Raw genomic sequence first — 72,089 nt, 5'->3', positions numbered from 1 at the left:
CTCTACAACTCAAGTATTTATTCATTAGGCTCCGAGGAGCAAGATATTACAAACATGGGTCTCATGACCCAACAAACATGGAATACAATTCAAGAACATGCGGAAGCTTAACATGTCTGAGTACAGACATCTACAAATGGAAAAGGATAAGAAGCCTGACTATCTACCTGACCCTGTCGAGGGCACAAGATCGTAGCTGAGGTATCAGGATAAACGTCGAAGTCCACGCGGAACTACTAGCGAGACTGAAATCTCTCTGCAAAACATGAATTAAGCAAACGTGAGTACAAAGGTACTCAGCAAGACTTACATCAGAACTAGCTACATATGCATCGGTATCAACAAGGGGGGTGGTGGAGTTTAACTGCAGCAAGCCAGCTTTGACTTAGAGGCTAACCTGAACTACGACTACAAGCAACTCTTTTTAGGTGGCGCACACGAGACCACATGTTCACCATATCAATACACCACTATGGATCCGCTCTCGTCTCCCTACGAGTAGGCCATCCATAGCACTCACACTTATTTTGCGAGTTTTAGAGTATCCACTTTCACTTGTCTATGAACTGTTATAGGTACCCCAAAAGTCCTTTCCCGCGGACGCAGCTATTCGAATATTTTTATACCCTGCAGGGGTGTACTTCATCACACATGTTTCCACCACTTAGCGTCTGCACACGACATGTGCTCGGCAGACTTCAAGCGAAAGCCGACGTGGGTGTAGACCATGACCTGACTAACCGCACAAGTCTCTAGTCCAGGTTTATCGCCTATTTGGGTTCCATCCGCAAGGAAATCCGGCCGGGGTGTCCTCAACCGCCCCAAACGATGTGTACAGGGTCTCGAGACGCCAAACGGGCGCCCGGCATACCCGGCCACGGTGTATCTACCGCATCATAGCCCACCCCTAGGGTTAGCACTACGCACGGCCGCCAACACATAACCTATAAACACCAGAAACTAGTTGCAACTCCTGGACAGAGGACGAGAGGCTACAGTAAGTCGAGCGGGGTCATATTTCAGGGCCCAATGCGTGGTAGTAACTGTTTCATGGATCACAAACACAGAACTCAGTTCCTGAGGACGGCTTCAATGAGACAACCCACCATGTACTCCTACATGGCCTCTCACCGCTACCTTTACCAAATCGTGTTCACACACTTAGCTATCAACAGTAGGACATGTTTACACACCTCTGATTCATCCCCGATGAATCAGGCCTGACTCAACTCTAAGCAGTAGTAGGCATGACAAACAAACATGAATGAGTAGGCACATCAGTGCTTAAACAACTCCTACTCATGCTAGTGGGTTTCATCTATTTACTGTGGCAATGACAGGTCATGCAGAGGAAAGGGGTTCAACTACCGCAGCATGTAACAGTTGAATCGCGGTTGTCCTAATGCAGTAAAAGAGAGCAGGAGCGAGAGATTGGGATTGTATCGGAATGAACAAGGGGGTTGTGCTTGCCTGGCACTTCTGAAGATAGTACAACTCTTCATCGGTGTCATCGAACTCATCGTCAAAACCACGTCTATCGAGAGGGGACAACTGCTGGGAAACAAAGAGGAACACAATCAATGCAATGCAACAATTATGATGCATGATAATGTCATGGCAATATGCTGTTGATTGAGCTAATGCAACTAGCAATCATATTAAATGAAGTTGGTTTGAACCAAGGGTTCAAATTCAAACTCCATATGTGCTTCTTTACATGACAATTATGCAAATTGCCATGTACAACAACCCTAGGTTGTTCAAACATGCATGCAAATACCATAAAGAGATTCCTTGAATTTTGTTGATAATTTTTCATATATAATTTATTTCATTCTGAGTTATAGATAATTTTCTATCAATTTTTAAAGTTTTAAACATTTTCTGGAATTTCCTGAATTAAACTAAATCCAAAAAATGTATTACTACGTCAGCATCAGGTCATGCTGACGTCAGCAGGTCAACAGGGGCTGGTCCGGGTCAAACCTGACCAGTGGGTCCCGCGTGTCAGTGTCATTAGACTAACTAATTTTTGTTAGTCCTAATTCTAGGGTAATTAGCAGGGCGGGCCCGCATGTTAGTGGATCATCTAATTAGCTAAGTTAATTAACACTAACTAAACCTAACACTAATTAGACAGGCGCCTAGGCCCACACGTCAGGGGAGGTCAAACCCCTAGTCAACCGGGGCTAAACCACCGGTGTTTAGCCGCCGGCGATGACCAGACGCGGCGGAGGGCCACGGGAACGAGCACTGGGGCCCCGTTCACAGCGTGGTTGTGCTTGTTCGAGAGCCCAGACTAGCACGTGTCGGATGGTGGCGCCAGCCGGGCCTGGGGCGGCCGGAGGCGGCGGCGAGGAGCTCGGCCGCGGCGGCCGGAGCTCGGGCGTGCTCGGGTTCGGCGCTCGGATGCACAACAGGGGCATGGAGAGGGGCTACGGCCTCCTAGGAGTGTGGCAAACGCGGTGACGCGCTCGGTTTCGAGCCGGTGTGGCTGTGGCCACGACGATGGCGTCGCCAGCGGAGCAGGGTGCTCAGGCTCGGTGGAGATGGCGGCTAGGGGGCGCAACCGAGGCGTGGAGGAGGGGGGTTAGGGGCAGGGGCTCACGGTGGATGCAGAGGTGGCCTCGGCGTGCTCGGGGAAGCGCCGGAGCGAGCGGGCGGCGAGAGGCATCTCCGGTGGCCGGCGACGAAGACGATGAAGATGGCGTCGATGCAAGGCCTCCGGCGAGGCGTGGCTGGACGGAGAGGACGAGGGAGGCGTGGTGATGCTCGTTGACACGTCGGGGAGGCGAGGGGAGCACGGAGGCTGCGTCTACGGCGTACGGCGGCGACGAGCTCCAGTCGGCTTCGGGGGAGCGAGGGGAGGGGAGAGAGCTGTGAGGAGGGAGGAGGTGCAAAGGGTCGAGGGAGGGTGCGTGGCGCCCTCGGGTGAATCCAACGGCATGCAGGCAAGCAGGAGGTGGCCGGCGCGTGTGAGCGCGCGTCGGGCACACGCCCTCCTGCCTACTTGCAGGAGGTTGAAGACAGTGGCGGCTGCGGTGGGCTGGGCTGCTGCTGGGCTGCACAGTGTTGGGCTGCGGATGGGCTGCCAGGTAAGTTAGGTGGGTTTCCTTCCTATTCTATTTTTCTTCTGTTTTCTATTTTTTTGCTGCTGTTTTGGCTTTAGTAAAAATACTAAAGCATTTTGTAAAATGCTGCAATAATTTGTGGACACTCTATGGATTATTCCAGTGTTCCACATTTAAATTCAGCATTATTTTAGCATTTAAATTATTTATAGTGTTTAAATGCCCAAATTCAAGTACGATATGATTTAATTCAAAAATCCATGAATGACCTTGAAACATGTGCATCATTTTTGTCAGAGGTTTTAACCTTTTCTAAAAATGATGAACATTTTTTAAGGCATTTTGGGTTTATTGAAAAGGCTTAAGGTTGACCCTATTTGATTTAATTTTCGGTGTTAGGGTTTTTCATCCCCATTTCAACTTTCTGAGAAATTTAAACATGATGACATGAATGCCTTAATGCAACTAATGACAAGCAAATTCAAGGGCTGTGACAGTCAAACCACAAGAAAATGCATTGTTATAATGTTATTATGCAACTATCTCTTAATCTTGTGCTTCATGAATAGGAATTTGAAAAGGAGGACAAGTGAAAATTAAAATTCCTACATTTTTTCTTTCAAGGAGACACTAAAGGAAAAAAATCCGTGTGCTCAGTGGACAATATATATAAATATAGAGTAAAAAAGAGATGCAACAAGTGTACAACCTCTTTGGTGAAGCCATGTCGATCTCAGCATGATTGGGTTGGCCAGTGACGATGCTCCGGCTGACTTTGCTGTTGGAGGAGGGGAAGAAGATCTTAGGCGTCTGGAGATGGAGCCCGAGGTACTGCTCCGCTGTGATGGAGGGTTTCGTCGTTGGAGCAGCTCTAGTGAGTTGTATGACGCCGAGGCTGAAGCAGGACAGGAGAGACAACGAACAACGTTAACCTGAATGGAATTCTAATAGCATCTCCAATACATGACGTAAAATACATAACCACAAAGTGCTAGATGTAAAATACATCAGCCGCTCATCTCTAAACTTAACTGTCGAAACTGAACTTAACTGTCGAAACTGAACTTAACTGTCGAGCCTGAATTTTGCTGTCGAAACTGAATTTTGCTATCGAAACTGAGCGCACTAGCAAGGTGAGGCTACACGTCGGTCGACAGACTTTTTCATCTATGGTCAGTCGATTTTGTAGCCATTGGATATGAAATCAAGGGCATGTGGTTCATCTTCAACCTCCACCCCCCGTGAGCCGCCAGCCACCACCGGCCAAACAGCAGCCCTCTGCCGCCCGCGGCCGGCGGTGCGCCGCCCCGCCCACCCCGAAATCGGAGAAGCATCGCAATCAAGAGAAAGAGCGAGAGCAGCAATGCAAGAAAGTGCAATAGCAAGAGCAGACCAGGCAGGGGACCGAGAATAAGAGCAGAGCAGCAGCGCGAGTGAGATCTAAAGCAGCAGCAGCTCCTACCGATGTGGACGTCGTCGCCAAGGGAGCGACGCTGTGGAGGAAGTGGCCGGCGACGCCGCCGTGGATGGAGCCGCGCCGTGTCGGCTCGGGACCGAGCGCGGGCAGCACCGTGAGATCGAATCAAGATGAAAATGCGGCGATTAGTGTAAAACCTCTTTGACAACGCCGATTAGGCCGCAGCTTCATCCGAGGAAACGGTGATGATGATGCTCTTCCGGTGGTGCAGGTGAAGACGGCGGTGTGGGAATGGAGGTGGCACCAAAGATGAGGGGAACATCGGGGCAGCTCCTTGGAGGTGGAGGACAGGGTGGCTGAACCGGTGGGACGATGAGATCGACGATGGATCCTCATCCGGTACGGTGAATGAGGGACGTTGAGGTGTTGCTGTGGACGAAGTCGTCGGGGAAGAGGCTCCGGCTGGGTGCCAGACGAAGCAGGGTGTGGAGTTTCGTCGCGGGTTTGCACGACCTCGGTGTACGAATGGGCGGGCGGATGGGATGGCAGTGGGGAACCATGGCTTAGAGACGCGCTTGTCCGAAATGTGGGGTAAGTTACGAAAGTACCCCCACCGATTTGAGGCGGTTCTTTCGGTTCAGGGGTACCACGGGCATTTCACGTGTCGGGATTTCACAGGAGGTGGGAGTTTTCGCGCACGTTGTAATTTCGGAATAGCAAGGCGCGGGTTGAGATGGAGGGAGTTGTCGGAGCACAACAAGACAAAGATATATCTTAAATATTTCGGGCTAACAAGGTGCGGGTTGAAATTTCCGGACAAGCCTAACGTGTACTGTACCAAATCAATGCGCACTACAAATGTTATTCAAAACTTTGAATTCATGTTATGTTCAATTAAAATATTTCGCTACGTGTATAATGCATGCAACCTACTACTCAAATGAACGTTTTAGTGCATTCCAAATGTATATACTACCGCTTCAATATGAACTAAATTTGAATCTCTATTTGAATAAGATCTACAGTAATGATTGTTGTGAAGTCAAAGCATTTGAATTCATTTCTCTGTTTTAATAAGATCTACAATCATCAATATTGTCAAGTTAAACCATCGTTTGTGTATTATCTTCACAGCACACCACATGATTAGTCTCGAGTTACATATGAACTATGTGTACTATATGAACTCGAACTAGATTTTTTGAATCCACTTTATTTTGATTTCAGATCACATTACATTTCTAGCTCTAGCTAGATCTTCATAATCTAAACCATGTCTCATATGTATAATGTGTTTATCACATTATGTATGGTGCCCCGCCCCCTATGCCTACAAGTATTTAGATGTGAGTTGCAAACACCACACATTACTACAAATTCAAATAAAATGTGAGAATGTTCGATCTATAGTATTGTTTAGATTGTTTGATATTTAGTTGTAAGCTGCAAACGCCACACATTATCACAAATTCAAATAAAATGTGAGATTGTTTGATGTATAGTATGGTTTAGATTGTTCGGCATTTTGCTGTGAGTTGCAAACGCCATGCATTATCACATTATGGTATAACATGTGCACAACACGTGTATCACCGCAATATTCATGCATGCAATGTTTAAAACACTATGATCTCCTATCCAAATATATGAATCCGCTTTCATATAAAATTATGATATTTGTTAGTCTCTTACACCCACACAATCCTCTAACCTTTGTAGCTACCACTAACTTTCTCTCGTGCATGCACACGCCCTCCTCGCCCTCCCCCTCCCTCGGCATTCTATCCACCGGGCACATTCATTTTTTTCTTTAGGTCGTTCTCCCAGAGTCTCCACAACTCCTTTCCGACACACACCGATCGATAAACCTCTCCAGCGATGCCTGCCTACAACATACACACACACCTTCAATCTCCTCCTTTATGTGTCCTTGCCTCGTGTCTCTCATAAGGTCAGACACACGTGTAAACTCTCGCCCCTCTTTTCATCGATCTCACAACCGCACACTCCTCCCCCTATCTAGCTAGTAGTTGGGCCTCTCGCACCACCTCCTAGCTCCATTCTCTCTGTCTATTCGTCTCGCTGGGCCTTATTTGCCTCTAACAAATGGACGTACACCAACCGATCTCTCGCTATACATATAGCTAGCTAGGTCCTTATAACTCGTTTTTACCCACACGTCAATCGATCTACCTCATTAGTTGTGTCTCTCCCTTCCTTCGACAAACAACAATTGATCTACAGATCTAGTTAGGTTTGCTTACCAAACACACGGTTCCCCTTCATCATCCATTGCAGTTCCGACAGATCTATCGATCTAGTTAGGTTTGCGTCCCGATAGATCTATCACGCATAGGAACACACAGAAACACATCCCCACTCTTATTGATAACATTGCAGTTCCACCCTCAGTTTGTCTAGTAGGCCTCTCCCACCATCTTTGAGAAGCAACTCCATCACCCATCCAGCACTCTACCCCTCTCCCTCCCTCTCCCTCTCTCTCTCCTCTCTCTATCTGTCTCATCATATTTCCCGTACTTCAGTTATGTATGGATGTTGACCGATCTCCCTCAAGACATAGTTGGGTCTCTCCTTCTCAACACATATACGAGTCGTTCTACCTCTATAGTTAGGCCTCTGCCTACCTCTCCCCCCACCCCCTCCCCCCACACACACCGATACATCGAGCGCTCTAGTCATGTCTCCCTGCCACACACAAACTTGACATGTGCCCTCTAATGTTCCAGTAGGACAGTCGCCCTATATCTTTGACTTGCACACACACACAATTGCGATGGCTCTCTTCATCGATCTCGCACCCACCCACTTGATCCTCTCTTTGACTCTATCAATAGCTATGACCCCTCCCTCTCTTCTCGTGGATTGCCCAACCCCCTATGTATGATATGGACAGGCCTCCATTTCACACACATTGCATGCAAAATTTTGTTTGTGATGTCATCGACACATATTCCCACAAATAATTCACGAAATCAACCACCCACCCCACCTCCACCCCCAAAACAAAAAACACTCACGAACACGGTTTGTATCTCTCACACACACCCACGTAGGTGGGGGACGTGCACGAAGAGAAGTGGTGCATGCACGGCGCACGCACTCTTGTCTCTTTCGCAACCACACCCGCGCGGGTACACGGTGGAGGGAGGATCGTCTACCACGGGTGAACAAACAAATTGCGACTTGACGTGTTATGTTAGAAAAAGAGGCAAACCATGTGGGGCCTACCTTAGAGGCAAGGCTCTATACACTAGAGTACTTTTGATGTGTCCCGTCAACTCGCAAAATGAGGAGAAGCTTGCTTAGTACGCCGTCTCCCCCACCCACGGACGCGGTGGCTCGCAGGATGAGGTGAAACTTGCTCCGCCTTATGCCCGCTCCCTCGCCCATGCGCGCGGTGGCTCGCAGGACGAGGAGAAAAATTTACTACTCCCCCCATTTACTCCTCGTCCCTACTACATTGGTTATAGAGATTATATCATATTGTTTGGAATATATATGTCCTTTAGTAGATTTCAATATGAACTACTAGTATATACTCTAAACACTGATGTATATAGACATATTTTAGAGTGTAGATTCACTCATTTTGCTCCGTATGTAGCACTCTCCCTCGCCCCTCGACCCTCGCCCACGTGGTGGACACGCAACCATTCATTCGGTCTCATATAGCCAGAACGATATATACTGCACTACCATTATTGCTCGACTTCCCGAAGAGGCGAAGAGCCAGTCACAAGGTTAATATTTTGGAAGCTTCATAGCATTGTACAAATTCATCACGCTGATAAATTATAGTACGTACTATAGTAGTACTTCCTCCATTCCTAAATATAAGTCTTTGTAGAGATTTCACCATGAACCACATGTGGATGTATATAGATGCATTTTAAGTGTAGATTCATTCATTTTGTTCCGTATGTAGTGGAATCTCTACAAAGACTTATCTACTAGTAATAGCTAGCCCCCACTACTAGGAATTCTCTATCCTCTCCTTGAGCCACATCATCAAAATTGATGTAGCCGTTAGATGAAGTAAATCCGTCCATAATAGCCGTCTGACCTAGACGTTGAGAGGCTCCGCACTAAGCCACATGCAAGCATGTAGAAATACCGTGGCACATGCATGTGAGTGGGTTTTAAATCACATCAACATGTCTGCATGCAAGCATGCACCGGTAGCTCTATGAAATCGATAATTTTGCGCAGAGAGATATACCGCTGTTCATGCGGTTATAGAGTTTTTCTAGTTCTATGAAATCGATAATTTTGCGCAGAGAGATATACCTCTGTTCCGCGGCAACGCGCGGGAACTCATCTAGTAATATTTAGGAAGGGATGGAGTACTATGTAAAGAGTTAGGTGTCGCACGGTGATACTGTGAGGTGGGCCATGTAATCACTGAACCTGCGTGTTTTCACTGCTCTTGCACGCCTCCACTGTAAGAATGGAGAAAGTTGTAATCTAGTAGTAGTACCTCCTTTCACCGAAAGCGTGGGACATCGAGCAGTCCTACCACCTCAGTAATAAAGACCAATGAGCCGTCAAATCACATAGACCCAACAGTAAGTTGGACGGATGAAGCAACCATCACTCTTGCGCCAGTGAGAGGTCACGTCCGCTCTGCCCGGGCATGAATGCGGCACCGATTCTTTGGAACGGCGCTGACCGTTTCGGGCGGGAAGCGCGCGCCGGCGATGGAGGGTCTTTGGGTGGGCGAGGCTGGTCAGGAGCGGGCATGGCAGTTGTCCGCATGTCCCTACCGGACACGCCCGGAAACGAGAGGATGCACCGACTCTCGCGGCTAAAACCGTACACTACACAACATCTCTTTGTAGGAGTAGGTCGATCTATCACTCTCTCTAACACACACATGCTGTTAAACACACACACACACACACACACACGCACACGCACGCACCTTGGTCTCGTTGCACCTTCTAACATGACTTATTACACCTAGACGGAGGGAGTAGTAAGTATACGAGATACGGTGGCACACTGACTTAAGTCGAATACAAGTGCCCAAAATTTGTGTGTATGTTATAATAAGGATTCACTTAAAATAGTACATGAGCGAACAGAGGGATCAATCAGACAGTGTTCCCGAGCAGTAGCGAGATGTGTGAGGTAAGAAACACCGCTGGCGCTTTTAATTTTTCTTATTAATTTGTTTGTTTCACCCTCTGACTGGTGGGACCCAACATACTACATGGAGAGAGGTAAGGTGACTAAGGCTGCATTATTTCTGCACCACTGTGGATAGTCTTACCACCAAAGCCACATGACACGATTATGATTGAAATCCCAATGACTCCCACGCACACAAAAAAAACACGGCATGCTTGTCACACGAAAGCAGGAATGTATAAAAGGTTATTTCCCTATTGTTGAACATAACGGGAGGGTTGTGTAGCTGGTTAGCCTGTTCGCTCATCAAACTTGAGGTCTCAGGTTCGATAACTACACTTGAGCATAATCTGTGCTAGGAGGATTCTTTGACTAGTCAAAATGTTTTCTAGGGTTTGCACGCTTCACACTCTCTCTCCAGTATATATACACACGCTGGAGCCTCAGTGCTTGTAGTTTCTCTCTTCACACTCTCTCGCCCTCTCCCGCTGGAGCCTCAGCGCTTGTAGTTGCTATCTTCACACTCTCTCGCCCTCTCCAGATCTAAACAAGACTTCGTTGGCCTCTCTCTTCCCTCACTGTTGCTCAAAGAGCCAGCAGGATCCGTCCGTCGGGAAGGGAAGGAGGCTTAATGCTGTCACCATCGGCGAGGGACTACTGGCGCAGTTTTTCACTTTCCACCTAGCGGCGGCGCAGGAGGGCCTCCGACCCCTTCTTCTTTGCCGCCGTCCCGTCGCCCACCAAACCACGCCCCAAGAACCTTAAGGTATAATTTACTTACTCCACATGCATTGCTCTAGCTGCATGTATACCATGAATCTAGGACGTGGTTCAAAGAGGAAAGGAGTGGGGGAAAGTAGTGGGAAAAGTTGTATATAGCATGAATCTAGGACATGGTTCAAAGAGGAAATGAAGTGGGAAAGTTGTATAGCATGAATCTAGGATGTGGTTCAAAGAGGAAAGGAATGGGGGAAATTAGTGGGGAAAGTTGCATCGCATAAATCTAGGACGTGGTTCAAAGAGGAAAGGAAGGGGCGAAAGTACTAGTTCCAGAAGGAAAGGAAGGGACAAGGCTATAGAGTTTGAGCGGGACTAGATTTGCTGCGCTCACATAGGGAAAGGTGTCTAAAGATAACAAAACTGGGACCAACACAAATATGCTCCTTGGTTGTTTGTTCTTTGTTGCAACAGACTGTGCATGACCACAGTACATCGGTAGTTGCACATGGTGCTGGTGCGTCCACTGTCCCGTGGAACTCATTAGCTGTTGTTAATCTAAGGCCCTGTTTGGTTAAAAACTCCCTAGTCCCTACCTTCTTTGTTCCAGGGACTAAACATGGACTAGAGGTTATTAAATGACATGCTAAAAGACCATGTTACCCCTAGTAATGAACTAATAGAGACAAGGTGCGATGCGTGCCAGGGGCAACTATCGGAAAAAGTCCCAAAAAGACTCCCTCGGGGTCTTCTTTCTTTAGTACCAAATGCCCACTTTTAGTCCCTAAAAGTCCCTCCTGTTTGGTTTAGATGGGACTGACATGGAGTTTTTTTAGTCCCTACACGAAAATGTCCCTGTAAACAAACACCCTCTAATAATGCCGCTGGAAAATTGATGCAATGCCACATTTAAAAGAAAATTACATGTTTAACAAATTTTATTGTTAATATAATCTCTATATTAATATTAATCAATGCCACCGTTTGAGAAATGCTACTGTCTTGCTTTCTTTCCCATTTAGATCAGGTAGATGCTTCTTTTTGTTGGCTTCTGTGTCATCCACCGTTATTGACCACTAATCGTTTCCTTTGCACCTCTGTGTAAACAAGGTTATCTACTTCACCTCATTGCCATTGTGACCTTTTGTTGCACTGCACAAAACACTTTTGTTTTAAGAGTGTTTTGTGCAGTTCAACCAAAATGTCACACCGACAATGTTGCTTGATTGCTTGATCTTACTGGAACTGCACAAGAGGAGATCTTACTTCCTATCCGTTGGTTCAGATCTTCTTCTTGTGAGTTGTTTGAATTCCGCATCATGAGAGGTCAGTACTAGCCTTCTTTCACATGATTCTGCAGTGTGCTTGATATTTGTGTAGTCTTTCTTCAACTGACGGTCCAAGTCGAAATACGTGGCCATGGAATATTTCGGGCTTAAGAGGATGAGTGTGCAATGTGTGTCACTGCACAAAACACGAAATGTTAGGAAAAACAAGAATGATCGAAATCTAAGAAATCATATGTTACAGGGCGGTGAGGGGATGACTTACTCAGGAAAGTAAGGCACGAGGAAGTTATCCTTATCTGGATTTCCTAGAATGAGGCCTTCAAGGTAAGAACTCACGACTTGCCAGTCCCTAGCGCTGCCCAAGATCTTGGCACGCATGTAGAAGGGGGCGACTATCACGATGTCCGGGGTCTTGTCTCTAATGTCTCCATACTCAGCGAAAATAGCCGAACAAAGGTGTAGTGCAGCGGATGAAGGTTAAATATAGCGAAGATGTCATCAAACAGCAGGACGATCGTACCCCCGATGGCGTTACAAAGCCCTTGCCCTCTGGCAGCTTGGCCACGAAAACCGGGTATGCCACATCATTCTCGGAGAGACGCCGCTTCTCCAAAGAAAGAACGCTGTCATGTAGACTCCGCATAGCACCGGTTGCAGCATTGAGCAGATTAGTCGGTAGCATCGGCCTACCCGCCACATGCACCTTCCTCGAGATATCCTTAGGTGAAGGTGGACTGTCCTGAGCACGGATCGTACTCGGTGCCGGCTGGCTGGCACCCTTGTTACTCTTTCTTTTCCGTCCCTTCTTCTTCTGTAATGGGATTGAGTTCTGCTCACAGACCGCCTTCTTGAGTGTGTTGGGGCTGATAATACTTGGCACCTCGGCTATCTGGGCCTCGGTGAAGGCAGCAGCTGGAGGCGTCTCCTGAGAACTGAACGCGAGATGATGCATGTTGCAATTTGGTTTCTCCGCGGTACCAGCATGATCGCGGTCGTCTTTTTCAGGGTTGGGTTCTTGAGAAGGAGGCCCGAAGAATTCGTCACCGTACCCATGTTCGGCAAAGTACTTATCGACATTGGTAAATGTACCGTGATCGTTGTTGTCGTCGTTCGGATCCTGTGACATATGGATGTTCGGATCCTGTGCCATAGGGATGTCCGGCATGTCCAGTAGCGTTGCGGCGGTCTTGCCATGGCTTGGCGTCGGCACGACTGGCGGTGTTGTTTGTGTGGTGGTGTCCCCCATCCCCAAATGAATCTGGCTCTTCGGCCAAAGCAGGGGCCAGCTTACGCAGGTGCTGAGGGACATCACATAATCTTCGTCGGCCCCAGCGGGTCGAATCGGAGGTAACAACTCCTCGCAGCCTGGCAGCACCCGAACCAGTTCAACCATATACATGGTGGGTGGCATCGGATTACCGTGGAACACGGGGTTGCCCGGTTGAACGATTGTGCCCTTAGCGACATCGATCAACTCGCCGCCCACGAAATGCAGGAGAGTGCATGGAACGTCGGTGGCTCCCTGCGAAAACATGTAGGGCGTCAGCGATGCCCAGTCAAAGGCAAGGAGATGAAGTCATCGGCCGAGAGGCTTAATTAGTTACCTTGATGGCGTCGAGCTCGGCTAATGTCGTGGCACCACCAACGGCGGGCGTGTAACTGACGGAGGGGCCGCTTGCTGCCGATGTGCCGGCCGGCGTACACCCGGGTGCATTAAGCTCCAATGCCCGTGCCAGCGTCGGAGACACCAATACTGCCTCCGCCGGAGACACCAATGGCGCCGCCTACATGTTGTGCGAGTTGCTGGCCGTGAAGCTGGGAACCGGGGGCGGCCCCTATTGGCCGCCCGCAATCCACGTCGTCAGCCCCTGAATCAAGGTAGGCACAATGGCGGTGAGTGTCGATCCTAGTTGTTGTTGGACTTGCTCTTGGACAATCTCCGGAATCCGCGCCACTTGTGCCTTGAGTTCTTGAACCTCGCGCGACTGGCTTTCCGAGCTAGTCTTTATCTCCTTTCGCCCACCAGTGTTGTAGTATGACGACCATTTTGTGGACAAGCCTTTGTCGGCCACACGACCAGCTGACGACGGCTTACTGAGCTTATCCTTGTTTTTCATAACGTTCAACGCCCTATTTAGAGTGTTGTCCCAAGGGGTGCTCTGAGACGACCCCGTGCTACTATTTTCAGTCTCCTACGGAAGGAATGTGAACCATTTAGAAATTTGGCTTCATTAATTAGAATGCAACCATATGGAGCTAATTACGCGGGGGTGTATTCCTTACTAGAACACGCTCAAGCGCCCTGGTCTTCGGATCCGTGGTAAGCTCCTTTGTTTTTTTTGACCATGAAGACTGCAGGGCTTGCACCCCACAACATTTTATTAATAAAGCAAACACATACAGGGTTTCCTCAAGGTGAGGAAAGAAATAAAAAGATAAAAGAAGGAAAAAAGGCTATACAGGGAAGTGGGGCACTATACCTATAAATTACAAAGAAACAAAGAAACAAAGAAAGAACTCTCCTCAAGGAGGCAGAAAATCAATCCACTTAAGAAGTGCGTCTCTAAATTTCCGTTTGATTTGGTGAGAGAGCAGAGTGAGATCATGAATGAAGCTATTCCTCCATGCCCTGAAAGATGGTTGAATGTTCCTGAAAGCTCTATCATTCCTGATCTTCCAAATATTCCACCAGGCCGTGAAAACTACCTCCACAAAGAAAGGTTTGTTGAAATCCTTCCTAGCATGATGAGCAATTTCCACCATATCATCACCATTTTTCCATTCAATTTGTAGGTAGTTCCAGACTCGAGCACTAAAATTGCACTGGAAAAATAGGTGATTTCTGTCCTCCAGAGTTCCAGTCAGACAAAGAACACATTCTGGTCCTTCATTAATCCTCCAATGTCTCCTCTGAATCATGTCCTTGGTGTTAACCCTGTCCATGATGACAAGCCAAGCAAACATCTTGATCGACATAGTACAACAACTTTTCCATATCCAACCCAGAATGGGGTTTGATACCATTGGCTGATAGACAAAATCATAAAACTTTTTTGCTGTATATTCTGATTTCTTGCCATGCCACCATCCCCAGTGGTCATGAGATTGACTGTCCAAATGGAAAGACCCCATTAAAGAGGAGAGCTGCTGTAGTTCTTGGAAGGCTTGTTCAGTAAGAGGCAAGTAGAAAAGGTCCTGAAAAGTACTAGCCCGAAAGACTTCTTTGACTGAGAGGTTTTTGTGGAGACAAAAAGAAAATAGCCTAGGAAATCGATCTTGCAGAGGAACAGAACTGTTCCCAATTTGCCAATAGTCAGACCAGAACTACACTGTATCTCCACTATGAACATCAACTGAAGTAACTACCTTGAAATTATCCATGAACTTGCAGACATCTTTCCACCAAAAGGAGCCACAGAGAACAGTATCATGTGGAATCCTTTCGAAATATTAAGAATCCCAAACTAACTGTACCCAGGGCACATCCATCTTGTTATAAAATTTGTTGAGGTGTTTCAATAAGAGAGCATCATTTTGCAGACCAAGGTTTAAGATTCCAAGCCCCCCCTTTGACTTAGGTCTGCAAACAAGTTGCCAAGCCGCCAGTGAATGTCCCCTTTCCTGACCATATTTCCTCCATAAACACTGCCTTTGGATTCTTTCCAATTGTTTTAAAATACCCTGAGGAATTGACAAACTACAAAGGAAAAAGATAGGCAATGAAGAAATGACAGAACTGACTAATTGCAATCTGCTCCCTTGGGGCAAGAACCAAGAACTTGCTGTCAGTCTTCTCTCCATACAATCCACAAGAGGAAGAAGGTCCACAATTTTGGGCCTGGTGGTCACCACTGGCAGACCCAGATAGGTAAAAGGCATATTGCCTAATTTGCAACCAAAAAGTCAGCCAGGTCAGAAGCATCCTGCTCACTTACATTGATAGGATACATGGAGGATTTATGGAAATTGATCTGAAGTCCAGTTGCCTGTGTGAAGGAATGCAAAACTGATTTCAGAGCTCCCAATTGACCTATATCAGCATTTAAGAACAGCAGTGTGTCATCAGCATATTGGACCACTGGGAAATCAGGATCATGGGTAGGCAGGGGCCTACTTATTAAACCTTGTTGGAGAAGATTATTAATTAAAGTATGCAAGAGATCAGCCGCAATAACAAATAGTAGAGGAGAAATTGGGTCTCCTTGCTTGACTCCACATTTTGCATTTAAAGTGATTACCAGGGACTCCATTCAGAAGGACAGAAGAAGTGCTAGAAGACAGCAACTGCTTAATCCAAATAATCCATCTTTCATCAAAACCTTTTGCAATTAAAATCTTTATGATAGCCTCATGCTGGATAGAATCAAAAGCCTTTTCAAAGTCCAACTTAAGCAAAAGGATGGGCCTTTTAGACTGATTGCACTGATGGATATACTCAAAGGTCCAAGCAAGACAATCCTGGATTGTTCTCGATTTGATGAAGCCATATTGATTTTTATGCACACATTTGGTGATCTCCTGTTGGAATCTGTTAGCAGCAAGCTTTGTAAGGAACTTCAGACTGACAGAGGTTAGAGAAATTGGCCTAAAGTCTCCCACACCCTCAGGTGTCTGCTTCTTTGGGACCAGGGTGATGTATGCATCATTCAAATTTTCTAACTGCACTGTTCTAGCATGAAACTCTTTAACAAGCTGTATAAAATCAGCAGAAATTATATGCCAACACTTTCTTCAAAAGAGCCCGTTAAAGCCATCAGGTCCAGGGGTCTTATCAATAGGCAAGTCCTTAATAACCTGCTCAATTTCTTTTAATTCAAATGTTTTTGTGAGCACCTCCAAACCCTGGACCCTAGGTATTAGAGACAATATGTTTGCATCCAAAGAAATTGACTTAACTGTCCCCATTCTGCTTTTGAAGGTTGTCAAGAATTCTTTGGCCATTTCCTCATGATTTGACGTTACTGATCCATCTGACAGCAACAAGCTCGCAACAGAGTTTTTTCTATATCTTTCAGTTGCCATGGCCTGAAAGAATTTAGAGTTTTCCTCTCCCACTTTGATATACCTAATTGTACATCTTTTCCTCCAGTACAGGTATTGCATGTGAAGCAGATGTTCATGGTGCAATTTAATTATTTTCCTAAAATTAAACTCAGGCCTGGATAAAGATCTCTTATCCTCAAGATTGTCCAACCAAAGAATTACCCAGTTACACTTCTCAATCAACCTTTTAATATGTGATAAACCTTTCTGCCATTTCTTCAATGCAAACCTCAGTGCTTTTAGTTTGTCCACAATTATTGCCAAAATATGGGTCTTACGAGGGGGGCGAGTCCAAACCTCCTGCACACATTCCATGAAACCAGCCTGATGGATCCAAAAGTTTTCAAACCTGAAGATATGTGCTTTTGGAATTGCTGTACTGATGGCCACCAGACAAGGAACATGATCAGACGCAGTCTTTGCCAAAGGGGATCAGTTGGGTCATGGGATATGTGTTAAACCCAGTCCAACTGTTCCAGAAGAGGCTTGTCTTGCATGTTAGACCAAGTAAATTTACGTCCTTTTAGAGGAAGTTCTAAAAGTCCCAAATGGCCAATTATTTCATTGAAAATAAACATATCATTTATATCACCCCCGGGGAGATTCCTATTATCAATGGAACGGATGATGTTGAAGTCCCCCATCAACATCCACATCTGATTCAGATCAATGTCCAAGTTGTAAATCCAGGAAACAAACTCATCCCGCAACTCACCCTGACATGGACGGTACACATTGACCAGAAACCATTGCTCATTATTATGAACCGAGGTAAATTGCATAACGATAGCGTAGGGTTTGACTGCGAGTAGGGTGCCACAGAACATATCAGATCGCCACGCTGTTAAAAGACCCCCAGAGCCTCCACTAGAGGGAGACTCGACAAATTGATCAAACCCATGAGGACAAATGCTTTTCATGATAGAGCACGAGCAAGAGGATAGCTTAGTTTCTTGCAAACAAAGCACCGAACACTGACTCTCTATCACTTTCTCCCTGACAGAGCGTTGCCTAGCATCTGAATTCAGACCGCGAACATTCCAGCAATAAGAGTATGGCACATAATGCCATACCCTCCAAAATAAAGGGAAGTTCAGTACCCCAAGGTGCCACATCCCAGCCCGGACTCAGTTCAACAGAAAAAAAGACAGACATAACCAGCACCCTCAGCCTTGACATATAAAGTAACATAAATACTAAGTGGAAGATGCAGACGAGTCCTCCTGTGCATTAGCCATAAGCTTGTCCACCATTAGAAGCGCAGGATCAATCTCTAGCTCCGCCCCCACAGCTTGGAGAACATGAAGCAGTGTGTGTGGTGGTGCAGTAGGCAGAGCATCCTCAGAATCATCCGCAGAAGTGGGCTGGGCCTTGTCCTCCATGGGCTTTGCACGGGGGCGCTTTTTAGATGGCTGCAGAGAAAGTTGCTCAAAGACCACATTTTTGTAACCATCTAACTTTGCCGCGCTCCGAGTGCAACGCCTTAGTGACGTATCAACAACAGGAGCCTTCTTCTTCTCTCTCCGCTTACGAGCAGAGGATTGCTCCACAGAGAACAAAGGTGTTGATTGAACTGATACGGGAACAGCAGAACTAGCATACTCAACTTCTTCAGAAACAGACTCCGAAACAACCGGCAGCGCCTCAAATAAAGCTCTGGCCATCGGGCGCTTCTGCATGACAGGTTTTCTGACAGCAGGAACAATAGGTAGTGAAGCAGTCAAACAACTAATCATCCTTGATTCGTTAAAGGCAATGGACCACGACCTCTTGGAGTAGATGATTGTGCCCATCGGCTTGGGGAAGATAGATCTTGGCACTTCCTTGACAGAGAAATCAAACATAAGGTTCTGGAAAGACCTTTGCCAAATCATATCCGGGGAAAGAGGAGGCCCCGCCACAATGCGTGCCATGCCAATAAATATGTGCTGCTGCTGAATCATAGGGGGATGGTAGGGCACAATGGCAAGCTGATTCTCCACAAAGACAGGATGCTGAGGTTCTAGAAGGGGCAAATCATGCTGTTGCTGGATTTCCACTTCTTGTTCTTACTGCTCTACAGAAACAGATCTTTGGGCTGATCAATTACTATTGAAACTTGATCCTGTTCGGGAGCAGCAGGGAGCGGGGCCTGCTCATTGTCAGCTTCATCTCCCCACATGGCATTGCCCCCAACCAGGTGCTTCGTCATTCACCAGTGGAGGAGGTGGAGCGAGTGGTGCATCATTCCAACCCAGCATTGGGTATGGTGGTAACACAAACATCAAATTATCAGGAACCAGATTGCCAGGCAAAGGGTGAGGGTTTCCATCCAAGGGCATAGGGTCTTCGTCATTTCGCATCTGGTCTGCAAAATCTGCGCCAAGAACATAGCAAGCAGCAGTCCAAGACACTTGAGCACCACCGTACTCTGCATAATCACCAAAAACCACATCTGTGGGAACCAATGGCGTATCTGGGAAACTAGCTTCAACCAAAGTCCGGACAAGATAAGGATCTTCACTGTCCCAAGAAATAAACTTTCCAAAAGTGCCTACGGCCTGCGAGATGTATTCAGTGGTGCGGTAATCCAGGGGAATCCCAATGAACATTAACCAACCCTTACGAAAACCGTGTGTTCCTTTGAAATTTTCTCCCTCATCATGCTTCATAAATCTGACAAAACGATCATTGCCCAAAGGAAAAGGTTCATGCTGAACCAAGGTATATCTAACTGACGGATCCCTGACTTGAAACAGACCTATCCCATGAAACCACGGCTGAGCAGATCGGACCATAATACCTCTATTTTGCAGAAACTGGACGACTTTGTCCTGCACCGGGCCGAATGACCCCTCCAGCGCCGGCATCACCTCGGCAACCATGAAGTCCTCATGCCGGTGGGGCGGACGCGTGGCGGGTGTGAAGAAGGTGCGTGGAAGCCAACGATCGCCACCGTCGATGATGAGATGTCCAGGGGGCACAAAGCGCAGTGGATCGAGCTCGTAATTCGCCATGGAAGAGCCAGAAGCCTGTCGGGGGTTTTCTTTGGCTTGGGGAAAGGAAAGATGCAATGGAGGCGGCGGCGATGGGACTGGACAGTCTATCCCAATAACTCTGGCTATGTTCCCATGAGAAGCAGCAGATTCCAATAAACTCGTTTTTTGTTGCACCGAAATTGGCCTCCAAACCAATCCATAGGAGCGCGCGAAATCATTACAGGCCTAGCTAGAGTGACCAGGACGGGAGGAGGCCGTACAGACTATGCGCATTTCACAAGTCGTTGACATGTAGCCCTTCTGAGAACAAGTTGTACAGGTAACCACACGGTCCACCATGTCATCGACCATGGCATCAAACTGCCTCGCTGCCTCCTGAGATGAGGGGATATCTGGACGGCGAAGAGGAGATGGGCTCGAAGGCCCATAGGTAGTAGATGGGCTAAGCAGTGAAGGTGTGGTAGCATCCTGACGGGCCTCCAAAGCCACTGGGCCATAATCCGGACAATTGTTTTGAATGGGTGACAATCCCGCCTCTGCGCAACTGACGGACGAAAACTCCGCATGTACAGGGGAAAGGTCCTCCGAAACCGGATCAATTACCGGTGAAGTAGATTCCGGCCGGCTCAGCGCCGGCAAGGGAGTGACTGTACCAAAAACGATAGGTGGACGAGCCGCCGTCCAACACAAGTCCATGGGTGGCGATGGATGTATGACTACACGTTAATGAGCAGGAAGATCATACCCCGCATCTGTCATGAAGTCAATGCACTCTTGCGTAGCCGGATATCGATATTCCTTGCAAGCAGAGTATCGCTCAAACGTGGCAAAAGAAAGCTTTTTACAAGCAGATGTAGCAGTCTTAATAGCTGATCTAACCGGAGGCTTATTCATGGCCAAAAGACCTAAAGATGATCGACGCTTAGTAGGACTAACTAGAATCCATTCAGCGTCACATTCCTTCCTCAAGATCCGGAGATTAGGCCCCCCATTTCCCCACAAATGAAAATAACATTTGAACAAATCGCATGCATAGGAACGGAGATCCATAATAAGAAAACCAACTTGCTTGCAAGAGACATGAAAGGAGTAAACCTTATCCTTGATGTGAATAACCTGAAGATCAATTGCCGAACCTCCAATTACTGCCTCCAAAATCGCGGCCACAGAGTCCTCCGAGAGACGAAAGGCATGGCGGCTGAATGAAACCACTAAGATGAATGATCTCCTGTGCCCGGAAGGGTGGACCGTATGCCCAGTAGATCTGAAGACCTCTTCTGCAAAAACCCTACCCTTGGAGAAATCCAAGCCAAAGGTAGATCCACCAGAGGAACCCATTCTAGATGGGTATTGCCTTGATCCAAAGAGAACGCCGGAACAGATGATCGGAGAGAATCCACAAATTAGTGGAGAAAGAGGCAGATCGCCGGAGAGGGTGGGAGAGCCGTGGTGGGGGGTGGGAGCGCCATTGTTCTCTTTCCCATTACCGGGTCCTCCTTGTACCGGGCCCTGACATAGTTCCTGGTTTGCTTGTCACGGTATTTCTCGAAGCAGGGCGGTAGGCCTTGCTTGGCACGCTCCGCATCCTCCTTGTCCCATATAGGCTCCGCCACTCTGTAACCGCCGGGACCGAGTTTGTGTTCCCCTAAGTTCAACTGCTGCATTTCTTTCCCCCACTGACTTGATTCGGAGGTTGCGCTTCTCTCGCACTGGATCTTGAACTCCTTGTAGTAATCTTCACTTATCGAAGGATTTTTCGCCTTGATCTTCTCATAACTATCACCTTTGTCAATCATTCTCTTCACAGCACTTCTCCAAGTAGATAGGGTCGTGCTCATCTTCGTGAGGGCGGCACTGTTCAACTTATTCCCTGAGAGACGTGTGTTCGCAAAGTCAGTGGGGAACTTGTATCATTCGTGCAGCTTCGTGAAGAGGAGGTTGCGCAAATTCCCTCGGTCCTTATGCCTTAGGTTCTCGGTGTTGATCGAGACGGTGCTCCAGAGAATGCACCCGAGCTGAACCAAGTACCCCTTGACTAATTCTTTGGGCGCCGTTGGATTCCCGTCGGAGTTCACTTCAGTAAATTCCTCCTTGACGGTGCCGAGCACGTTCGGGCGCCAGTCCTTCCGTTGCCTCTTCGGTTGGCTGCCATCTGTGCGTGCGCTGCCATCATCAGTGGTGGCATCCTCGGTGGCACCATTAGTGGTGTCATCCCCGACGCCACTAGGGGTTGTGTAGTCAGGATCGGTGTCTTCCGCGGCGTCCTCATAGAGGTGAGGTTCTTCTTTGTCGTGGTATTCTCACAGGGGGTGCTAGATGACATATGCCACAAGGTGGCTTCGTGTGAGGGCAGGACAGCTGCTGGAATATCCAGGGACGGGTATGCGAGTATCACGCGCTAGTTTACCCAGGTTCGGGGCTCTCCGAAGAGATAACACCCCTACTCCTGCATGTCTGAGTATATGTGCTATATCTGGTATAGAGTGCTCCTGGAGCTGTATCTGAGGTCAGTGCCATAGGCATCTGGCCTCGTATATGCATGTGGCATGGTGGCTGTTGCTCTTGGCTGAATGGGTGTGCTTGGGCATGCTTGCCCGTAGGAGTGGATGGATGGCTTGCTAGCTAGCTCTCTTGCTAGCTAGCTCTCTTGCTAGCTAGCTAGCTTGTGTGTGTGCATGTGTGTGTGAGTCCATCCCCTGATGGATGGATGTGTGCCTATATATATAGGAGTTGGCATGGGTGGTAGTGGCTTTGGTTGTAAGCTACCATGGGTAGCTTACAAGCCAAGCTATGTAGGCATGGCTAGTGGCATGGTGCATGTCATGCTTGTCCCATGGGGTACTTTATAAATTAGTACCCAGGGGACACAGTACACTATAGATGACGGCGCGGTATGGTCCTGTCGGTGTCTCATCAGGCTGCAGTTGACTTTGAGCAGTCAGCCTGGCGGAGGAGTCGGCAGCCAGCAGTTGGCCTGGTGGAGGAGTCGGCAGCCAGCAGTCGGCCTAGTGGAGCAGTCGGCAGCCAGCAGTCGGCCGGGTGGAGCAGTCAGCAGCCAACAGTCGGCAGCCAGTAGTCGGCCTGGTGGAGCAGTCAGTAGCCAGCAGTCGGCCTGGTGGAGCAGTCGCCAGCCAGCAGTCGGCCTGGTGGTGCAGTCGGCAGCCAGCAGTTGGCCTGGTGGAGCAGTCAGCAGCCAGCTGTCAGCCGCCGGGCAGGTAGTTGGACTGAGGGGCTTTGCTAGCCCCAATGTCTTGAATTCTTGTCTCACCGTCTTTGGGGTATCCGTGTCCAATTACTCCGACATTCCTCCATCTCCAGGGACGGCTCCTAGAATTGCTTGCCCGAACCGCCGGCCTCATCGTTGTGGGCCATGTTTCACTCTAAATAGGAAAAAAGTTTGGTCAAAAAGTTGGTTATTGTCAAGGAACAAGATCATGGTCTCATCATTTAGGGTTTGTCGACACCGAGGCATCCTAAAAGCTAAGCTTTTATCATTTAGGGTTTGTTGACGCCGAGGCACCCTAAAAGCCTAAGCTTTCATCATTTAGGTTTTTATCAACACCGAGGCACCCTAAAAGCCAAGATTTTATAATTTATGGTTTGTCGACACTGAGGCATCCTAAAAGCTAAGCTGGGAAGGAGAATTCTAAGTTGGGCCTAATCACTTGGCTCTATTGCCACCTATGTTTTAATGCAGCAAGAATAAAGGGGCAGTTGATCCTACTTAATTAAGTACTAAGATACCCCGGCCCATGCATTAGTCACAAGTACCCCATATGTCCTATTTTTAGCAAAGTCATGCTAAAATTCACGGAAAATTTCAGCATGACCTTTGCTGAAAATAGGACATATGGACTACCCGAATTTGTCGGAACAGAAGTTAATTGACATTCCGGCAAACTCAAGGGCCTCTCGGGGTACCTGCAAAATCATTATCCCTGCGTAATGAAGTCGCCAATCGGTCATTTTAGAAGATCACAATGAGACTACCAGCAATGACCAAGTACCGGTGGAAATGTGAAATAGCACAAAATCCTATGACTAAATCCAACTCAAGACTTTTGTCATGGGATTCCACAAGCCCACATTGGTAACAATTGTACTTCAAACATGCTGCTACCGGCCAACAACAACTCCAAAACAGAGTTAGCAGAGAAGAAAAAGCACTATAGACGTTCATCTAAAAACTCTTAAACGGCACAGTGCAGAATCGTAAGCAAGATAGCAGGTGAAGCAACTACATCATACATTAGAAGCAGTTCATAGCAAAACTAGATGAATGTTTGGCCTCTTGATAAAAAACCATACATCAGCAGCATCACATAAATCATAGAGGATACAGCAGCAGTTCATCAGCAGCATGTTGACGACTTACAATTTAACAAAGTATCCTATTATTTTACCCTAATGAGACTAACCAACTATTGAGGAGTTTGGCATATCTTCATAAAAAATATTGTAAAATTTTGTTTTCCCATTTCTTTTGCTTCGAAGAGTTATATATTCTTGATTTAGATATTATTCTCGCATGCTCTAGCAAATTATATGTATCTCCGACTGATTGTGTCAACTGCCATATATGTTGCGTCAGTCGGCATCACTACTTCTCCTCACATGTAGCAGTAGAAATGGCTGATGTAGATCCATCCACCCACTTTGAGTAAAAGGTTATAGCACCACAAATATACTTTTGCTTGCAGGGCTACATGTCTGAATTTTGACTGCATTCCAACACCAATCTAAATTTTTGTTACTCCATTCTATGGTCTGTCTGAATTTGACAGAGTTATAAATGGCGTTGAGTAACAATTTAATGTACATTTACATGTTTTGTCATACTACACAACACAACTGCACAAACTGCCGCTTATCATCCTCTATTCTGAGCAAGCTACAACAGTAGATACATTGGCAGATATAAAATTTTGAAGAATGTACAGTAAGTAATTGGCAGAGCATGTGCGCCATAAGTAATTTATTATTATTATTATTTGTTGCATCTAATAATTTTTTAGAAAATGAATATGAATATGAAACAGTAATATTTTTTGTAAAAACAGTAATATTTTTTTAAAAAATATAATCAAATTTGTTATTTGAAAATATTTATGAATATAAAAAAATATTATCAAATTTGTTATTGGAAAATATAATCAAATTTGTTTTTTTTGGATTTTTAGTTGCATTCATTTGTGACGGTGGAGCGGGGGAGGGTGTGGGGGGTCGTCAGTGGCGGTGGAGCGGGGGAGGGTGCGGGGGGTCGTCAGCGGCGATGGAGCGGGGGAGGGTGTGGGGGGTCGTCGGCGGCGGTGGAGCGGGGGAGGGTGCGGGGGGTCGTCGGCGGCGGTGGAGCAGGGGAGGGTGCGGTGGGTCGTCGGCGGCGGTGGAGCGGGGGAGGGTGCGGGGGTGTCCTCGGCAGCGGTGGAGAGGGGGAGGGTGCGGTGGGTCATCGGCGGCGGTGGAGCGGATGAGGGTGCGGTGGGTCGGCGGCGGTGGTGGAGCGAGGGAGGGTGCGGGGGTGTCCTCGGCGGCGGTGGAGCGGGGGAGGGTGCGGTGGGTCGTCGGCAGCAGTGGAGCGGGGGAGGGTGCGGGGGTGTCCTCGGCGGCGGTGGAGCGGGGGAGGGTGCGATGGGTCGTCGGCGGTGGTGGAGCGGGGGAGGGTGCTGGGGGTCGGTGGCGGCGGTGGAGCAGGGGAGGGTGCGGGGCGTGCTCGGCGGTGAGGGGGATCTGGCGAGGAGGGATAGCGATCGAGATGGAGGTGGATCGAGATCGAGTGTCCTCATGAATATTCAATATTTTTTTCATATTGAATATGAAAAAACATCAGAATATTTGAAGTTCACAATCTTCTTGCCCTTATTTTTCGTAAATGGAGTTCTTCTCTTGAACGGACGTCCTTTAGGTAGGGTGGAACTGCTTCTTCTTGTGGTGTATGCTGGTACTTCATCCTCGTCGTCATGTTCCATCTTCGGGTCGCCGTACTTGTCGAAGTCTTGCTCATTGGCGACTCCATCCATTCTGATGATCTTCCTTTGGCCTCTCCTCACGACAACACGACTGGGCTTTGACGGGTCGGTAATGAAAAAGCATTGGTCCACTTGGGAAGCCAGTACCCATGGCTCATTTTTTGCGGTGACGTTTGCGCCCGTGGTCTTCGATTTGGCTTCGGGTATAACCATGGTGGTGAAATACCGGTCTTCTTTTATTGACGCTCTTGGCCCATCTGACATGGAACATCGGGACCTTCTCTCCAGCGTAGCTCAGCTCCGAGATCTCCTCGATCCATCCGTAGTATCTGTCCTTGTCGTTACTGGTGTAGGATTCCATCGTTACCCCGGTGTTCTGATAACCATCGCTCTTGATGTCCTTTCCCTCGGTGTAGAATGTGTAGCCATTGATATCGTACGCCTCATACGTCATCAGGTTGTGCTCGGCGCCCTGTGACAAGGCGAATATGAGTTGTCTTCCGCGGAAGAATCCTCATGTAAAGGGAACGACAGAAGCTTTTGCTTGAACCAACGCGTGAAACATGAGTTGTTCTCTTTGATTATATCTCCGTCCGTCCTCTGTTGGCCTCGGTCATTGTACGTCTTCTCAATAAAGGTTTTGTGCTCTACCACCCAAGGATCGACCACGTCTATGTGTTTTAGCGCGACTAGGTTTGCTCTTTCAATGTCGGCGAGTCGACCCTTGAAGTCGACATGCATTTCGCGGCGACCCTCACGTTGACCCCATCCAGTGAGCCTGCCGAGGTGCCTGTTGATGGGCAGACCAACGGGGTTCTCGATGCCTAGATAATTCATGCAGTAGGAGCTGCACTCTTCGGTCAGAAAGCCCATGGCTATGCTTCCCTCTGTACATGACATGTTGCGAACGTATCCTTTGATGACACCATTCATCCTTTCGAACAGCATCATGCTGTGCGGGAACGTCGGCCCGAGTTGGATGATATCCTCCATGATATGGACCAGCATATGCACCATAACGTCGAAGAATGTGGGCGGGAAGTACATCTCAAGCTCCCATAGTATCATCACGATCTCTTCCTGTAGCATTCTGAGTTGCCTCACGCCAACCGACTTCCGAGATATGGCGTCGAAAAAGTTGCATAGGCCAAATAGCGTTTCAGGGATGTGCGCGTCCATGATCCCACGGATTGCAACTGGAAGTATCTGCGTCATCAGCACGTGACAGTCATGAGACTTCATCCCGCTAAACTTCTGCTTCCCTGAGTCTAGGTATCTGCTTATCTTCCTCGCGTAACCGTATGGAAGTTTTACTCCTACGAGGCAGGTGAAAAACTGATCGATCTCCTCCTGACTTAGAGTGAAGCACGCGGGAGGGAAGTCATTTCCGGTCTTCTTGGCCTTTTTTCCTTTGCAACAACTTTCCGTGTCCTGCTTCGCCTCATCATCATCATCATTAGCGTGAAGCTCCTCCCTGATGCCCATTCATTTCAAGTCTACCCTTGCTTTCGGCCCATCTTTGGTCCTCTCTGGCATGTTGAGCAGGGTACCAAGTGGACTCTCACACACGTTCTTCGTGATATGCATGACATCAAGGCTGTGAGGCACACGGTGGATCTTCCAGTACGGCAAGTCCCAGAAAACAGACCTCGTTTTACATACCTTCAGCAGCGGCTCTGGCGCCTTTCACTTCTTTCCTGGCTCTGTCGCCTTTTTCTTCTTTCCCGGATGTGGGAAATTTTTCCAATTTTTCAACAGCTCGTCTATTTCCTCGCCGCTCCTCGTACGCGTGTGTCTTCGGGTTCGGTTTCACCATCGAACAGATCCTTGCGTTTTCTCCATGGGTCATCATCGCGAAGCCACCTTCGATGTCCCATGAACACGGTTTTCGAAGACCCGGGATCTCTATCTAGCTGGCGATACGTTGTGTCATCCATGCACCTGACGCATCCAGAAAATCCATGGACCACCTGCCCAGCGACATATCCGTAACCGAGATAGTCATGCACCGTCGTGAGCAGTGCGGCTCTCATAGGGAAATATTCTTTGTCTGCGGCGTCCCACGTATTGGCTGGCGGTTTCCACAGCGTGTCTAGCTCATCTTTCAGCAGCCCCAGATACAGATTGATGCCGTTCCCTGGTTGTTTCGGCCCTTTAGTTAGCATACTCATGTGAATGTACTTCCTCTTCATGCACAACCAGGGGGAAGGTTGTACATCCACAGAAACACATGCTGGGTGCTATGTGTACTTCTCTGGCTGCCAAAAATATTGACTCCATCGGTGCTCATGCCCAGCACGATGTTCCTTGGATCCTTCCCAAATTCTGGGTGTTCGAAGTTCAACGCTTGCCACTGGCTCCCATCCTTAGGGTGAATCAGCATCTTGTCTTTTTTATTTATCTCCGGATCATTTGCGTCATCTTCTCGCTTCTTCTCCTCCCTATCTGCGTGCCAACGCAAGAGCTTTTCTACCTTAGGGTCCGCGAAATACCGCTGCAGACGAGGAGTGATCGGAAAGTACCACACCATTTTTTGAGGAGCTTTCTTCCTCTTCTTGTATCGAGTGACGCCGCACACCGTACATATGGTAGACTCCGCGTGCTCGTCCTGATAAATGATGCAATTGTTCATGCACACATGGTATTTCACGTGCGGTAAATCCAGAGGACAGACGATTTTCTTCGCCTCCTCGAAACTGGTCGGGCACTTGTTCCCCTTGGGAAGACGTTCGTGCCAGAATGACATGTTCTCGTCGAAGCATGCGTCGGTCATTTTGTGTTTTACCTTCATCTCCAGAGCCATGAGCGTTACTTTCAGGCGGGTATCCTCGAGCCTGCATCCTTCATACAATGGAGTAACCGCGTCTATCTCCAGTTGATCCAGCTTGGCTTTCTCTCGGGCGACAGCTCTTGCGTTATCCGTCTCCTTGAGAAGCAGCTCTTGAATATGAGGGTCCTGCACCCAGCCCATCGATGGTCCATCGTCGTCTGCTCCGGCATCTTCATCTTCATGATCATGCCCTTTGTCTTGATCTTCCTCATCATCATGTCCTGCATCTTCTACATGATGACTGTGTACAGCATCACCATCGTGATCACGTCCTGGAGATTCTTCGTCTTCTCGCCCGCCCGAGCTGCGGTGGTTGTCTTGCTGCCCCTCCTCATTTCTTGCCCGGCCCCCATGGACGACTTCATAGTCATCTTCATCACCTTTCCACCGATAGCCATCCATGAAACCACGCAAGAGCAGGTGGTCCCGCACCTGCCCGGAATCCGGGTCCGCAATAAGGCTCTTCAGCTTGCATCTTTGACACGGACATCTTATCTCCGTCTCGTTCTTTTGAAGCATCTCGGCCTTCGCAGAGCTCAAAAACCTATTCACGATGCATTCGGTCATCGTGCGGACCATGGCGTAGGTATTTTAGAACCAAGAAAAAATTTGGCATGACTTTCCCTAAAAATAGGACCAAAAAGAATGCATAGTGCCAAAATTCTCATCGAAACGGAAATGAATCAACATTCTGGCAAAATATTGGCAACTATCGCATTTCAAATACTGGTACCTGGAAACACAAACATATATGCAACACCACAAACATACATAGATCTAGCAAGGCCATAAAAAGTGCATGTGCACGTTGTTGGAGGGAGAAAAAAAGGAGATCTACAACATAATGATAGCTTTCCCCTTACTTACCTATCAAAAAAAGGTAATTTAACCACTTAATTTGGATGAATCTATGGTGCAAATGAGGTGAGGAGGAGGAGGGAGCCGATACAAGCTTGGAGGAGGAGGTGGAGAGAATGAAGTGGGGAAAGTGAGTGTGTAGGTGCGGCTGTCCAAAATATCTAGCTGGTCCCAGGTTACTAATGGCGCACCACCCACAAATGCGCCAATAGTAACCCTGGTTACTAATGGCGCACCAGCTTGTGGTGCGCCATTAGTAGTTTTGCAAAAGAAATTATAGTAGTGGCGCACTGTGTGGCAGGTGCGCCATTACTAGTTAAAACTGTAATGACGCACTGTGCCCTTGTGCACCATTAGTATTTTTGGAAAAAATTGTTACTAGTGGCGCACCGTGTGTCTGGTGCGCCATTAGTGTCTATCACACTAATGGCGCTCCAACACATGGTGCGCCATTGCTATATAGTAGTGGCGCACCACATGTTTGGTGCGCCATTAGTGGCCATATCATCTATAGCCCTTTTCCTAGTAGTGCGATGATCGAAGGAGCCATCAAGCCTTACGGTGATGGCACAATGGAACTCTCAATGAAAGCACCAATGTCTGTGTCAAAACCGGTGGATCTCGGATAGGGACCCGAACTGTGCGTCTAAGGGGGGTGGTAAAAGGAGGCAGGGGACACGATGTTTACCCAGGTTTGGGCCCTATTGATTGATGTAATACCCTATGTCCTGCTTGATTGATCTTGATGATATGAATATTACAAGAGTTGATCTACCACGAGGTCGTAGAGACTAAAACGTAGAATCTAGCCTATGGTATGATTGTATGTTGTCCTACGGACTAAACCCTCTGGTTTATATAGACACCGGAGGGGGCTAGGGTTATATAGAGTCGGTTACAAGGGAGGAGATATACATATCCGTGCTGCCAAGCTTGCCTTCAATGCCAAGGAGAGTCCCATCCGGACACGGGATGAAGTCTTCAATCTTGTATCTTCATTGTCCAACACTCCGGCCAAAGGATATGCTCCGGCTGTCCGAAGACCCCTTAATCCAGGACTCCCTCAACAGTATATGTAGCATCCTTAGCAGAAGCAGCGAAGCAGAGCAGCAGTCAAGCGTAGCGCAGGTGGGTGCAGCGGGCAACGTGGGACGGACGGCCATGCGCGAGCGGAAGGTAAGGAAACGGCCGGGCGGTGGAGGAGCAGCATTAAGTAGCAGCGAACAACAGCAACTAGTAGCGGGCAACAGGAAAACGTAGTAGCAGCAAAGCATCAACAGAAGCGACAGTAGGCAGCGGCCAGATTAGCACGCGCGCTGGCGTTCGGGGGCGCGCGTCAACGGCAGCAGCCGCGCGCGGGGCATAGGAGGATGTGGCCGGGCACAGACGATCATGACCGTGGGCGCACAAGGGCGTGGACAGAGCTCGGCTAGGATAAGTGCTAGGCGATGAGATTGATGGCGGGAACAGAGGGGAAATCACGTGGTGCTCACATCGGTGACGAGGAGCAGCTTGGTGAAGCCAGAGCGGGTCGAACGGCGGCGGGTCAAAGCGACCGACGGCGGTGATTCGAGGACGAAGATGATGTGGGCGATATAGATGGGGGCTCCCGGCTCCAATCCGGTGGTGCAGGGGCCGTAGCGGATGATGGCAATCCTCCTGGTCACGCCTCGGAGGCGGTTCGAGGATGGTGTCCACGCGGGTGAGCGGCAGCAATGATGGCATCTCTCGGGTGATGGGAAAAACAATGAGGGCGAGTGACTGGGGAGAGGAGAATGAACAAGGGTTCGCAGGGGCGTTCGCAACGTCGTTCTTATCTCCCTCGGAGGTGCGACGGATGCCCGACGTGTGCGCATCGCTGGCCGTGGCACCGGACGATGAGCGCCACGCCCTCCTCTATGAACAGGAGGTAGGAGGCGATGGAGTTGGGCTGGGCCTCCTTTGTACCAGAAGGCCTAAGTGCACAATAGAATAGGTCTTTTCCTTTTTTTTCCTTTCTCTTTTCTTTTATTATTATCTGTTTTATTAACTAGCTCTGTTCTGCATTATTTTGAGCTACAAAATGTATCTTGTTCAATATAAATTTTAGTTCATAAATATTGTGCAACATACTGGACTTGCACAAAAAGTATGAGTAGAAATAATTTATTAATTCTAAGTTTATATTTTAAAATGGGATAAAAGGTGTTATTGGACCTCTGTTTTAATATCCAGGGGAATTTTAAACATCTCCAAAAATGTTTGTTATGCATGACAATTATGTAGTGAATATTTCCAACCTAAGGAATATTTTTAATTTACTATTTTATAAAATTATAATCTGACTTGTTAGTTGAAATTGAATATGAACTCAGTTTGAAACAAGTGAGGTTTTAGCAAAATTTTAATCATGATAACATGGCATCTTTAGCAGGGATTTACTGTAGCTTAACTATCGGGGTGTCACATAAATGATAAAAAAGAATTTTTGATGTGGAATGATACCTAACATAATTGTCAATGTAATTCTCTTTATTGTGGCATGAATATTCAGATTCAAAAGATTCCAGACAAAAGTCTAATATTGACATAAAAATAATAATACTTCAAGCATACTAACTAAGAAATTATGTCTTCTAAAAATAACATGGCAAAAGAATGTTCATCCCTACAAAATCATATAGTTTGGCCATGCTCCATTTTCATTACACAAGAATGCTCTCATCATGCACAACCCCGATGACAAGCCAAGTAATTGTTTCACACTTTAGTAATCTCAAACTTTTTCCAACTTTCACGCAATACATGAGCGTGAGCCATGGATATAGGACTACAGGTGGAATAGAATATGATGATGGGGGTTATGTGAGAAGACAAAAAAGGAGAAAGTCTCACATCTACGCAGCTAATCAATGGGCTAGGGAGATGCCCATCAATTGATGTCAATGCAAGGAGTTGGGATTGCCATGCAACGGATGCACTAGAGCTATAAATGTATGAAAGCTCAACAAAAGAAACTATGTGGGTGTGCATCCAACTTGCTTGCTCACGAAGACCTAGGGCATTTGAGGAAGCCCATTGTTGGAATATACAAGGCATGTTCTATAATAGAAAATTCCCACTAGTATAAGAAAGTGACAAAACAAGATACTCTCTACCATAAAGATCATGGTGCTACTTTGAAGCACAACTGTGGAAAAAATGATAGTGGCATTGCCCCTATATATACATATAGTGTTCCTATTCATCATCCAGGGTGCAGAATAAGTTATTCTTCATCCGAGGTAATCTTACGATAAATTCATAATTAAATTACGTTTGCAATTTAAATAGTTACATTCCTATTGATTCATTACGTAAAATTTGGCATAAGAAAATAAAAATATAGATCATAAGACAAAAAAATTTGCAGTTTATGTGTATTTTACACTATGTTTTTATGTTTGTAATTTTATATAACATAAAATATTTTTTACAACGATTATATATTTTCTTACGGTGTCTTTTTACGTCGGAAATAAGAGAAAAGTTACGGAATGTAAAATTACGGGGCATTGATGGTAAAATAGAGGGGGGGTGAAGAATAACTATTCCTCACCCAGGGTGACGAATAGCGCGACCCTATATATATATATATATATATATATATATATATATATAGTGTTACTATTCATCACCCAGGGTGCAGAATAAGTTATTCTTCACCCGAGGTAATCTTACGATCATTTCATAATTAAATTATGTTTAGAATTTAAATTGTTACATTCCTATTGATTCACTACGTAAAATTTGACATAAGAAAATAAAAATATAGGTCATAAGACAAGAAAATTTGCATATTATGTGTATTTTAGACTATGTTTTTACGTTTGTAATTTTACATAACATAAAATATTTTTTACGGCGATTATATATTTTCTTACGTCCCTTTTTGCATCGGAAATACGACAAAACTTACAGAACGTAAAATTATGGTGCATTGATGGTAAAATAGAGGGGGGTGAAGAATAACTATTGCTCACCCAGGGTGACGAATAGCGCGACCCTATATATATATATATATATATATATATTTGGGCCTTCCTTTTTTATTTGGCCTTTCTCTTTTTTTTATTTGGGACAATGCTCAATTAATGATGATCATCGCACTTCTATTTATTTACAACTCAATGATTACAACTCGATACTAGAACAAAGTATGACTCTATATGAATGCCTCCGGCGGTGTACCGGGAAGGGCAATGAATCAAGAGTGACATGTATGAAAAATTATGAATGGTGGCTTTGCCACAAATACGATGTCAACTACATGATCATGCAAGGCAATATGACAATGATGATGTGTGTCATGATAAATGGAACGGTGGAAAGTTGCATGTCAATATATCTCGGAATGGCTGAGGGAGTCCTGGATTAGGGGGTCTCCGGACAGCCGGACTATCTCCATTGGCTGGACTGTTACACTATGAAGATACAAGATTGAAGACTTTGTCTCGTGTCCGGATGGGACTCTACTTAGAGTGGAAGGCAAGCTAGGCAATACGGATATGGATATCTCCTCCTTTGTAACCGACCTTGTGTAACCCTAACCCTCTTTAGTGTCTATATAAACCAAAGGGTTTTAGTCCGTCGGACAACAACCATAACATACAATCATACCATAGGCTAGCTTCTAGGGTTTAGCCTCTCTGATCTCGTGGTAGATCTACTCTTGTACTATCCATATCATTAATATCAATCAAGTAGGACGTAGGGTTTTACCTCCATCAAGAGGGCCTGAACCTGGGTAAAACATTGTGTCCCCGCCTCCTGTTACCATCCGGCCTAGATGCACAGTTCGGGACCCCCTACCCGACATCCGCCTGTTTTGACACCGACATTGGTGCTTTCATTGAGAGTTCCTCTGTGTCGTCGCCATTAGGCTTGATGGCTCCTACTATCATCAATAGCAATGCGGTCCAGGGTGAGACTTTTCTCCCCGGACAGATCTTCGTATTCGGCGGCTTTGCACTACGGGCTAATTCGCTTGGCCATCTGGAGCAGATTGAAAGTTACGCCCCTGGCCGTCAGGTCAGATTCGGAAGTTTGAACTACACGGCTGACATCCGCGGAGACTTGATCTTCGACAGATTCGAGCCACAGCCGGGCGCGTCGCACTGTCACGACGGGTATGACCTAGCTCTGCCTCCGAACAGTACCCCAAAGGCCGCGCCCGCATCAGCTTCGACCCTTAGCTCGGAGCCAACTGCGCCAATCAAGGATGGGTGGCTAGACACCGCCTTAGGGGCTGCAGTCTGAACGACGATCGAGACGAACACCAGCCTAATCCTGTGCGAAGCCCATGACTCCAAGGTGCCGGACTCTTTTCTGGACTCCGAATCATCCGCGCCCCTGCCAATCGAATCCGATTGGGCGTCGATCATGGAATTCACCGCCGCGGATATCTTTCAGCACTCGCCCTTCGGCGACATTATGAATTCACTAAGGTCTCTCTCTTTGTCAGGAGAGGCCTGGCCGGACTATGGCCAACAGGATTGGGATGCGGATGACGGAGAAATTCGACGCCCACCCACCACCCACTTCGTAGCCACTGTCGATGAGTTAACCGACATTCTCGACTTCGACTCCGAAGACACCGACAGTATGGACGACGATGCGGGAGGAGAAGAGGAACCGCCGCCTTCAGGGTGCTGGACGTCCACCTCATCATATGACATATACATGGTGGACACACCAAAAGAAGACGACGACGAGGAGGAACGGATGGACGCAACGAAGGCTTGTTCCCTCGAGAAGCAGTCAAAGCGGCGGCATAAGTGCCGCCCCAAATCCCGCCTTGGCAGAAATAACGATCATATAGACCGAGCGTTGGAGCAGGGCGAACCACCGTCGGACCACGGCAATACGGAGAATCAAACCGAAAAAACCAATTCTGTCAAAGATAATAGTCCGGACGACATAACGTCGGACAGGCACCCGGAGCAGCAGAATGCTCGTCAAAGGCTTGTTGCCACCGCGAGGAGTCTGAAAAAGCAGAAGCAAAGGCTCAAGGCTGCGCAGGACACACTCCAAATCAGATGGAGTAAAGTACTCAACATGGCAGTGAAGCACGGCGGCAATCGCCCCACCAAGAGCTACCCAAAGCGGAAGTTGCTACCTGAATTCGATGAGGAGGCCTTAGACCCCCCACAACCAAAAATTAAAACAGCCATCTAGCCGGATAGATGACCTCATGGCCAACACAAAGCGCCAAGCAACGCCGCACATAAGCCAATGCGCGGTCTACGCGAGGGCTCGCATCAAAAGGACGGCGAAACCAGATCCATCTATGGACCACACAAGCATGCTCCAGCATACGATGCAACACAACAAACATCCGAACAACGCGGTACACCCAGATATAGGGGTGCCGCACACCCCCTATGTTTCACCGATGAGGTGCTGGACCATGAATTTCCAGAGGGATGCAAACCCGTAAACATAGAGGCATACGATGGAACAACAGACCCTGGGGTCTGGATTGAGGACTATATCCTCCATATCCACATGGCTCGGGGAGATGATCTCCACGCCATTAAGTATTTACCCCTCAAACTCAAAGGGCCAGCTCGGCACTGGCTTAAGAGCCTCCCCGAAAGCTCCATTGGATGTTGGGAAGAGCTCGAAGACGCCTTTTGGGCAAATTTTCAAGGGACTTATGTCCGACCTCCGGACGCGGATGATTTGAGTCATATAACTCAACAGCCCGGAGAGTCAGCCCGAAAGCTTTGGAACAGGTTTCTTACTAAAAAGAACCAAATTGTCGACTGTCCGGACGTCGAAGCCTTGGCAGCTTTCAAGCATAGCGTCCGTGACGAATGGCTTGCCAGACACCTCGGCCAAGAAAAGCCAAGAACAATGGCAGCATTAACAAGCCTCATGACCCGCTTTTGCACGGGTGAGGATAGCTGGCTAGCCAGATGCAGCACCAGCGACCCCAGTACATCCGAAGTTAGAGATGGAATCGAGAAATCACGGCGCAACAGCAATAACAAATGCCGGAATAAAGAAGACAGCACAAAGAGCACGGTAGTAAACGCCGGATTCAAAAGCTCTCGGCCAGGTCAGCAAAAGCCGTCCTCTATAGGTGCTAGAGACGAACTGTCCAGCCTAAACAAAATTCTGGACCAAATATGTCAATCCATAGCACCCCTGGTAAACCCGCTAATCATACCCACAGAGAATGTTGGGTCTTCAAGCAGTCCGGCAAGCTCAACGCCGTACACAAGGGGGAGGATACACCAAGAGAAGACGAGGATGAGCCTCTCAAGCAAGACACTGGGGAACAAAAGAAATTTCCACCAGAAGTCAAAGCAGTAAACGTGTTACATGTGATCAAGGGGAGAAAAAAAATGGCACTCCCAGAAAAATATGCCGAGGGGCCTATCAACGCGGAGTCCTGCCACTGGTCGTCTCAACCGATCAGTTTCGACCATCGTGATTACTCAGCAAGTATCCAGCGTGCAGGATGGGCTGCCCTGGTATTAGACCCAATAATTGACGGATACCACTTCACACGAGTCCTGATGGACGGTGGCAGCAGTCTAAACCTGATATACCAGGATACAATCCACGAAATGAGGATAGACCCAACGAAAATTTGCCATAGCAACACTACCTTTAAAGGAGTAATGCCAGGCCCAAGGGCTCACTGCACGGGCTCCCTGTGAAGGAAATATGCCCTAGAGGCAATAATAAAGTTATTATTTATTTCCTTATTTCATGGTAAATGTTTATTATTCATGCTAGAACTGTATTACCCGGAAACATAATACTTGTGTGAATACATAGACAAACTAAACGTCACTAGTATGCCTCTACTTGACTAGCTCATTAATCAAAGATGGTTATGTTTCCTAACCATAGACATGTGTTGTCATTTGATTAATGGGATCACATTATTAGGAGAATGATGTGATTGACATGACCCATTCCATTAGCTTAGCACCCGATCGTTTAGTATGTTGCTATTGCTTTCTTCATGACTTATACATGTTCCTATGACTATGAGATTATGCAAATCCCGTTTGCCGGAGGAACACTTTGTGTGCTACCAAATGTCACAACGTAATTGGGTGATTATAAAGGAGCTCTACAGGTGTCTCCAAAGGTACATGTTGGGTTGACGTATTTCGAGATTAGGATTTGTCACTCCGATTGTCGGAGAGGTATCTCTGGGCCCTCTCGGTAATGCACATCACATAAGCCTTGCAAGCATTGCAACTAATGAGTTAGTTGCGAGATGATGTATTATGAAACGAGTAAAGAGACTTGCCGGTAACGAGATTGAACTAGGTATTGAGATACCGATGATCGAATCTCGGGCAAGTAACATACCGATGACAAAGGGAACAACGTATGTTGTTATGCGGTCTGACCGATAAAGATCTTCGTAGAATATATGGGAGCCAATATGAGCATCCAGGTTCTGTTATTGGTTATTGACCGAAGACGTGTGTTGGTCATGTCTACATTGTTCTCGAACCCATAGGGTCCGCACGCTTAAGGTTTTGATGACAGTTATATTATGAGTTTATGCATTTTGATGTACCGAAATTTGTTCGGAGTCCCGGATGTGATCACGGACATGACGAGGAGTGTTGAAATGGTCAAGACATAAAGATTGATATATTGGAAGCCTATATTTGGATATCGGAAGTGTTCCGGGTGAAATCGGGATTTTACCGGAGTACCGGGAGGTTACCGGAACCCCCCGGGAGGTATATGGGCCTTAGTGGGCTTTAGTTGAAGAGAGGAGAGGTGGCCAGGGCTGGGCCGCGTGCCCCTCCCCCCCTTAGTCCGAATAGGACAAGGAGAGGGGGGCGGCGCCCCCCCTTCCTTCTCTCTCTCCTCTTTCCCCCTCCCGAATCCTATTCCAACTAGGAAAGGGGGGGAATCCTACTCCCGGTGGGAGTAGGACTCCTCCTGGCACGCCCTCCTCCTGGACGGCCGCACCCCCCCTTTGATCCTTTATATACGAGGGCAGGGGGCACCCCTAGACACACAAGTTGATCCACGTGATCATATTCTTAGCCGTGTGCGGTGCCCCCTTCCACCATAATCCTCGATAATATTGTAGCGGTGCTTAGGCGAAGCCCTGCGATAGTATAACATCAAGATCGTCAACATGCTGTCATGCTGACGGAACTCTTCCCCGACACTTTGCTGGGTCGGTGTCCGGGGATCGTCATCGAGCTGAACGTGTGCTAGAACTCGGAGGTGCCGTAGTTTCGGTGCTTGATCGGTCGGGCCGTGAAGACGTACGACTACATCAACCGCGTTGTGCTAACGCTTCCGCTGTCGATCTACAAGGGTACGTAGATCACACTCTCCCCTCTCGTTGCTATGCATCACCATGATCTTGTGTGTGCGTAGGAAATTTTTTGAAATTACTACGTTCCCCTACAGTGCTATCAGAGCCTAGGTTTTATGTGTTGATGTTATATGCACGAGTAGAACACAAGTGAGTTGTGGGCGATATAAGTCATACTGCTTACCAGCATGTCATACTTTGGTTCGGCGGTATTGTTGGACGTAGCGGCCCGGACCGACATTATGCGTACGCTTACGCGAGACCGGTTCTCCCGACGTGCTTTGCACAAAGGTGGCTAGCGGGTGACAGTTTCTCCAACTTAATTTGAACCGAGTGTGGATACGCCCGGTCCTTGCGAAGGTTAAAATAGCACCAACTTGACAAACTATCGTCGTGGTTTTGATGCGTAGGTAAGATTGGTTCTTGCTTAAGCCCGTAGCAGCCACGTAAAACTTGCAACAACAAAGTAGAGGACGTCTAACTTGTTTTTGCAGGGCATGTTGTGATGTGATATGGTCAAGACATGATGCTAAATTTTATTTTATGGGATGATCATGTTTTTTAACCGAGTTATTGGCAACTGGCAGGAGCCATATGGTTGTCGCTTTATTGTATGCAATGCAATCGCGCTGTAATGCTTTACTTTATCACTAAGCGGTAGCGATAGTCGTGGAAGCATAAGATTGGCGAGACGACAACGATGCTATGATGGAGATCAAGGTGTCGCGCCGGTAATGATGGTGATCATGATGGTGCTTCGAAGATGGAGATCACAAGCACAAGATGATGATGGCCATATCATATCACTTATATTGATTGCATGTCATGTTTATCTTTTATGCATCTTATCTTGCTTTGTTTGACGGTAGCATTGTAAGATAATCTCTCACTAATTATCAAGAAGTGTTCTCCCTGAGTATGCACCGTTGCGAAAGTTCTTCGTGCTGAGACACCACATGATGATCGGGTGTGATAGGCTCTACGTTCAAATACAATGGATGCAAAACAGTTGCACACGCGGAATACTCAGGTTATACTTGACGAGCCAAGCACATACAAATATGGCCTCGGAACACGGAGACCGAAAGGTCGAGCGTGAATCATATAGTAGATATGATCAACATAGTGATGTTCACCAATGAAACTACTCCATCTCACGTGATGATCGGACATGGTTTAGTTGATTTGGATCACGTGATCACTTAGAGGATTAGAGGGATGTCTATCTAAGTGGGAGTTCTTAAGTAATATGATTAATTGAACTTAAATTTATCATGAACTTAGTCCTAGTAGTATTTTGTAAATCATGTTGTAGATCAATAGCTTGCGTTGTTGCTTTCCTGTGTTTATTTTGATATGTTCCTAGAGAAAATTGTATTGAAAGATGTTAGTAGCAATGATGCGGATTGGATCCATGATCTGAGGTTTATCCTCATTGCTGCACAGAAGAATTATGTCCTTGATGCACCTCTAGGTGACAGACCTATTGTAGGAGCACATGCAGACGTTATGAACGTTTGGCTAGCTCAATATGATGACTACTTGATAGTTTAGTGCACCATGCTTAATGGCTTAGAATCGGGACTTCAAAGACGTTTTGAATGTCATGGACCATATGAGATGTTCCAGGAGTTGAAGATAATATTTCAAGCAAAGACCCGAGTTGAGAGATATGAAGTCTCCAACAAGTTCTATAGCTAAAAGATGGAGGAGAATCGCTCAACTAGTGAGCATGTGCTCAGATTGTCTGGGTACTACAATAACTTGAATCAAGTGGGAGTTAATCTTCCAGATAAGATAGTGATTGACAGAATTCTCTAGTCACCATCACCAAGTTAGTAGAACTTCGTGATGAACTATAGTATGCAAGGGATGACGAAAATGACTCCCGAGTTTTTCATGATGATGAAATCGATGAAGGTAGAAATCAAGAAAAACATCAAGTGTTGATGGTTGACAAGACCACTAGTTTCAAGAAAAGGGCAAAGGGAAGAAGGGGAACTTCAAGAAGAATGGCAAGCAAGTTGCTGCTCAAGTGAAGAAGCCCAAGTCTAGTCCTAAGCCTGAGACTAAGTGCTTCTACTGCAAAGGGACTGGTCACTGGAAGCGGAACTACCCCAAGTGATTGGCGGATAAGAAGGATGGCAAAGTGAACATAAGTATATTTGATATACATGTTATTGATGTGTACTTTACTAGTGTTTATAGCAACCCCTCAGTATTAGATACTAGTTCGGTTGCTAAGATTAGTAACTCGAAACGGGAGTTGCAGAATAAACAGAGACTAGTTAAGGGTGAAGTGACAATGTGTGTTGGAAGTAGTTCCAAGATTGATATGATCATCATCGCACACTCCCTATACTTTCGGGATTAGTGTTGAACCTAAATAAGTGTTATTTGGTGTTTGCGTTGAGCATAAATATGATTTGATCATGTTTATTGTAATACAGTTATTCATTTAAGTAAGAGAATAAATTGTTGTTCTGCTTACATGAATAAAACCTTATATGGTTACACACCCAATGAAAATGGTTCATTGGATCGCGATCGTAGTGATACACATATTCATAATATTGAGACCAAAAGATGCAAAGTTAATAATGATAGTGCAACTTATTTGTGGCACTGCCGTTTAGGTCATATTGGTGTAAAGCGCATGAAGAAACTCCATGCTGATGGGATTTTAGAATCACTTGATTATGAATCACTTGGTGCTTGCGAACCATGCCTTATGGGCAAGATGACTAAAGACTCCGTTCTCCGGAACAATGGAGCGAGCAACATATTTGTTGGAAATCATACATACTGATGTATGTGGTCCGATGAATATTAAAGCTCGCGACAAGTATCATTATTTTCTGACCTTCACAGATGATTTAAGCAGATATGAGTATATCTACTTGATGAAACATAAGTCTGAAAAGTTCAAAATATTTCAGAGTGAAGGAGAAAATCATCATGACAAGAAAATAAAGTTTCTACGATCTGATCGCAGAGACGAATATTTGAGTTACGAGTTTGGTCCTCAATTAAAACAATGTGGAATAGTTTCACAAACTCATGCCACCTGGATCACCACAGCATAATGGTGTGTCCGAACGTCATAACCGTACTTTATTGGATATAGTACAATCTATTATGTTTCTTACCGATTTACCAATATCGTTTTGGGATCATGCATTAGAGACAGCTGGATTCATGTTAAAAATGGGGCACCATCTAAGTTCGTTGAGATGACACAATCTGAACTGTGGTTTGGCAAGAAACCAAAGTTGTCGTTTCTTAAAGTTTGGGATTGTGATGCTTATATGAAAAGGTTTCATCTTGATAAAGCTCAAACCCAAATCGAAGAAATATGTATTCATAGGATACCCAAAGGAGACTGTTGGGTACACCTTCTATCACAGATCCGAAGGCAAGACATTCGTTGCTAAGAATGGATCCTTTCTAGAGAAGGAGTTCCTCTCGAAAGAAGTGAGTGGGAGGAAAGTAGAAAACTTGATAAGGTAATTGTACCTTCTCCCTTATTAGAAAGTAGGTCATCACAGAAATCTGTTCTTGTGACTACTACACCAATTAGTGAGGAAGATAATGATGATGATCATGTAACTTCAGATCAAGTTACTACCGAATCTCGTAGGTAAACCAGAGTGAGATCCATACCAGAGTGGTACGGTAATCCTGTTCTGGAAGTCATATTACGATACCATGACGAACTTGCGAACTATGAGGAAGCGATGATGAGCCCAGATTCCGTGAAATGGTTTGAGGCCATGAAATCTAAGATATGATCCATGTATGAGAACAAAGTATGGACTTTGATGGATTTGCCCGATGATCGGCAAGCCATAGAAAATAAATGGATCTTCAAGAGGAAGACGGACGCTGATAGTAGTGTTACTATCTACAAACCTAGATTTGTCAAAAAAGGTTTTTGACAAAGTTCAAGGTGTTGACTACGATGATATTTTCTCACTCGTAGCGATGCTTAAGTCTGTCCAAATCATGTTAGCAATTGCCGCATTTTTATGAAATCTAGCAAAATGGATATACAAAACTACATTCCCTAATGGATTTAAAGAATAGTTGTATATGATGCAACCAGAAGGTTTTGTCAATCCTAAAGGTGCTAACAAAATCATGTTGGAATATACGCTTTGATAAGTTGATCAAAGCATATAGTTTTATACAGACTTGCGGTGAAGCCTGTGTTTACATGAAAGTGAGTGGGAGCACTACAACATTTCTGTTAAATATATGTGAATGACATATTGTTGATCGGAAATAATGTAGAATTATTATGCAAAGCATAAAGGAGTGTTTGAAAGGAGTTTTTTAAAGAAAGACCTCGAAGAAGCTGCTTACATATTGAGCATCACGATCTATAGAGATAGATCAAGATGCTTGATAAGTTTTTTTTCATTAAGTACATACCTTGACAAGGTTTTGAAGTAGTTCAAAATGGAACAGTCAAAGAAAGAGTTCTTGACTGTGTTACAAGGTGTGAAATTGAGTAAGACTCAAAGCCCGACCACGGCAGAAGATAGAAAAAGAATGAAAGTCATTCGCTATGCCTCAGCCATAGGTCCTATAAAGTATGCCATGCTATGTACCAGATCTATTGTATACCCTACATTGATTTTGGCAAGGGAGTACAATAGTGATCTAGGAGTAGATCACTGGACAGCGGTCAAAATTATCCTTAGTGGAATAAGGATATGTTTCTCAATTATGGAGGTGACAAAAGGTTCGTCGTAAAAGGGTTACGTCGATATAAGTTTTGGCACTGATCCGGATGACTCTAAGTCTTCATCTGGATACATATTGAAAGTGGGAGCAATTAGCTAAAGTAGCTCCCTACAGAGCATTGTAGACATAGAAATTCGCAAAATACTTACGGATCTGTATGTGACAGACCCGTTGACTAAGATTATCTCACAAGCAAAACATGATCACACCTTAGTACTCATTGGGCGTTAATCACATAAGCGATGTGAACTAGATTACTGACTCTAGTAAACCCTTTGGGTGTTGGTCACATATCGATGTGAACTATGGGTGTTAACCACATAAAGATGTGAACTATTAATGTTAGATCACATGGCGATGTGAACTAGATTATTGACTCTAGTGCAAGTGGGAGACTGAAGGAAATATGCCCTAGAGGCAGTAATAAAGTTATTATTTATTTCCTTATTTCATGGTAAATGTTTATTATTCATGCTAGAACTGTATTACCCGGAAACATAATACTTGTGTGAATACATAGACAAACTAAACGTCACTAGTATGCCTCTACTTGACTAGCTCATTAATCAAAGATGGTTATGTTTCCTAACCATAGACATGTGTTGTCATTTGATTAATGGGATCACATTATTAGGAGAATGATGTGATTGACATGACCCATTCCATTAGCTTAGCACCCGATCGTTTAGTATGTTGCTATTGCTTTCTTCATGACTTATACATGTTCCTATGACTATGAGATTATGCAAATCCCGTTTGCCGGAGGAACACTTTGTGTGCTACCAAATGTCACAACGTAACTGGGTGATTATAAAGGAGCTCTACAGGTGTCTCCAAAGGTACATGTTGGGTTGACGTATTTCGAGATTAGGATTTGTCACTCCGATTGTCGGAGAGGTATCTCTGGGCCCTCTCGGTAATGCACATCACATAAGCCTTGCAAGCATTGCAACTAATGAGTTAGTTGCGAGATGATGTATTATGAAACGAGTAAAGAGACTTGCCGGTAATGAGATTGAACTAGGTATTGAGATACCGACGATCGAATCTCGAGCAAGTAACATACCGATGACAAAGGGAACAACGTATGTTGTTATGCGGTCTGACCGATAAAGATCTTCGTAGAATATGTGGGAGCCAATATGAGCATCCAGGTTCCGCTATTGGTTATTGACCGGAGACGTGTCTCGGTCATGTCTACATTGTTCTCGAATCCGTAGGGTCCGCACGCTTAAGGTTTCGATGACAGTTATATTATGAGTTTATGCATTTTGATGTACCGAAATTTGTTCGGAGTCCCGGATGTGATCACGGACATGACGAGGAGTCTCGAAGCCTATATTTGGATATCGGAAGTGTTCCGGGTGAAATCGGGATTTTACCAGAGTACCGGGAGGTTACCGGAACCCCCCGGGAGGTATATGGGCCTTAGTGGGCTTTAGTTGAAGAGAGGAGAGGTGGCCAGGGCTGGGCCGCGCGCCCCTCCCCCCCTTAGTTCGAATAGGACAAGGAGAGGGGGGCGGTGCCCCCCTTCCTTCTCTCTCTCCTCTTTCCCCCTCCCGAATCCTATTCCAAGTAGGAAAGGGGGGGGGGAATCCTACTCCCGGTGGGAGTAGGACTCCTCCTGGCGTGCCCTCGTCCTGGCCGGCTGCACCCCCCCTTTGATCGTTTATATACGGGGGCAGGGGGCACCCCTAGACACACAAGTTGATCCACGTGATCATATTCTTAGCCGTGTGCGGTGCCCCCTTCCACCATAATCCTCGATAATATTGTAGCGGTGCTTAGACGAATCCCTCCGACAGTATAACATCAAGATCGTCACCACGCTGTCGTGCTGACGGAACTCTTCCCCGACAATTTGCTGGATCGGAGTCCGGGGATCGTCATCGAGCTGAACGTGTGCTAGAACTCGGAGGTGCCGTAGTTTCGGTGCTTGGTCGGTCGGGCCGTGAAGACGTACGACTACATCAACCACATTGTGCTAACGCTTCCGCTGTCGATCTACAAGGGTACGTAGATCACACTCTCCCCTCTCGTTGCTATGCATCACCATGATCTTGTGTGTGCGTAGGAAATTTTTTGAAATTACTATGTTCCCCTACACCCTGCTACTAAAGGTTATATTCGGCTTCCCCGATAACTCCCGTAGCGAACATTTAACCTTCCACATTGCTCCGTTCCAATGCGGTTATCAAGCACTACTTGGACGCGAAGCTTTTGCTTGCTTTAATGCAATACCACATTACACTTCCCTGACGCTCAAGATGCCCGGTCCATGCAGCATCATTACAGTGAACGGAAGTATTAAGCGATCCTTGCGCGCCGAAGAGAATGCAACTGCCTTGGCAGCCGCACACTAAAAACGGCCTCGCCAACTAAAGTATTTCATAGGTCGTCAAGACCACGGACGCGGTTAGACGAGTCCGGCGCTGCTATATGTAATTTATACCGGATTGATGGCCACACCCCTATTACAAATACAAGGGCTCAACGCGCGCAGACAAGTGGCAATTTCTACTCATTTCTACTTATACATGGTCTCTTTAAAAAATCACCTTGTTGCACGACAATTTTTCACCTAAGTTCCTCTTTTTTACAGATGACCATTGTGCTACACCCGTCCAGGATACGGCACAATGGAGACATAGGCGCAAACGTGCAGCAGGGACCCGCTCCAAGGATTCTTTTTAGATTAAGACCCTGCGTAAACCTTTTTTACTGTCTCTTGTTGATACACATCCACCGAATTCTCAGCACAATTGAGAAGGATGCTGACGTCTTGGCATGTGGCCACGTCCGAATAATGCACGTACCTGGACACAAGGGGCTTCTTACAAAGAGCACTATTTAGGCCCGGTTTATACTATAACGACCGAATACCTTAGGGAGTGTTCGGCGTCGCGAGTTTGGCCTTATATGCATCAGCTCCGAATCATTGTCTTTGGTCAAATGTTGGGTTTGCCCGGTTCTTGTGTTTTGGTGCCTTACGTTCCGCTTTATCGGCTAAGGCAGCACCAGGAGAACTACTGCAATTGTACCCTGGTTCATCCGGACGAGCACCTCAGTAGAGAAAGCCGAAAACTGACTGTCATGATATAGCATGAGACTGGTCAACCACTCGATGACCTATCAGAATGTTAGAATTCCCTCGCCATAATGAAGGGTCGTTTTCCGGCCAGGCATGTACGCACCCCGAGATCGGGAGAGTGCAGAGCCACCAGGGGCTATCTAGTAGCCCCACTGTCAAACTCCTATGGCTAAGTGAAAGTGTTAAAGCATTATAGTCTGGTTGCCTTGTTCGCTACGCTATCACCTCCTTAATAGGACCAAGACATTGGGTTAAGTGTGAACACGCGTTTTTCACAAGCACCTCCACATTATATGCGTGAGGGTTGAAGCCGATGACTGCAATCTTTCAGGTTACACATGTATACATAAACGGCCACACAGGAGGCATCATACTACTTTCAGGCAAAAGTATAAACATAGCCTTGTAAAATTTCATAAAAGCATTGTGCTTACAATGAGAATACATATCACTCAAACATAATATTCTTCGAGCACTGGGCCTCTATCAAACGAGCACCCTTGAGAACCTCCTCAAAATAGTGCTCGGCAGCCACTCGGCCTATGGCCGAACCCTGCGCCGCAACAGTGGTAGCGTCCATCTCCGCCCAGTATGCCTTAACACGGGCAAGGGCCATCCGCGAGCCTTCTATGCACACCGACCCCTTCATCGCATTAATGCGCGGCACCGCACCAAGGAACCGCTGCACTAAACTGAAATAGTTGTTCGGCTTTGGCTTTTCCGGCCATAGCTGATCCACGACAGACCTCATGGCAAGTCCGGACAACCTATTTAGTTCGGCCCATTCGGCTAGCTAATCAGTCAATGGAAGCGGACGCTCTGGAACGTTGAATTGCGACCAGAACAGCTTGTCCACTTCACGATCTGTTTGACCTTGGAAGTATTTGGCCGCATCGGCAGCGCTCGCCGCCAAGTCCATATACGCATCTCCTGAACTCAACAGCCGATCCAGAGGGGCATACCATGGATCTCCAAACTTCCTCCATAGCATGAAGCGCTTCCTAGCCGCAATATCCCCGGCTTCCCGCAGCTCCTCCTTCTTCGCTCTCATAGCAGAGCGGGTGTCTTTGTCTGCCATTGTGGCCTTCTCAAGGTCCGTTGCCTTCGCTCGGTTTTCTTTTTCAAGGAGCCGGCAACGGTCGGCAGTGTCTTTTAATTCTACGACCATCTTGGCCATCTTCTCTTGGCTCTCGCAATGTGTGGCCTTCTCGGCTTTCAACTCTTCGGCCGCCTTCAAAGCAGCCGCATTACTAATCCTCACTTGTTGCTTGGCTCGGGCAAGTTCTGCCCGCAAGGTTTCCACGGTGGCAGCTCCATCTGCAGTCACAACATATTAAAGATACTGGCATCATGCTTCTCTTACTATGTGGCGTTCACCAGATAATAACACTTACCATGTGCATCGTCAAGCCTCTTGTTAACAAGCTCGATGTCGGCGTCTGCCGCATCCAGTTGCCGTTTTAATTCGGCAAAATCACTAGTCCGGCTAGCCACCGGAGCTTCCACCACCTTCACATAAGGGCAATCTGGTTATTGCCTGGGACTATGATCCTCTGTTCGCCGCCGTCCTCGACGACAACTAGAGTCTCAGGGGCTACTATCTACACAGGGCACACCTAACATGTGTGGTACTATCACATATTATCTCACGTACCTCAAAGCCTGTCAGTAGACTCATAAAGGCTTCATGTAATCTGCTTTCGGTAGACAAAATTCTCTCCATCACCGTACCGATCAGCGTACGGTGTTCTTTTGAGATGGCCGCTCACCCCACCAGCTCCCTCAGAACGTCCGACCACATACCAGACGGTGCCGAACTCTTTTGTTTGCTCTCTTCGGGAGCCGGACGCTAGGGACTTCGGGGGTCTATGGGATTATCTTCTGGACTCACCGGATCCGGAGAGGCCCTCCGTGACGACACTTCGGGGTAGCCCGCTTCTTGAGCGGAGGAGTCCGGGGGAGGCGTTTCGCTCTCCATCATCTCTGGAAGAAGATCCCCCGAAGACGAGCTCAGCTGAGGGGCTAAGGCCCGAACTGCAAGATATATGCGGTGGTTATTTTCTCAGAAAAAAGATAGTATACCTTCACTATTAAAGTATTTTGGATCACTTACGACTCGTTGGAGGGCTGATCCCCCCGCAGACTTTGTGCGGCAAAAGCACCCCTCGAGGCAGGACCCTCTATGGGAGACTTCTTCTCCCGTTTGGAAGCCTCGGCTTCCCGAACCTCGGAAGCAGTCCTTTTCCTCCCCCGGTTATCCTCCTTCATGGAGACGCTCATTCCCTCGGTTGGAACTGGCAGCGATGGGGGCCCACGTCCGCCCGTATTATCCCCCCCCCTCGTATCTTCCTTCGAGGGCTCCGGGCAAGGTGCGAGCTCGAGCATCTTTTCCAATACCGGATTTTCCAAACCCTCGGGGAGGGGGGCCAAACACCGAATCATCTTCACCTTTGTTAGCCAATCCTGGTCAAAGAGTGAACTCTCAGAAATAACTTCATGATGAATAAAAGACAGTGTGTTCGGCTAGAGGATTTCTTACTTGTTCGACGACGTGGTTACTGCTCAGGCCCACGTCCTCGGTAGTATCCAAACACTCTATTTGAGGTCCGAAGAATGACTTGTACATCTCCTCGTGCGTCAGGCCGAGGAAACTTTGAATGGCACGCAGTCCTTCTGCGTTGAACTCCCACAAGCGAAGGGGCCGGCATTTGCAAGGCTGGACTTGACGAACCAGCATAACTTCTATTACCACGACCAAATTAAAATCTCCCTCGAAGAGATCTCGAATGCAGCTTTGCAGTATAGGCACGCCCTTGGCTGGACCCCAGCTTAGACCTCTGCTAATCCATGACATTAGTTGTGGTGGGGGGCCCAAGCAGAAAGCGGGGGCAGCTGCCCACTTGGCACTTTTGGGAGTCGTGACGTAAAACCACTCCCGTTGCCATAATTCGGACACCTCTTGAAAGGAACCTTTCGGCCATGGAGCTCCTGTCATCTTGCCTATTGATGCACCTCCGCACGCTGCATGTTGCCCCTCGATCATCTTCGGCTTCACTTCAAAGGTCTTGAGCCATAGGCCGAAGTGAGGGGTAATGTGGAGGAAGGCCTCACACACGACAATAAATGTCGAGATGTGGAGAAAGGAGTCCGGAGCTAGATCGTGGAAATCTAGCCCGTAATAGAACATCAAACCCCTGACGAAGGGATCCAGAGTAAGGCCTAGGCCTCGGAGGAAGTGGGAGACGAACACGACGTTCTCATTGGGTTCGGGGGTAGAGACGACCTGCCCTCGAGCAGGTAGCCGATGCGAAAACTTGGCGGTCAGGTATCTGGCCTCCCTCAACTTCTTGATGTCCTCTTCCATCACGGAGGAGGGCATCCATCGGCCTTGAAGGCTGGATCCGGACATGATTGAAGATCCGGAGCACCTAACCTGGGCTTTGGGTATTGGAACTTGAGGCGAGGGAAGGGTTCGATTGAGCACGAGAGGGAAAAAGCGAAAACCTTGTCCCTTTATAAAGAGGGTGAATATCAAGCGTCCTCTCCGTAGCCGTTTAGGACTTGCCTATAATCTAGGAGTCCTAGACATGGTTGGGTTAACCACGACCGCATTAATGAGAATCCCGTAATTGGGAGAACACGATCTCTGCTTTGACAAGACGTGTCAAGAAACCGCCTCGCGTTATGTGTGGAGCTCGTTGAAGAAAAACGGTTCGAATATTCACCGGGCCATGACATAACGTCATGCTGCCAAAACAAGTCAGAAAATTAGATCTGCGAAAATATTATTCTCTCAACGATGGAATGTGGAACTTATTTTGCAGGGTCGGACACTATCCTCGTGTTCAAATTCTTCTGTGATGTATTGGGAGAAGGAACCCGCCTTGCAATGCCGAAGATAATACTGTGCGCCGGACTCATCGTCATTGAAGCCTGGTTCAGGGGCTACTGAGGGAGTCCAGGATTAAGGGGTCTCCAGATAGCCGGACTATCTCCATTGGCCGGACTGTTAGACTATGAAGATACAAGATTGAAGACTTCGTCTCGTGTCCGGATGGGACTCTACTTAGCGTGGAAGGCAAGCTAGGCAATACGGATATGGACATCTCCTCCTTTGTAACCAACCTTGTGTAACCCTAACCCTCTCCGGTGTCTATATAAACCGAAGGGTTTTAGTCCGTAGGACAACAACCATAACATACAATCATACCATAGGCTAGCTTCTAGGGTTTAGCCTCTCTGATCTCGTGGTAGATCTACTCTTGTACTACCCATATCATCAATATCAATCAAGCAGGACATAGAGTTTTACCTCCATCAAGAGGGCCCGACCCTGGGTAAAACATTGTGTCCCCTGCCTCCTGTTACCATTCGGCCTAGATGCACAGTTCGGGACCCCCTACCCGAGATCCGCCGGTTTTGACACCGACAATGGCTATGGAAATGCCATAATAGGTAGGTATGGTGGCTGTTTTGAGGAAGATATAAGGAGGTTTATGTGTGACAGAGCGTATCATATCACGGGGTCTGGATGCACCGGCGAAGTTTGCACCAACTCTCATGGTGAGAAAGGGCAATGCACGGTACCGAAGAGGCTAGCAAGGATTGAAGGGTGAGAGTGCGTATAATCCATGGACTCAACATTAGTCATAAATAACTCACATACTTATTGCAAAAATCTACAAGTCATCAAAAACCAAGCATTACACGCATGCTCCTAGGGGGATAGATTGGTAGGAAAAGACCATCGCTCGTCCCCGACCGCCACTCATAAGGAAGACAATCAAATAACACCTCATGTTTCAAATTTGTTACACAACAGTCACCATACATGCATGCTACGGGACATGCAGGACTTGAACGCAAGTATTTCTCAAATTCACAACTACTCAAATAGCACACTCTAATATTACCACGTATATATATCTGAAAACAATTTTCAAGTATCAAACTTCTCCTAGTACTCAATGCACTTTTTCTGAAAGTTTTTATTATACCAATCTTGGATGCCTATCATATTAGTACTAAATTCATAACCAAAGAAAATTACCATTTTGTTCTAAGGGACTCTCAAAATAATATAAGTGAAGCATGAGAGATCAATAATTTCTATAAAATAAAACCACCACCGTGTTGTAAAATATATAAGCGAAGAACTAGAGCAAAAGTATCTATCTCAAAAGGTATAAGTGAAGCACATAGAGAATTCTAATAAATTCCAATTCATGTGTGTCTCCCCCAAAAGGTGTATACAGCAAGGATGATTGTGGTAAACTAAAAAGCAAAGACTAAAATCATACAAGACGCTCCAAGCAAAGCACATATCATGTGGTGAATAAAAATATAGCTCCAGGTAAAGTTACCGATGGACGAAGACGAAAGAGGGGATGCCTTCCGGGGCATTCCCAAGCTTAGGCATTTGGTTGTCCTCGGATTTTACCTTGGGGTTCCTTGGGTATCCCCAAGCTTAGGCTCTTGCCTCTCCTTGTTCCATAATCCATCAAATCCTTACCCAAAACTTGAAAACTTCACAACACAAAACTTAAAAGAAAATCTCGTGAGCTCCGTTAATAAAAGAAAACAAACCACCACTTCAAGGTACTGTAATGAAATCATTATTTATTTAAATTGGTGTTTAACCTACTGTATTCAAACTTTTATATGGTTCATAAACTTTATTACTAGCCATATATTCATCAAAATAAGCAAACAACACACGAAAAACAGAATCTGTCAAAAACAGAACAATCTGTAGTAATCTGTAGGTTTCGAATACTTCTGGAACAACAAAAATTCTAAAATAAATTTCCGGACGTGAGGAATTTATCTATTAATCATCTTCAAAAACAATTAACTAAATAGCACTCTCCAGTAAAACAGCAAGATCGCAAAGACTTTCCCCAAGTCTTCCCAAAGGTTCTACTTGGCACAAACACTAATTAAAATCATCAAACCACATCTAAACAGAGGCTAGATGAATTATTTATTACTCAATATAACCAAAAAGCAAGAAATAAAAATTAAATTGGGTTGCCTCCCAACAAGCGCTATCATTTAACGCCCCTTGCTAGGCATAAAACCAAGGATAGATCTAGGTATTGCCATCTTTGGTTTGCAATCCATATATGGCCCTCATAATAGATTCATAAGGTAATTTAATTTTCTTTCTAGGAAAGTGTTACATGCCCTTTCTTAATGGAAATTGGAATCTAATATTCCCTTCTTTCATGTCAATAATTGCACCAATCGTTCTAAGGAATGGTCTACCAAGAATAATAGGACATCAAGGATTGCAATATATATCAAGAACAATGAAATCTATGGGTACATAATTCCTATTTGCGACAATAAGAACATCATTAATTCTTCCCACAGGTTTCTTAATGGTGGAATCCGCAAGATGCAAGTTTAAAGAACAATCATCAAATTCATGGAAACCTAGCAAATCACACAAAGTTTTAGGAATCATGGAAACACTAGCACCCAAATCACATAAAGCAAAGCATTCATGATCTTTAATTTTAATTTTAATAGTAGGTTCCCACTCATCAAAAAAATTTCTTGGGATAGAAACTTCCAATTTAAGCTTTTCTTCATAAGATTGCATTAAAGCACCAACAATATGTTTAGTAAAAGCTTTATTTTGACTATAGACATGCGGAGAATTTAACACGGATTGCAACAAGGAAATACAATCTATCAAAGAGCAATTATCATAATTAAATTCCTTGAAATCCAAGATAGTGGGTTCATTTCTATGTAAAGTTTTGACCTCTCCAATCCCACTTTTATCAGTTTTTTCATCAAGATCTAAAAACTCTGAATTATTGGGACGCCTTCTAACTAAAGTTGAATCATATCCAGTCCCATCGTTATCAAAATCCATATTGCAAAAAAAAGATTTAATAGGGGACACATCAATAACTTTAAGATCTTCATCATTATTATCATGGAAATTAGAAGAACACGCTTTCACAAAGCAATCTTGTTTAGCACGTATCCTAGCGGTTCTTTCTTTGCACTCATCAATGGAAATTCTCATAGCTTTGAGAGACTCATTGTCACGACCCCGATCCTAAGTCACACCGATCTAGCATGTAACACATCATATCACTTTGCGGCCTCACGCACGGTATTCCCATGGGTGCCACCTTACCTAGCTCGGGACCGTTTGCGCCTTTTGCCTCACGTATATGATAGTGTCGTTAGAATCCATATGAAAAAGAACCCGGGCTGACATGACTAGTCGTGAACCCAAAGTGGCACTAACTTATAGGGACAGGCATACATGAAACAACATCAAGCATGTCGGTCAGCAGCGTGTGAATCCGGGCTGTAGCAACTGGGTTAACAGGACTCTGGGAACCCGCGCTGTAGCAGGCTAGCAGGACTCAGGAAGTCACCACGTGACATTTCCCCGAAGGTACAGACACAGGAACGAAGTGTATCACATGTCGGCCAGTCTAGGTGTTCCGGAGTAGTAGTGCTGGGCTAGCAGGACTCCGGTGAACCGGGCTGTAGCAGACTACTATGGCTCACGGAAGCACAAGACTACATTTCCCCATAAGAGAGGCTACCAAGGATAAACGACTAGGTTTTTGGATCCCATGCATACCAAGCATTTCAATCATACACACAATATGCTCGATATGTGTAAATACAACATGGCATCACAACAAAACTCTACGACTCAAAGTATTTATTCATTAGGCTCCGAAGAGCCAAGTATTACAAACATGGGTCTCATGACGCAACATACAGAGCATACAAGCAACAAGCACAAGCGGAAGCTTAACTTGTCTGAGTACAGACAACTACAAAAGAAAAAGGGCTTAGAAGCCTGACTATCTACAAGACCCTGCCGAGGGCACAAGATCGTAGCTGAGGTAACAAGCTAAACATCGAAATCCACACGGAACTACTCGCGAGACTGAAGTCTCTTTGCAAAAACATAAATTAATCAAACGTGAGTACAAATGTACCCAGCAAGACTTACATCAGAACTAACTACATATGCATCATTATCAACAAAGGAATGGTGGGGTTTAACTGCAGCAAGCCAGCTTTGACTCAGTGGCTAACCTAAACTACTACTGCAAGTAACTCTTTTGAGGTGGCTCACATGAGTCCACATATTCAACACTTCAATACACGACTATGGATCCGCTCCCGTCTCCCTACGAGAACGCCATCCATAGCACTTATGCTTATCTTGCGCATTTTAGAGTATCCACTTTCACTTGTCTATGAACTGTACAGGAAACCCAGAAGTCCTTTACCGCGGACACGGCTATTCGAATAGCTCATTTATAACCCTGCAGGTTTGTACTTCTTCACACACGCTCTTACCAATTACCACCATGTACACGTCGTGTATCTCGATAATCTTCAAGCAGAAGCCTGGCGAGGGAGTCGGCCATGACCTGACTAACCACACAAGTCTCTAGTCCAGGTTTATCGCCTATTCGGGTTCCATCCGCGAGGAGATCCGGCCAGGGTTTCGCTCACATCCCCAAACGATGTGTGCAGGGTTCCTGAGACACCAAACGGGTGCCCGGTGCACCGGGCCACGGTGTATCTACCGCATCATAGCCCACCCCTAGGCTCAGCGCTACGCACGGCCTCCAACACATATCCTACAAACACTAGAAACTAGTTGTAACTCCTGTAAAGAGATCAAGGCGATTAATAAGTCGAGTGGGTCCATTGGTTTCGGGCCCAACGCGTGCTAGTAGATGTTCATGGATCACAACCATAGAACTCAGTTCCTAAGGACAACCCAGCATGTACTCCTACATGACCTCTCACCGCTACCTTTACCAAATCTTGTTCACACACTTAGCTCACACACAGTAGGACATGTTCATCACCATTCCAATTCATTCCCGATGAATCAGACCTGGCTCAACTCTAAGCAGTAGCAGGCATGACAAACAAGCATGAATGAGTAGGCACATCAGGGCTCAAACAACTCCTACTCATTCTAGTGGATTTCATCTATTTATGGTGGCAATGATAGGTCATGCAGAGGAAAAGGGGTTCAGCTACCGCAGCATGTAACAGTTGAATCGATGTTGTCCTAATGAAGTAAAAGAGAGCAGGAGAGAGAGAGTGGGATTGTATCGGAATGAACAAAGGGGTTTTGCTTGCCTGGCACTTCTGAAGATAATATAGCTCTTCATCGGTGTCATCGAACTCATCATTGGAACCACGTTTACTGAGAGGGGACAATACCGGCAAACAAGGAAGAAACACAATCAATGCAATGCAACAATATGATGCATGCTCATGACATGGCAAATATGATGTTGATTGAACTAATGCCACTAGCAACCATATTAAATGAAGTTGGTTTGAACCCTAGGTTCAAATTCAAACCCCATATGTTAATATTCAAAGGCCATTCACTTAGTTTGTCCTAAATAGTGATGTTAACTTGCTCAAACATGCATGGATAAGGCATAAACATATTCTTCATATTTTTCTGATCATTTTTATAAATGATTTCTAAGGCTTTTAGCTTTCCCCAATTTAACTTTCATAAACTTAAATATAATGCATGATGATTATACAAGGACAAGCAGTGACTAGCTATGGCTGTGACAACTCACCCCCACTAAACAAGAATCTCGTCTCGAGATTCGAGACGTGAGGTAAGAAGACAGAGGGGACACAATGCTAACACGATCTTCATGATCCAATTGCCTCAGATCGATCTTGGCGTCCTTACTTTCGAGATCTTCATCCAACACGATGACGACGGACAGGAACTCTACAGGAATCGATCTTCTCGAAGATCGGGCAACTCAAGATCAACTCTTGGGGTGAGATATAAAATATCTCTTGAGCTGAGACACAAAACATACATTCAGGGGGATGGGGTATAAAAGATGACAAAGGTCCACTAGGTAGGCAACAAATCCACGCTCGATCATGACGTAGCGAGGATTAACTGCCATGATTCCACAACGGGGCACCTTGGGGGAGGTGACTCGTAGAGTTATTCCCCTAAATGGCAGAAAGAATTACTTTTGATATCTAGCTCATTGAAACTCTTTATACCAGCCTAAAGGCAATCACAATCGATCGTTTTGCGGAGTTCAAAGGAATGGCATATCCCGATTCGAATGGATGATGTGGACTACCTTGTTGAAGACAACACGATGGATGATTTTGCTTATCATCGGAAATGGATGGGACCCATGGTAGGACCAATTCTGAAGATGATCCTGAACAACAATTGCTGAGAAGGGCAGTCCAAGGGAGATTGGCACAAGGCGGTGCAAGCTCGGAACAAAATGCAAATGTCGGGAATGTTCCAACCATCATATCTGCCTGAGATTCAGATCTGGTTGGTGTCAGGACATTCCAGACTCATCAAGTCTAGAAAAAAAGAAAGTTTGCAACACAAATCGACGAGATGATGTTGCGAGATTCACGGGGAGTGAACTATGATAGCAAGCTCCAAAATATGATCTGGTTCAACTACATACATGTGGACATGTTTTCCAAGACAAGAATGACCACATAGTAGTCTTATAATAAAACACTATTGAGTTCAGGTTAGGATCCATCATCAAGGATTTCGAAGTCTTTACGCGCGCTAGACTTCTTTTCCTTGAACAAGTCAATCAGTGGCTTGGGGTGCTAGGGAACATATGGAATGAAGGTTGCAAGTCTCCAAACCACAGGATACTTTGCACATATGCATGAATGACTTGGGATGATTCCAATGGAAGCAAAAACAAGCTTCCTCGAATTCACGGCGCCAACTTGCATCGATTGTACGTGAACTTAGAGGAAGTCACTACTTTCATCCAAACATATGCTTCATGAACGGAACATGAAGGCATTGTTTACAAAGTTTCCAACACTAGCTTAATGTTTAGCATGAATCATGGGGGAGACAAGATGCTGCTGATGGGCTCAACAGCAACTCATCGGAATTTCCATATCACTGGACTTCCACCATTATGTGAACAATGTGATAATATTGGTCAGACCAAAAGATGTAATGGTGTATGCTCGGGAATCAACCACGAGTAAGACAACATTACGAATATCGTTGGTTCTAACTTGATTTGATGATAGCCCACACTCAAATCAAAGATTGGATAAGACGATAAATTCAACAACCGATCACGAGGAACAAATGATGAAGATATCATCTCTCTTCAACACACACACACACACTCAAGGATATCCCTTTGGAATGAAAAAGGTAAGGCAAAGCTTTTATCTTCCAACTCTCCAAGTTGTTTCAGCTTAACAAACTAGCTCAAGGTATCCAACACAGATCCTTGGAGAAAGGGTGGTTTATGGAAAAACCAACTTGATCACGAACTCGACTTAGCAGTCAGGTGACAACCTGGTAATACTTCCGAGAAGATATCCGGAAAATCACGAACCACCGATATGTTACGAAGCTCGAGAACAATCTTGCTTTTCAGGGCAAGACGATATGATCATAAGAGCAAGGGACTCAATCCTAACTCAAAGATCGAAGAGTGCACCAGAAATAAAGACAAGGTAGCACGATCAATCCTAGTATAGTGATTCGATAACCAACATGCTAAGAATGATATTAATGTCCATTAACTACCAAGCAACGAGGTTGCTAGGAGTATTAATTTCACACATCATGATTCACTTGTCGGCATTCCGATTACAATAACACGGGAACCGATGAATGAACAATGATGGCAAGAAGTATCACTGCGTCAAGAATTCATAGGAGGTGCTGCAATTCTCATTACAATCCTGGCATAAGGGGGTAATACTTCATGGTAGAGCAGAGCAAAAGCTGGATTGGCATTTTGATCCACAGAATACAATTACTTTGACCTGATCCTCGAAGTGGACAAGGTACTGGAGTTTGTTTCTCCTAGTCATTCCAGAATAGAATGGCTTGACAGACCACAAGAGTAATAGGTATCGATGAACGAATGCACACATACTCTTGACTATCAATTGGTACACAAAGGTCAAAAAACAACTAAAGAGGGACAACTCATAGGAACATACAATTTTCTGAGTTGTGGGTGCATAGATTAGCATGTCGAACGAGTTCAACATATTTCTTCTGGATAACCCATGCAGAAAGGTAGAACGGACAGAGTCACAACATAGAATCGAGAACTCGTTAAGAGCACTCTGGTTGTGATCTTTCAGTTCAACGAGGAACTTGTACCATAAGTAGTTCATGGTATTTGGAAGAAAGAAATACCACGGACATCGAGGTCTATCGCAAAGGTTTCTAATATCATCAAGGAACGAGCAACACTAACAACAGAAAGTAAGTAGAGCGAATCTTGGGTTCAGGAACCCAGAGATGGAATACCTACTAGCTAATAACATCACGAGATGCTTTCGAGAATAGTGGCCAGATTCATCACACTGGGAACACAAAACATGCCTAGATTACTAGGTGATCCTCTAAGACACCTAGGGTCATAATAATAGCTCCAACATATATGTCGAGGCAACAAAGTACCTCAACTCACCGATTAGTGTGGTTAAACTGGCCCAAAGGAACATTGAGAACGGAAAGAAGGGATTTGCAAATGCATTAGACTATTTAGAAACCCGGGATGACTCAGACAGCATAATGGCTGTAAATGCTCAGAAAAGGATTTGAGACATTCAAAAGGAATTGCATAGTCACTCAACAACATCATATCAAGGTTCTGGTTCAACTGACAACACACATAAATAGTAGGAACTGAATTGAGACTTGAATCCATAAATCCTATGAGTCTATGGATTAGTAACACATGATCCTGATGGATAGATGAGAAAGCCTAGTTTCTTAACCCTCATAGAAGAGAAGAGGATGACTCAGATAAGAAGGGCATAAGCTAAAGGAGTAAAAAGAGCCTTATGTTCCCTTCCACAATCCATTCCCTTACATAACTAAAGCATTTCTAGACTCGACTTCGACCAGTTTGGCTTGGTAATCCTATAGGCAGTCATGCTTTGATACCAAAGCTGTCAGGACCCCGATCCTAAGTCACACCGATCTAGCATGTAACACATCATATCACTTTGCGGCCTCACGCATGGTATTCCCACGGGTGCCACCTTACCTGGCTTGGAAAAGTTTGTGCCTTTTGCCTCACGTATATGATAGTGTCGTTAGCATCCATATGAAAAATAACCCGGGCCGACATGACTAGTCGTGAACCCAAAGTGGCACTAACTTACATGGGCAGGCATACATGAAACAACATCGAGCATGTCGGTCAGCAGCGTGTGTATCCGGGCTGTAGCTACTGGGTTAACAGGATTCTGGGAACCCGGGCTGTAGCAGGCTAGCAGGACTCAGGACTCAGGGATAGACACAGGAACGAAGTGTATCACATGCCGGCCAGTCTAGGTGTTCCGGAGTAGTAGTGCTGGGCTAGCAGGACTCTGGTGAACCGGGCTGTAGCAGACTACTGTGGCTCACGAAAGCACAAGACTACACTTCCCCATAAGAGAGGCTACCAAGGATAAATGACTAGGTTTTTGGATCCCATGCATAGCAAGCATTTCAATCATACACACAATATGCTCGATATGTGTAAATACAACATGGCATCACAACAAAACTCTATGACTCAAATGATTTATTCATTAGGCTCCGAAGAGCCAAGTATTATAAACATGGGTCTCATGACCCAACATACAGAGCATACAAGCAGCAAGCACAAGCGGAAGCTTAACTTGTCTGAGTACATACAACTACAAAAGAAAAAGGGCTGAGAAGCCTGACTATCTACAAGACCCTGCCGAGGGCACAAGATCGTAGCTGAGGTAACAAACTAAACGTCGAAGTCCGCACGGAACTACTCGCGAGACTGAAGTCTCTCTGCAAAAACATAAATTAATCAAACGTGAGTACAAATGTACCCAGCAAGACTTACATCAGAACTAAGTACATATGCATCATTATCAACAAAGGGATGGTAGGGTTTAACTGTAGCAAGCCAGCTTTGACTCAGTGGCTAACCTGAACTACTACTGCAAGTAACTTTTTTGAGGTGGCGCACACGAGTCCACATATTCACCATTTCAATACACCACTATGGATCCGCTCCTGTCTTCCTACGAGAACGCCGTACATACCACTCACGCTTATCTTGCGCATTTTAGAGTATCCACTTTCACTTGTCTATGAACTATATAGGCAACCCATATGTCCTTTACCGCGGACACGGCTATTCGAATAGATCATTTATAACCCTGCAGAGGTGTACTTCTTCACACACGCTCTCACCACTTACCACCATGTACACATCGTGTATCTCGGCAACCTTCAAGCGGAAGCCTAGCGAGGGAGTCGGCCATGACCAGACTAACCACCACTACAAGAAATATGTCAACTTGTGACCTTGACTATTGGTCACTGAATGGTCATTATTTTCCATTTGTGACCTTTTAGTGACCAAAAACAGATGGTCAAAAGCTGACGGTCGTAAACTGAATTTAACGACCTTCTCTGTGAGAAGGTCGTAGACGTTTACGACCAAAATATGCCTATTGTTTTGTTTTGGTCACTAGCAGCCTCCCCAGGCCACGTAGGCATCCGACGTGGCAATCTGATGTGGCACAAGAATCAGCCCGGTCTAGTTCGGTGTTTTACATGGGTCGAGCCCATTAATTCAGCCTTTTTATATTTTTTCTGTCAATTTTTGATCAGCTTCATGGGCCAAGCCCATTATTGCAGCCTTTTTAATCGTTGGGCCGTGGCCTTTTAATCCATCGTTTTCCTAGTTTCGGGGGCCATGGCCTTCTTAATCCATCGATTTTCTAGTTTCAGCCATATATATTGGAGCCGTGCCCACTAGTCAGACAAGCACCACATATCATAATATCATACATAATGCTCAAAAATAATCATAATCTCATACATCCGTCCCACACGTTAGATATTTCAACATTGCTCAGATTATTTTGGTAAGTGGATCCCACTAATCAGGTTTCCATTTCACAAATTTTTAAATCACTATTTCAAACAAAACAAAACAAACATAATTTATCAAATTTGTTACAATGTCACAATCTCTACAGCCTATTACAGTCAAACACAAACAAATCATTGGCATCATGGCTTTGCACTTGGCTTCATGGCTTTGCACTTCAAATTTGTCCTGGTGCTCCTGTAAAAGAGTGAATACAAATACTTCCAGCATTAGTGTACTGCTACTGGTCAGAACCAAACAAATGCAATGGCAACAAAAACGTAAGCAGGAAAGTACTAGAAAGGGCAAATAAAACAACAGACTTGCATAGTGAAATGTTTGCTTTTACAAATCTTATAGAATAATTTGTATAAATTATACATTTAATATAGGCTTCATGAAGATGGGTAGAAAAAGAAGGTACTTCAACCACTTTGCACAACAAGATCACAAGCAGGAAACAATGAGGAGACATTACAAAGTTTGTGGTGGAGAACATGTGTAGCTTCAGCAGCACCATGCATGTCCACAAGCAATATGTTCCTAATAGATATCAGCTCATCTCAATTTACTTTCTTAAGTTTCTAATATTTGACGATAAAAAGAGACCAATAAATCATGTTTTTTCTTGACTAGGCCACAATTAGAACTCACTAGCAATATGTATAATTACAGGCAATGGTGTTTATGTAGACTTCCACTTGTCACTATATTGCTGAATGGGAATCAAAAGCATCCATTTTAGTAAACACAAGTTTAAGTTGTTGCATGATCATGGACAAGTTTAATTTGCTGCATAATCATGGACAAGTCACACAAAATTTCAGTAAATTGTAGATGCTCAAAATTTCAGTGAACTTTGCATAATTTTGCATAAATATTACTACTGTTGGTCAGTGATTGTTTCTTAAAAGTGAAAAAGAAATAGAATTCCATGGGAAACTACTTGTAGTTTACACGATGCAAAAAATTGCATTCAACATCCAATTCAAATTCAATGAAGTTTAACTGAATGTGCAGTTTCACCATAGACCAGTTTATACAACCCCAAGGTCAGAAGTTTACCTTAAATACAACCCCAAATGAACCAGTTCCAAGAGTGACCTACCAGCATAAGAGTTGACAATAAGATTTCTCATTTCGAAATATGCAAGGAGTACAAATTAAGTTTAGTTTGCAAGGAACCAAATTCAGTTCAGTTTGCTTTCCTGCAACCAAACTGTACAATTTCGGCGTACTACTTCTTGCAAGCAAACATACTGTACATGAGAGCAAGCAAGAATTTAAGTTGCAAGGAGTAGAGCAAAGATTCTGTAAGCAACTAGAAAAATAGGAAGGTACTGAGCACATACAACTGGCTCTAGTATACCACCATGCATGAGCACTTGTTAATATTTATATTCATCACAGCAACATATAACCACCTACTGAAATCCTAGGTCACAAACCCGATATATCGCATTGACACTGCGTGTGCCATGATTTGGCTAAAAAGTGCAAACAACACGAAACACATACTGTAGCACAACTAAGAATAGCACATGCCATCGCAATAATGTAACCAGTCAAGGGCTACTCTAATCAAGCATAGTTGCACATGCAAATTCAACTGTCTAGTTAAATGCTCTACAAGTCTTCTAAATTGCTCAACAGATAAAAACAGCGCTAAATACTTCATGAAAGCACGAAATCATTACATTGTACTAGTACTGAAACAGAAACGGGAACAAATCAAGCATCCGCTCACACGCAGATCGGGACTACAACAATATAGTATCAAAAATAAACTACTAGAATAGATAAAAATTCCTTGCAGATGAGTAATTCCATAATACAGTTTCTTTTTTTTGAAGATTTGCATATCACAATAAAAACATTTACAATGTTTAATTTCCCTAGGCCAGAACAGTATAGTAAAGAAAACAGAACATACAAGGCATGGATCTATCTAGCAAACCATTTTAAGAACAAATCACATCAAGACATGGACAGTAAAGGCAATCATTTTAGAAGGCTTGGACTGCATATACAAGTTGATCATGGAACTAACAGAGTTGGCAGACATAAATAATAGAGTTAGCTTATGCACAATGGTCCCAAGGTTGTTGACGAGGTCCGACTTGCTCATGCTAATGCCGCTGTCGATGATCGTTAGCATGGTGGTCACCTTGTCGGGAATGATGTGGATGAAGAGCTCAGGCCGCGCATTGAGCTTACTCTTATCCGTGAAGCTCTCGAACCTGATCTTGTCGAAGGCCTGCAAAAATCACACCTGCTAATTATTGTCTGCTCACCTAAGTTAGTTTCATTGTCTATCTAGAGCATGCCCAACTGTGTGTAGCTAAGGTGTCCAGCTAATTGGTTTTGGGCCAATTTATGATACTGCTCCACTTGGATTTTATAGAGGAACAGAGCAGGTCAGCTTGAAGAATTCTCCTTAGTTTATATACTACTCCATCGTGCAGCGATGACCCAGCGAGTAAAGATACGGATCGATTAGTACTAGAATTGCTTGTAGTTGATTCTGACCCAACTAGTAAGATGTGATCTCAGAGAAGAAGAAAAACTAGTGAAGATGCGGGAGGATTAGTCGTCGAATGAGGAAGGAGTTTTTGTTTTCTTACCGAACTGTTGTTGGTCGCCAGTGACGACGCGTTGGCGGACGTCATCACCATCGCCATGAACCCCGGCGCCGCGGCTGCTTCAGCCGGCGGCCACTCCGTATAGCCGGCGATAGTGAGGCCCAAGAACAGGAAGAAGCCCCCTAGATGGCTGCAACAACAACATGAACAACAACGAGAGTTAGATCGCAAGCAGGGGAACATGAACTAGAAACCAGAACCAGAGAAGAAGCACATGACCTTGGAAGATGGAGCACCAGGCGGATCTGGAAGCCGACGCCATGGAGGAGATGAGGTCCAGGTCCAGCCACCTCTGGCATCACCGTCGTCGCATGTGGCATATCCCGACAAAGTTAAAGTGGCGGCCGAAACCCTAGCCACGGGTGAGGTTGCGGGCTTGCACTAGAGGGTGCGAGAGATGGATCTGATGGGAGGGGAAAGAGCTGCACGAGGGGAGCCCAGGGTGTGCTGCACACCGGGGAGAGCCGCCTCAACTCGCCAGAATCGACTGGAGCAGAGGAGTCGCGGGAGGGAGAGAGAAGGGCGTGGGGGAGGCCATGGACGGCGGGGAGGTGGAGGTGGCGATCTAGAAAGGAGGTGGTGGTGGCTGCGATCTAGAAGGGAGGAGGTTGTGTGCGGGGGAGAGAGGGGCTAGGGTTCGCTGCACAGGGGAGAGGGGAGAGGATCTGAGAGGGGAGGGAGAGAAAGAAAGAAAGAATGGAGGCGGGAGGGTGGGTGGAAAATGTCCATGAGGACAGACCTAGGGTTTTGGCTCGGGTGGGTTTGGGCCGTTGGATCCGGAAGCATCTGACGGTGGTTGATGCGTGATCCGCGTGATATGCTCATGGTCCAATCAGAACGCAACAACCCATTTGGTGACCTTATGACCATATAAATTGGTCGTGATCGATTCAAGATCAAAAAATTCATTCCATTTTTCGGTGCTCAAAATGAGTATTTTTGTGAAATTCCTATCAAATATTTGTTCAAATGATATCATATTTTGCACAAGTTTACACCATGGATTTGCAAACAATATTGACAAAGGGAGTTTTTATTTCCTTTGCATGAAAAATCAATTTTCCATTTTTCGAGTGCCCAAAATAAGTTTTTTGTGAAGGGCCTATAATATATTTGTTGCAAAATTGGACCAAATCATTTTTCTAAAATACTAGGCCATATTTAATGCACAATTGACCAAATTTTTGGGTGTAAAATTTCAAAGATTCAACCACTAGCTAGGAACGGTCATTCCCGCCGTTTTGACCGCATTTTGAAATGGGCATAAAAAATTCAAAAAAATCAAAAAATTGGGAAACCTTTGCATTGTGTCATTATATGTGGCCAAGTTCCCAGGAAAAATAATAAACTTGTAATAAAGAAATTATTTTAAAAACGTGTTCTCAGAAACGAGCTATCACGCGTGAAGATTCATGGCTTTCAAGCCAAATCATCAATCTTATGGCCACATTCATGGCATAGTTTGTTCAAATGATCTCATATTGTGCACACGGGTGCATATTGGAATTCCAAACAATGTTGTCTAAGGGACTTTTTATTTCCTTTGCACGAAAAATCCATTTTCCATTTTCTGAGTGCCCGAATTTTGTTCTTTTCGTGAAGGAACTACCATATATTTGTTGCAAAATTGGACCAAATCATTTTTCTAGAATTCTAGGCCATATTTTATTCACAATTGACCAAATGGTTGGGTGTCAAAAGCCTTGATCCACCTCTGGTGAAAACGACAAATTCCCGCCAATTCAGTAGGAAGCGGGTCAAATTTGAACTGCAGCTACCTCATAGTTTGCTCTTTATTTTTTCAAAAAATCATTTCTAGATACATAAGTATCTATTTAATTAGCGAAACATCAAAAGTTTTCCAAGATTCAACCACTAGCTAGGAACGGTTAAACCCGTCGTTTTCATCGCATTTCGAAACGGGCATAAAAAATTAAAAAGAATTCAAAAAGTTGGGAAACCTTCGCATTCTGCCATTATATGTGACCAAGTTTCCAGGAAAAATAACAAACTTTTAATACGGCAATTATTTTTAAAAAGTTTTCTCACAAATGAGCTATCATGTGTGAAGATTCATGGCTTTCAAGCCAAATGATCAATGTTGTGGCCACATTCATGGCATAGTTTGTTCAAATGATCTCATATTGTGCACAAGGGTGCATCTTGGAATTCCAAACAATGTTTCCTAAGGGACTTTTCATTTTCTTTGCACAGAAAATTCATTTTCCATTTTTTGAATGCCCAAAATGAGTTTTTTTTGTGAAGGAGCTACCATATATTTGTTGCAATTGGACCAAATCATTTTTATAAAATATTGGGCCATATTTAATGCATAATTGACAAAATGGTTGGTTTCAAAAGTTTTGATCCACCACTTGTGAAAAGGACCAATTTCTGCCGATTCAGCAGGAAGCGGGTCAATTTTGAACTGCAACTGCCTCATAGTTTGCTCTTTATTTTTTCCAAAAAACATTTCTAGATACATAAGTATCTATTTAATTAGAGAAACATCAAAAGTTCTCCGAGATTCAACCAGTAGATAGGAACGGTCAAACCCGCCGTTTTCATCGCATTTTGAAATGGGCATAAAAAATAAAAAAAATAAAAAAATGGGAAACCTTCGTATTTTGTCATTATATGTGACCAAGTTTCTAGGAAAAATAAAAAACTTGTAATACGGCAATTATTTTTAAAAAGTGTTCTCACAAATGAGCTATCATGTGTGAAGATTCATGGCTTTCAAGCCAAATGATCAATCTTATGCCCACATTCATGGCATAGTTTGTTCAAATGATCTCATATTGTGCACAAGGGTGCATCTTGGAATTCCAAACAATGTTGCCTAAGGGAGTTTTCATTTTCTTTGCACGGAAAATTCATTTTCCATTTTTTGAATGCCCAAAATGAGTTTTTTTTTTGTGAAGGAGCTACCATATATTTGTTGCAAAATTGGACCAAATCATTTTTATAAAATATTGGGCCATATTTAATGCATAATTGACAAAATGGTTGGTGTCAAAAGTTTTGATCCACCACTTGTGAAAAGGACAAATTTCTGCCAATTCAGCCGGAAGCGGGTCAATTTTGAACTGCAACTGCCTCATAGTTTGCTCTTTATTTTTTCCAAAAATCATTTCTAGTTACATAAGTATCTATTTAATCATAAATACATGGTTTGGTGCTGACACCTCGAGGTTTGGATGTGGCCTAGGGCCCCAACTCCAAAACGCGTAAACTCGCATGCCCGCCGCGTGGTCACCGTGTGACCTTGGCATTGACATGCGTTCTGGGAGGCCTAGGCATTTCTAGTGGGTTGGGCACTCCCCAGGTAGGTGCTAGGAAGAAAATTACAACAGAATAATCTCACGAGGAGACTGACCTATGCTCAAAGATGAATTAGCAGCCAAGTGTTTGATTAGCGGTACGGGAAATGCACATGGCCAATGGGCGTGAGTTTTGGCTAAGGATGATCATATACTAAGGAGAATGTCTTCACAAATTTTTAGCTCAAAAGGAGGATCCTAGGTGGTACTTGCTTTGCAAAGTACCACGCTGGACAAAAATATGAATGTTGAAGCTGGGCTCAAAATAATGAACGGATTGAGCTGAAATTTGGTGCAGGATGGTTATTTAGGCATAGGAAAGCATTGTAGAAAATTGATACCATTTGGACATGCCAAAGTAGTACTTCCTTCACAATGCTCTTCTATGGACAGAAACTTGGGAAAACTAGTGAGAGAGATTGGATGAATTAAATGAGATCAAAATTGGTGTAGCTAAGTTACATAGGTATGGTCATGCGCTGGTAAATTTTCAGATCATTTGGGTAAGACTAGCTAGTACTTACTTCACAAAGCTTCTCTCGAGGTAGAAACTTTCGAAATTCCCTGAGAAAGATTTACTATGAAAATTGAGCTGAATATTATCAAGTGGCAATGATTTAGGTATGAAAGAGTGCCCAAAAAGTTTGAAGGTAATAGGAGGGGTCTAGATAACACTTGCTTTGCAATGTGCCAATTTGGCCATAAAATATAAATTGAACCTGGGCTGATATAGATGATTTGACTGAGTTGCAATTTGGAGGAGGGTGATAATTTGGGCATATGAAGGAACTGTATAAATTTCATGTCATTTCGATATATAAAAAAGGTACTTCCTTCACAATGCTTCTAGGTGTACAAAAACTTTGGAAATTTGCCGAGGAAGATTTGCTAGGAAAATGGAGCTGAATTTTGCCATGCGGTAATGATTTGGATAAGAAAGAGTGCCCTAAAATTCCGAGGGCAATCAAGAATACATAAATAGCACTTCCTTCATAAAGTGCTGTTATGAACAGAATAGGAAAATGAATATTTTTGAATTAGTTTTGAACTAGGAAAGGAAGGATTTTTACATATTTGATGAAGATATGACCCAAAGAATTTATGAGATTTTTTTGGGAATTTTGGGGATGACAGAAACATAGGTTGCTTCACAACCCAGGGCAAAAATTGACACATGGACATGACACATAGGCAAAACTGATGAGGTGGCGCCAAGTCATACCAATCTACCACAATTTACAAGGTTATGACCATCTATATTGGTCATGATCAGCTAGAAATAAGGCAGCGGACTAGTATTGTCTGCTTTATGACCATTTCATGTAAGGAAATTACGACCTTTCTGACCAAAATGGTCGCAATGGTTTAGGGTTTGGAGCCCCCCGAACAGCTTTTGACCAATTGGTCTCAAATGGTCATAGATCTATGACCAATTCTTCCAGGGTCACTGACAGAAGGTCACTAGTTGACATATTCCTTGTAGTGCACACAAGTCTCTAGTCCAGGTTTATCGCTTATTCGGGTTCCATCCGCGAGGAGATCTGGCCGGGGTTTCGCTCACAGGCCCAAACGATGTGTGCAGGGTTCCTGAGACACCAAACGGGCGCCCGGTACACCGGGCCATGGTGTATCTACCACATCATAGCCCACCCCTAGGGTCAGCGCTACGCACGGCCTCCAACACATATCCTACAAACACCATAAACTAGTTGCAACTCCTGGACAGAGATCAAGGAGATTAATAAGTCGAGGGGGTCCATTGGTTTAGGGCCCAACGCGTGGTAGTAGTTGTTCATGGATCACAACCACAGATCTCAGCTCCTAAGGACGATTTCAATGAGACAACCCACCATGTACTCCTACATGGCCTCTCACCGCTACCTTTACCAAATCATGTTCAAACACTTAGCTCACATATAGTAGGACATGTTCATCACCATTCCAATTCATTCCTGATGAATCAGACCTGACTCAAATCTAAGTAGTAGCAGGCATGACAAACAAGCATGAATGAGTAGGCACATCAGGGCTCAAACAACTCCTACTCATGCTACTTGGTTTCATCTATTTACTGTGGTAATGACAGGTCATGCAGAAGAAAAGGGGTTCAGCTACCACAGCATGTAACAGTTGAATCGATGTTGTCCTAATGCAGTAAAAGAGAGCAGGAGCGAGAGAGTGGGATTGTATCGGAATGAACAAAGGGGTTTTGCTTGCCTGGCACTTCTGAAGATAATATAGCTCTTCATCGGTGTCATCGAACACATCGTCGGAACCACGTTTACTGAGAGGGGACAATACCGGCAAACAAGGAAGAAACACAATCAATGTAATGCAACAATATGATGCATGCTCATGACATGGCAATATGTTATTGATTGAACTAATGCAAGTAGCAACCATATTAAATGAAGTTGGTTTGAACCCTAGGTTCAAATTCAAACCCCATATGTTAATATTAAAAGGCCATTCACTTAGTTTGTCCTAAACAGTGATGTTAACTTGCTCAAACATGCATGGATATTGCATAAACAGATTCTTCATATTTTTCTAATCATTTTTATAAATGATTTCTGAGGCTTTCAGCTTTCCCCAATTCAACTTTCATAAACTTAAATATAATGCACGATGATTATGCAAGGACAAGTTGTGACTAGCTAGGGCTGTGACACTCATTGATATCATGCTTAGGTGGAATAGATCTAAGTTTCGATGAATCAACATCAAGAGAAATTCTATCTACGTTCCTAGCCAACTCATCAATCTTAGACAATTTTTCTTCAATCAAAGCATTGAAACTATTTTGCGAACTAATAAATTCTTTAATATTAGATTCAAAATTAGAGGGCATCTTATTATAATTTCCATAAGAATTGTTTTAGGAATTACCATAATTATTAGAGGAATTACTAGGAAACGGCCTAGGGTTAAAATTACCTCTATAGGCGTTACTACCAAAATTGTTCCTACCAACGAAATTCACATCCATAGATTCATTATTATTTTCAGTCAAAGTAGACAAAGGCATATCATTAGGATCAGAAGAAACACCCTTATTAGCAAACAATTTCATAAGCTCATCCATCTTTTCACTCAAAACATTGATTTCTTCTATAGCATGCACCTTTTTATTAGTAGATCTTTCAGTATGCCATTGAGAATAATTAACCATAATATTATCTAGGAGTTTAGTAGCTTCTCCTAAAGTGATTTCCATAAAAGTGCCTCCCGCGGCCGAATCTAAAAGACTTCTAGAAGCAAAGTTCAATCCGGCATAAAAAATTGTATAATCATCCAAAGATTCAAACCATGTGTAGGGCAATTACGTATCATTAATTTCATCCTCTCCCAAGCTTGTGCAACATGTTCATGATCAAGTTGCTTAAAATTCATAATATTGTTTCTAAGAGTTATGATCTTGGCGGGAGGAAAATACTTAGAGATAAAAGTATCTTTGTACTTATTCCATGAATCAATACTATTTTTAGGCAAAGACGAAAATCAAGTTTTAGCACGACCTCTAAGAGAAAATGGGAATAGCTTAATTTTAACAATATCATTATCCACATCTTTCTTGTTTTGCATATCACACAACTCATCAAAGTTGTTTAGATGGGTAGCGGCATCTTCACTAGGAAGGACGGAAAACAGATCTTTCATGACAAGATTCAGCAAAGCAACATTAATTTCACAGGATTCAGCATCGGTAAGAGGAGCAATTGGAGTGCTAATAAAGTCATTATTGTTGGTATTGGAGGCCACACGCAAGTCCCTCGTACCTACACAAACAAATAAGAACCTCGCAACCAAGGCAATAAGGGGTTTATCAAGCCATTCACGATCACTTACGAGAGTGAGATCTGATAGAGATAATAATAATAAGATAACTATTTTTGGTATTTTTATGATATAGATTGAAAGTAAAGATTGCAAAATACAATAGATTGGAAACTTTTATGATGGAAAATAGACCCGGGGGCCATAGGTTTCACTAGTGGCTTCTCTTAAGATAGCCTAAGTATTACGGTGGGTGAACAAATTACTACCGAGCAATTGATAGAAAAGCGAATAATTATGGGAATATCTAGGCAGGATCATGTATATAGGCATTACGTTCGTGACAAGTAGACCGGCTCCTACCTGCATCTATTACTATTACTCCACACATCGACCGCTATCTAGCATGCATCTAGAGTATTAAGTTCATAAGAACAGAGTAACGCATTAGGTAAGATGACATGATGTAGAGGGATAAACTCAAGCAATATGATATAAACCCCATCTTTTTATCCTCGATGGAAACAATACAATACGTGTCGTTTCCCTTTCTGTCACTGGGATCGAGATTGAACCCAAAGCTAAGAACTTCTCCCATTGCAAGAAAGATCAATCTAGTAGGCCAAACCAAACTGATAATTCGAAGAGACTTGAAAAGATAACCAATCGTACATAAAAGAATTCAGAGAAGATTCAAATATTGTTCATAGATAATCTTTATCATAAACCCACAATTCATCATATCTCGACAAACACACCGCAAAAGAATATTACATCGAATAGATCTCCAAGAGAATCGAGGAGAACTTTGTATTGAGATCCAAAGAGAGAGAAGAAGCCATCTAGCTAATAACTATGGACCTGAAGGTCTGAAGTAAACTACTCACACATCATCGAAGGGGCCATGGAGTTGA

Source organism: Triticum aestivum, chromosome 5A, assembly GCF_018294505.1.
Source record: "Triticum aestivum cultivar Chinese Spring chromosome 5A, IWGSC CS RefSeq v2.1, whole genome shotgun sequence".
In the NCBI taxonomy this organism is placed as follows: domain Eukaryota; kingdom Viridiplantae; phylum Streptophyta; class Magnoliopsida; order Poales; family Poaceae; genus Triticum; species Triticum aestivum.
This window is presented reverse-complemented; position numbering follows the sequence as displayed.